Here is a 72,089-nt window from a genome sequence, read left to right on the forward strand (position 1 = left end):
TTGACCTTGTAACTGTCTACGTGTCCTCCATTTCTTGCTCCCAAAGTATCCTTCCAAATTTGCCCCCGAACAAGATCCCTAGTGTTAAGTCCATTATTTATAGAGTTGGCATCTTATGGCAAGTCTAGTTAAATTGAAATTTTATTTATTACATATATTGTAATAGGTATTAATTTATTAATTCCTTAATTTAGTGAGATTCTAATTTATTGGGAATATTTTTTTCATAATATAATTAGATGCTAATTTAGAAAGTCTATTAATGATGGGATTGTATAATTGGCGCATAAGATCTATTTAGACCAAGAAGTTGGTTCAAACAGGAAGTTCATTAAATGTTCTAGATATTTCTTGGGAGACAAGTAAGGCAAGAAGATATATTTATTCATATTCAGATTCATAGGAATTATAAGAGGAAAAAAACTTTTATTTAAAAAGTATCCAAATCTTTTAAGATTTGTTATTTTTGTGGAACCCTAAAGCCTATATAAAGAGAGGTATTTCACAATTAAAGACGCGCACAACAAAGAGCATAAAGCAGAGAAGCAAAATTCGGCCTCCTCGCTAGAGTATCTGGATTTGGCGCATAATGTTGTGTTGATTTATTTATATCTTCTTTTCATCTTTGTGGAGAGTCTATGTAGATCTTAGATCACTAAACGTTGAAGAATTAAAGAATTGCTAGTGATCAATTTACGAAACGCCTTGAAGATCATGGATCAATAGGGGTAGCTATTATTCAAGAGAAGCATATTCAGTCTAAGGTTGAGTAAATTGTGTGGTGATAAACTTAATTGTGAATAGTTCACAGTGAACAATAATGGTAAACAGTAACAGTGAACAATATTTTAATTGCCTACATCTATTTGTGATAGATCTAAATTCCTTTCAATTGGTATCAGAGTAGGATACTAAGTATTTGGTGAGATTCTTGGAACCTATGTCTATTTTGTAGGTATGAGTTTGCAAAACGAGGGAAGCTTTTTGGCTTGTCCACCTGTACTAGATGGGATGAATTATGCTTATTGGAAGCAAATGATGGAAATTTATCTGACAACTATTGATGAAAGAGTTTGGCAATGCGTACTCACAAGATATACTCCACCTATCAAAATTGATGAAGATGGTGTAAAATCTCCTAAGCCAGTAAGAGAATTGACTAATAATGAACTTGATGCTTCTGGATTTAATGCAAAAGGACTTAATGCCATTGTTAATGGAGTTGATGTGTTTCACCGCCAACTAATTTCTACATGCAAGACATTTAAAGCTGCTTGGGATATACTCCAAAGTACTTTTGAAGGTGACAATACAGTAAAACGTTCTAAACTTCATAAACTTACATCTGATTTTGAAAACCTAAAAATGCATAAACATGAAATCATATCTGAATTTAATTCTAGAATCCTTGCTATGATTCTAGAATTCTAGAATCCTTGGAAAACCTATTTCTAAGGAAGAAATTTGTAGAAAAATCTTAAGATCTTAAGATTTGTCTATCCGAGATATCATCCTAAAATTTTGGCCATCGAAGAATATGCTAATTTGTCTACCATGACTAGAGGTTCACTTATAGGAAAATTGATGGTTTATGAGACTAACTACTTGAATTTGAATTTGAAGGAAAAAAAAAAGTATTGTTTTGCAGACTAAAACACAAGTTCCCGTCGCCAAACCTAGTGAGAAGGATAATCCATATGTGTACGTTGATAATTCTCTTGCACTCATTAGAAAGAATTTCAAGAAGATTCTTCTTATCTTAATTCTAAATTGTTTGATCTTAACAAGCTTGAGGGTATTCAATATAGAGAATGTGGAGGCATAGGACACATACAAGCACGATGTGCTAACACTCTCATGAAATTGAAAGCAATGCAATCCATCTGGAGTGATGATGATTATAATGATAGCATTGATGAAGAGGACCTTATTAGAGGACTTGTTTCCATAATGATGTGTCAAAATATACTAATGGCAGTGAACAGGAATCAAACATCAGAGATGTATCCACATCTAAAGCCTCGCATTTAGCTTCTTACAAGGAAGACACTAATTCCCCTCTTGACACAACTGTGCAACATGTTAACAAGAATAATGATTCAGATAGTGACATCAGTGACATTGATATAAATAACAAGAAAGTTTTTTATGAAAGCTACAAGATGATGTTCGCTAAATAGAAAGAAGTCTACAATGAGAACGTGACATTGATGACTCAAGTATCCAATTTTTTGGATGATAAGGTGAAACTTGAGAGTAAGGTAATTCATTACAAGTCTTTACTTACTGACAAAGATAACCAATTACTTGCAGTGAAACCAAAAAGTCACTTAAGATGATGAATTTTGGAACTCAGAAGTTAGATCATATCTTGTCACTTGGCAAACCTAGCTCAGATCATTATGGTCTTGGATATCAACATAGTAAAGACTCAAATTCTCGAGGTGTGTTTTGTTAAAGCCTCTCAAGTTACAGGTTCTCCACCAATAGTTAAAGTTCTATATCTTCAAAAAAGTAAAATTGCTACACATTCTTCACCGGTTCATCAAGATAAGAACAACATGTTTATTCCCACTTGTCATTTTTGTCATGTGAAATGACATATAAGACCTAATTGCTTCAAGCTCATTAAATATATGAAAAAGGCTATGTTCTTTAATTATTCTTATGGAAAACCAAGGATGACATCTAGACCTAAGGTTGAGACAAGTGAAAATAAACCTAGAACTACTTGGATGAGGAATACTGATTATAAAACTTATGTTTCCTTTATTTCCTTGAGAAATTGCACCACTGATTTTTAGTACTTTAATAGTGATGCTTCTAGACACATGACAGGTGATAGAAGTGCCTTGATCAATTATCAAAAAGTTAATTCAGAAAATGTAACTTTTATTGATGGCGTGAAAAGTCGAGTGCTTGGAAAGGGAACTTTGAATGTGGAAGGTTTTCCAAAACTTGACAATGTTCTGCATGTGGAAGATCTCAAAGCAAATTTACTCAACATTAATCAAATTTGTGATCAAAACTTGTTTGTCAACTTTGATAGGAACAAATGCCGTGTCGTCGATGTTAATGGAAATTGCATTTTGGAAGGACATCGATAATCTAATCATTGTTACAAATTAACTAGCTCAATTATTTTTCATAAAAACACTCTTGATGACACAGAATTCTGGCATCAAAAGTTGGGTCACTTGAACTACAGATTACTTATTAGAATTATGAAAACAGGTGCTGTAAAAGGAGTTCCAATGCTTAAAAAGAAACAACCTAGAATATATGGTTCATGTCAATCTGGAAAACAACAAAGGGTGTTGCATAAAGCCATTCAGGATAAAGAAACATCAAAGATGCTACAACTACTTCATATGGACCTTATAGGACTAATGTAGGTTGAAAGTTTGGTTGGAAAAAAGGTACACATTTGTGAGTAGATGATTTCTCTAGGTATACATGGGTTGACTTTATTAAAGAAAAATCAGAAACATTTAATGTGTTCAGAAAACTATGTGAAAAGGTTAAAAATGAAGAAAATTGTAATATTGTTAGAATTAGGAGTGATCATGGAAGAGAATTTGAAAACTCAAGTTTTGAATAATACTGTAATTTACATGGAATTTCACATGAGTTTTCCTCACCTATTACTCTAGAATAGAATGGTTTTGACTTTGATGAAACCTTTGCACCTGTTGCTAGTCTCGAATCTATTCATTTACTTTTTGCAGTTGCTTGTTTAATAGGCTTTAAATTATTTTAAATGGATATTAAGAGTGCCTTTTTTAATGGCATTTTAAATGAAAAAGCCTATGTTGAACAACCTAAAGGTTTTGAAGACCCCCATTTCCCAAACAATGTTTTTAAATTGAAAATAGGCTTTGTATGGTTTAAAGCAGGCTCCTTGAGCTTTGTATGAAAGGTTGACCAAATCTTTACTTGAAAATAGCTATAAACGAGAGGGAGTAGATAGAATACTATTTATTAAGCAACTTAATTCAGGGATTTTAGTTGTTCAAATTTATGTTGATACAATGTTTGGTTCTACTTCTTCTGATCATGTGTAAGAATTTGCGAGTCAAATGAAAATGGGATTTAAGATGAGCATGGTGGAAGAATTGACTTACTTTTTGGGTTTTCAAGTGAAACAAATGGAGAATGGAATTTTTGTTAATCAAAGTAAGTATGCCAAAAGTTTAGTTAAGAGGTTTGACTTAAATTCTGCAAAACACATGAGAACCCTTATGAATACTAATACCAAGTTGACAAATGATGATAGTGGTTCTAGTGTTGATCCTAGTCTTTACAGAAGTATGATTGGTAGCTTATTGTATTTGACTACAAGTAGACCTGATATATGTTTCAATATTGGTGTATGTGCTAGGTACCAAGCAAATCCAAAGGAATCACACTTAGCTGCTGTCAAACGAATCATTCGTTTTGTTAGTCGAACAGTTAATGATGGTATTTGGTACATTAATGACACTAATTCAAGTCTTGCAAGATATAGTGATGCAGATTGGGTTGGCAATGCCTAATAGAAAAAGCAGCACTAGAGGATGTTTTTATCTTGGAAATAACTTAGTATCGCAGCATAGGAACAAAACAGAATTCAATTTCTCTTTCTATGACTGAAGTTGAATATATTACAATTGGAAGTTGCTGCACCCAATTACTCTGGATAAAACAAATGCTTGCAGATTATGGTATGGTTCAGGATACTTTGACTGTGTTTTATGATAACATGAGTGCTATCAATATTTCTAAAAATCTTGTTCAACACTCTAAGACTAAGAATATTGACATTCATCATCACTTCATTAGCGATTTAGTTGAGAGCAAGACCGTGTCCTCAGAATACATTGATACAGAAAAATAGCTTGTAGATATTTTCACAAAAGTTTTAAACTCCAAACGATTTGAATCTTCAAGGAAAGCTTTAGTTGTGTGTTCCATGTAAGTCAAAATGTTTTTTTTTTCTTTAGTTTTAAATCATGCATTTGTGCAATTAAATAGAGGACATGCATTTATAATTTTTTATTTTAAAACATTGTTTTTGTTTTTTTATATGACAAGCAATTTTTCATGTTTGTAAAGATTTGTGGTCAAAATGGTTTTTTTAATGCTTGTTCTGAAAAATTTCCGAACTTTTTTTTGTTCAATTTCTTTATTAATGCATTTTTTAAAAAAACAATTTCATGATGCATGTGCATTCTCATGCTCTTACATGATGATATGTTTTTAGATCTTAAGAGTCACATATTGTTCAAGAAAAACGCAAATTTTTGTTTTCTAAAGTGCATTGACAAGCTTTTACCCATCACAACTGAGCATGTTACGCTCTTTTGATCTTAACTTTGTTTTCATAATTCTAAATTCAGTTCTGTAAAATTCTATGAAAAGTTGATTCAATAAGCTTTCCAACGGTATATAGATCACATTCTGAATCTCTTTTATTCGTTCTCAGTTGAATTTTGAAATTCTTTGCTCTGCACTGTGTGTTTGTTTCGTAAAGTATCATGCATGGGATTTCACTTTTGCTATTTTCCTTTTTGTTTTTGACTTGTTCGAGTTGGTTTATGTTTATTTATTGATCTGGAACGAAATCAATGATGGTTGGTGCATTAAATTGGAATAAAATCTTTTTTGTTAATTCTTTCCTTATTGTTGACCGAGAGGAGATTTATGTATTTTTCGCTATGTGTAATGGATGCCATGAATTGAACGAACGACAAAGATGTGCCAACATGATTTATGCAATTTTATCTAAGAATTTTCATAGAGCTTAATGAATCTTTGCATATTTAAATTCACATAGAGATTTAGTGGGTTAATATGTGAAGGTATTTTCAATATTACTCGAGAGAGGATATTAAATAGATTAGGGAAATTCACTGTCAACATGGGTAATAAATTTTAATAAAATAGATGGAGGGTTAAATTGGATTGGTTATGGTGAAATCGGATGTCCTAGTATCTTTATCTTTTGGTGATTTTTATTACTGTCTGCATATTTATTTAAATTTTAGTTTTTTTATTTTTTATTTTTTAATCTAAACCCACTTATTTGGTTGTTCAAATAAATTATGGTTAGAATAATTTCGATAACTAATAGGATCTACAATCCATGTGGGACGATACTCTACCCTTCATTATATTACTTATGCCGACTAGTACACTTGTTAATTTATGCATCAACCCACATATTTTTGAGTTAAGGAATAGAAACTTGATTCACATGGGATTGAGAATCAAGTTTCCATTTATTGAACTCACCATTTTACCCCACTCATATTTCATAATTTCATTTTTTTCATCAATTAAAATATCATTATATTAATGTTACTGTCATTATTCTAATAATAATGATAATGATAATATAATAATAATGAAAATAACAACAACAACAACAATAATAATAACAGCAAAAAGTAATAATAATAATAATAATAATAATAATAATAATAATACTATAAATAATTATTATAATAATAGTAATAATACGTTACAGTCAGTAATTTCATCATTTCACAAGCCACATCCAAGGGATGATCATGTGCACCTTGCGGATCTTGTCGTTTATCATACCCACCTTTCAAAAAAAGAAGAAGATGATGTGGTGTGTGCGTGTGTGTTTAGAACTCTACCTTCAAGTAGTGTTTGGTTTTAAAAAAGAGGAGAGGAGGATAGGAGTGCGAAAATTGATTTTTATTGTTTGGTTTCACAAGAAATTTTAAGGGAAAGAAATTACATGTCTTTTTATTTGGAAAAGTATATCCATTGGACTTTAGTGTTAAAATGTTAATATTAATAGTAAATCTAATAAAAATAATTAAACTATAAATTAAATTAAACTAGAAATAAATTAATAAGAAAACATTTAATTTTATATTATATATTTAATCAATTCAATATTATTTTATAATCAAAATAACTAACCAACAAGTCGTATATCGACGTAGAAGAACACGACATATTGACTTGACTTATCGAACATTAAGACGACAAATCAAACAACTCGCCGCATTGACTTTGTTGACCTCCCAATTGCTCTTGCGTGGGGTTTCTATAAATTTGGCGTCCAAGATGCTCGTTTTCTGCACCGTTGTATGTTTTCCAAAAGCGAAGAGTCATCAAAAGATCTTTTGAATTTCAATAAAACTTCGGTTTAACTTTATTTATTTGATTGTGTTTTTATATTATGTTTCAATGCTGTCACCAACTCTCAGTACAGTAGTTCCTTCACCTGTTTTATTGATCCTATTTTTTGTGTCAAGTTTTCTCATAACTGTTTCTTCGGAACCTAATGAAGAAGCGGATGCTCTTCTCAAATGGAAAGCCAGCCTTCAAAACCATAACCGATCTCTCCTTTCTTCTTGGATTAAGGACACCACCAATGTTTCATCCAAAATAAGCCCATGTGCTTGGTCCGGAATCAGTTGCAATGATGCCGGAAGAGTCGTCAGCATCAACCTTAGAGATATAGGATTAAAAGGTACGCTTCATGGTTTCTCATTCTCATCGTTTCCTCATCTAGCGTATCTTGATCTCACCGGGAGTGGAATCTTTGGTACTATCCCCCCTCAAATTAGCAACCTTACGAATCTTAGCAGCCTTTATTTAGGATCCAATCAATTGTCAGGAAATATTCCACCAGAGATTGGTCTTCTGAGTCATTTAAAGTTCCTTTTTATGGACACGAACCAATTAGATGGCCCAATTCCACCAGAAGTAGGTCAGTTAAGTTCTATGGAGATGCTTTTCTTGTGGTCTAACCACTTGAACGGTTCAGTCCCTCCTTCTTTAGGTAATTTGAGCAGCATTTCTCTATTGTTCATTTATGATAATTCATTTTCTGGTTTCATTCCTCCGGACATTGGAAACTTGAAATCTATTTCCAATCTAGATTTGAGCACGAATAAATTTATTGGTCCAGTCCCTCTTTCTTTTGGTAATTTGAGCAACTTGAATTATTTATACCTCTATGAAAATTCACTTTCTGGTTCTATCCCATCAAATTTAGGAAAATTGAAGTCTCTTGTTAATTTACAATTGAATGGAAATCAACTCACCGGTTACATTCCACGTTCCTTTGGAAATCTAACCAGTTTATCAACTTTACGTTTGTCTGGAAACAAGCTTTCTGGTTCCATTCCAGATGAAATAGCAAAGATGAGGTCTCTTAGCATTCTCGATTTGAGCCAAAATCAATTTAAGGGGATTCTTCCACCGTTTGTTAATAATTTAACCAACCTAAAAGAAATAATGCTCCTTTATAACAACCTATCCGGTTCCATTCCACCCTCCCTCGACAATCCTGTGTTAACTATGCTAGGATTGGGTAATAACCATTTTACAAGTTATTTACCGGAAAATATTTGTCGAGGTGGAGCATTACAGTATTTTGGCGTTTCTGAAAACCATTTTCAAGGAACAATCCCTAAAAGCTTGAGAAATTGCACAAGCTTAATCCGAGTACGCGTTAATGGAAATAACCTTACTGGAAATATATCAGAAGCTTTGGGCATTTATCATAACCTGACTTTCATAGATCTCAGCCGCAATAACTTCTACGGTGAAATCTCATCTAATTGGGGGAAATGCCCAAACTTAGGCACTCTCAATGTTTCGATGAATAACATTACTGGAGGTATACCGCGTGAGATTGGAAACTCGTCTCAACTACATGCACTCGATCTTTCATTGAATCATATAGTTGGGGAGATTCCAAAGGAACTTGGGAAGATACATTCTCTAACCAAGCTCATTTTGCGCGGGAATCAACTTACAGGACGTCTACCTACAGAAATCGGCTCATTCAAAGAACTTGAATACCTTGACTTATCTGCAAATAGATTCAACAATTCAGTCCCAAAAAGTCTCGGTAACTTGCTGAAATTGCACTACTTGGGCTTGAGCAACAACCAGTTTGTCCAAGAATTGCCAAAGGAATTGGAGAAGCTAGTTCAACTTTCAGAATTAGATGCAAGTCATAACCATTTTGGAGGAGAGATACCATTTCAAATATGCAGTTTGAAAAGCTTGGAAAAGTTGAATCTCTCCCACAATAATCTTTCTGGTTCGATTCCAAATTGCTTTGATGGAATGCACGGTCTATCAGTCATTGACATTTCTGATAATCAATTACAAGGCCCAGTTCCAAATAGCACAGCATTTCGGAATGCCTCAGTGGAAGCGTTAGAGGGGAATAAGGAATTGTGTGGAGGTGTGAAAGGAATGCAACCATGCAAAGTTTTCCCGTCACACAAGCAAAATTCCGGAGCCAAGTGGTTTGCAATAGTGTTCCCTGTGTTAGGAGCACTATTTGTTTCAATGGCGCTGATAGCAATTTTCATTCTTCGAAAGCGGAAGTCAGACTCAGGAGATCGACAGAGCAGCAGCCAGAACCCTCAGGAATTGTTTTCTATATTAAATTTCGACGGGAAACTTGTGTACGATGAAATTGTTAGAGCAATAAATGATTTTGATGCAGAGTATTGCATTGGAAATGGTGGACACGGAAGTGTTTATAGAGCTGAGCTACCATCTGGGGAGGTAGTAGCTGTCAAGAAATTTCACTCATCACTCCCATGTGATCAGATTGCAGATCAAAAAGAATTCTCGACCGAAGTTAAGGCCTTGACAGAGATACAACATCGAAACATTGTGAAGCTTTATGGATTTTGCTCACATGCCCGACACTCTTTTTTGGTCTATGAATTTCTTGAAAGGGGTAGCTTGGCTGCTATCTTGAGCAGTGATGCAGCAGCACAAGAACTGGGTTGGAGTCAGAGAATGAATGTGATCAAAGGTGTAGCCGATGCTTTGTCTTACTTGCACCATGACTGCTTTCCTCCGATTGTCCATCGAGACATATCAAGTAAGAACTTGTTGCTGGATTTGGAATATGAAGCTCATGTTGCAGACTTTGGAATTGCTAAGTTTTTGAAGCCAGACTCGTCCAACTGGACTGAATTTGCAGGCACATACGGATACGTTGCACCAGGTACTTAGTATTCGTTTGTTACCATTTTGAGGAATATTTATATGTTATGTGCGCCGTAACAGAACAATGCAAATAGATATTGTTGAAAAAATTATATATTACATTCAGTAGACTTGTAAAAGCTTACTAGTTTATGCACATTTATCTGAGAAACAGAATAAACATTTTTCTTTTATCTTTTTTGGTCGTTGACCTTGCAGAGCTTGCTTACACAATGAAGATCACAGAGAAATGCGATGTGTACAGTTTTGGAGTTTTAGCGTTGGAAGTGATCAAAGGGAAGCATCCAAGAGATTTTCTTTCTTCGATTTCATCTTCATCTCTCAACACGGATATAGAACTGGATGAAATGTTGGACCCGCGTCTTCCAACTCCAACACGCAGTGTTCAAGAAAAACTGAGATCAATCGTGAAGGTTGCGTTTTCATGCTTAAATGAGAGTCCGGAGTCTAGACCAACTATGAAGATAGTCAGTCGACAATTGCGGATTTAACCTCAGCTGCATGCCTGGACTTAGTCTTAAATTTCTAAGTATACTTGTAATTTGCTTGGTTTATTTCTCTCATGTACTGTAGTTTGTTTGGTCTAGTTTTCAAGAATCAGGAGGCGTTGGTTATTACGTCATCCATATATACTTGGTATATGGTGTACTCTTTTCATTTTTAAATAAAATAAAGTTTAGTTAAAAGAACGCATGGAGCAGTGGTGAGCACATTTGAGGACATGTGGAGTCTGTACAATGAAGACCAAGATTAGTAAGACAGTTTGTAATAATAAAAAATAAATGCACGTACGAGAATCTATGTTAATTTTTATTACAGTCTCTGAGTTCTAACCATTTTTTTTTAAAATTCCTGCCTAGTGGCGTATGTATTATACAATCTGGGTACCGTATATCTATTGGGAGTCTGATTCATACATATGAAACATTTAGTGACAGAATAAATTCAAAGGGTTATTTTTACATACCTCCCCTGAGATTTTACGTAATAACAGTTTAATAGAAAGTATCTCCGTATTTTTACATCCCTCCCCTGCAGTTAGTATTTCCGTCAGTTGACCGTTAATTGAGCAATAGGATGACGAAAATACCCTTTCAAGGCTGACAGGTACAATTTCCCAGCAAATTTTGGCAGTGTAATGATACGAGCGAGCGTGGGCTAGCATGCTTTTTTTTTTTTTTTGAAAAGGGAAAGTAACACTTTCATAACTTCAACAAAGATAGTACATCCATTATAGGAGCTGGAACACCAACAGCGGAATCACATGGGCCACGGGAGGGTTACAGAAAAATGTTTCATTGTCTTGTAACTTTCTTTTTAATTAATTAATTAAAATAAATAATTTTTTTTGAATATTCCTTGATTGGGTGGCAAATTGTTGTCTGCCGGTTGGGAAAGAGTTAAGAACAAAGTTGTATTTCAAAATTATAAAACCTTCATAAAACCTGAAAATAAATAAAACGGGCAAAGTTATATATATATGTATATACATCGAGCATCTAAAAATAAATAAAACGGACGGTTTGGTGGTAGAGAAATGATTCTTCATTAATATTGTTTTGGCTTTAGACAGCAGTAAAGTTGACTTTTAATCAAAAGAATATGATGCAGAAAGTTAGAAAATGACTTCCATTCAAAGAAAGGAAGCCATTCGTTTTGTTACTATTATTTGTTTAAGGGAAAAAGAAAAGAAAAGGAGCCACAAGAAACTGGTGATCAGTGAAGGAAGCAAAATTAATTCACCACTTACTACTTCATATTTAAACTTGGAAGTGGGGGAACTGTAAACAACTCAACAAATACTCAGCATCACCAAACATTGGAACTGTCAAAGAAGTTCTCTCCGAAACCCGTAAACCAAAACCAAAGCCAAACCCAAACCCATACCCAGTTTTCGCTGCTCATATGAAACAAGAGTTGCAGCAACAACAAGAACGAGAACAAGAGAAAGAGGCCAAGATTAGTGATAGCCCCGCAAAGTTGAAGCCTTTGCCAAGAATGCTCAAGAAAAGCAGAACTTGAGCAACATCAATGAGGAAGAAATCATGTCTCAAGTGTCCGAGATTTGCAGCGTCAGCGTCAGCGAGAGCCTCTCAACGATGACTAATGTCACTGACATGAGAGACATTGAAGAGGGCGAGCAAGAAGTGAGGCAACGACCGAGAGTGATTACTAGATCTCCGGCAAAGCCGCCGCCGAGAAACGGCTTCAGAAGAGACCGGGTCGTCAACCAATCCCCCACCAGGAGATCCGACCAATCACCCGCCAGACGAATTGGCAGCGGGTCCCCAGTTCAGATTCATAACTCGGGTCGGGTCAAATTCCCCGGGAGAAGGGACCAGGGCGAATGCTTGGGAGGAATGATTGGATGAGAAAGGATGTGGCTCTTAGGGCTCATTTTGTTTTGTGAAATTGGGAATTAGGGGAGCGAAATCGTGGGCTGCAACGGCGAGACATGGTGTGGCATGAAGGAATCACCGGGAGGGGTGACCGCATGAGAGAGGACGTGGTTGTTAAGGATTTACTGTAATAGTTTTCCCTAAAAAAAAAATAAGAACCTTAAAAAATTTTCGATTTTTTTTTAATTTTAAATGAGATTTTACGATTTTAGCCTTGTATACTGATGCTATACATAACTTTGTGAAATTGCAGGGGAGGAATGTAAAAATACAGAGATAATTTCTATTAAACTGTTATTACGTGAAACCTTAGAGGAGGTATGTAAAAATAACCCTAAATTCAAATTAATCCGGGACCACACCATTTTATCCTGAGGCCACAATCTTACAAGGTAAAATCAATGATTTTTATATCAAGAAGTGACATAAAATTTGTTTCCCAACTTTTTACATATATTATTTATTGCAGGAGAACTTTACGTGAAGTGATTTAATTTGTATAAAAATGAGCTAACTTACTACTTATTTTTTTGCTATAATTTATAAGTAATGACGTCTGCACTAATGAAAAGTTTCAATTAGATATACAAGTTCTAATGTAGTATGCTAGTGATTAAAAATAAAATAAATAAATAAATAAAACATTATCCTACTGTTTATTTGTTGGAAACCAAATGTTTAAAGTAACTTGATTTACAAGAACCCGGTTCGCGAGTCCACGTTTTGTCTAGGAAGCCTCAGTAGTCTTGCATTATCACATCACAATTAATAGAATCATCAAAAATAGCCTTATTTTGATATAATAAAGATTTGTACTTCTAAATTCAGCATTTGAGTTCGTTACGATGAAGTTTCTAAGTTTCTTAATGAACTAAAATAATATCCTTTGTATTTTCTCATCAATAATAATAATAATAATAACATCCTTTATTAGCCGAGTCAAGTATAAAAGGTGCTGATGGGCAAGCATGTCAAAGCAGGGTGATTCGCAATTATCACAAATGTGATCTTAATTAGCTCTGTCTAAAAAGCTCATCTTGGTAATCTTTTTAATACTCACTATATATAAATATACTCTCTTCTGAGATCAACTGATTAAATTTGTCTTTCACCTTGCAGAGCTTACTTAGACATACGATTGGATATTTGTCTTATTTTTTCAGGGCAATTACCGCGACATTATTAAGATTAGACATGATTAATATGGTGTGATTATTTGTAAGATTAAGGAATCAAAATTCACAGTGGGAATGATTGATACTTTTTACTTATTACAATAAAATGGGGAATCTAAATAAATTATGTGGAACCCACATATTTTTGAGTTAAGGAATAGAAACTTGATTCACATGGGATTGAGAATCAAGTTTCCATTTCTTGAACTCACTACTAGAAAAATGAAAAACACTAATACTAAGTTTCTGATACTAAATAAAAAAGTATCAATATTTAAGCGGTTTTTTTAGTTTTTTACACATAAATGTCTGTCTTCATTGACACTATACTATCATAATAAAATATTGACACTAATTAGAGGCGTAATCTTAATTTTATTTTTATTTTTTCTATTTTCCTAAATCTAAACGGTGTCGTTCTGATTGCTAAAATGTTATCGCTATAAATTAAACACTTGGGGGAATTTTTTGGCTACTCGTTTCCCCCTCCTTCCAAAATCGATTCCCTCACTCTCTTTCTATAGAAACTGCAAAACTAAAATCAATGAGACAAAACAAGAGCAAATGAAATATTGTTTGAAGAAACTAAAAGTAAATCAAAACCCACATTCCCAACAAACCCTAAATCGAAACTCACATTCTCAGTAAATCTTAAGTTGAATCTGAAACAGCAACAAATCTAGGGTTTTTGTTCAGCAAATCAAATCGTTCAATGGGTCTCAAATAGGTTGTGCTCGGATACGCCGCGGCTGTAGAGGCCATCATAGTGCTGCCGCTAACACTTCCGCTACTCGACAGCCTTCGATGCGGGCTAGTTGCTCTGACGCGTAATCTCATAAACCTGTTCTTGTTGGTGGTGCTATTTTGTCTGTTTCTACTCATGGACATCTACTGGAAGTACGAGATGTACCCTCCTTGAGAGGGCAACTCGTGCACACCGACGGAGCACTTGTGTCGCCAGAAGTCTATCATGAAGAGTCAACGCAAGTCGCTGTTGATTGCATCAGCTTTGATGTTCTATTAGTTGCTGTACTCAGTGACTCATTGTAACATATGTAAAAAAAAAAAAAAATGAGGTGGTTAAAAAGTTAATAAAAGCAAAAGAGGAAGCTGGAAAACAGGGGAAACATATACACGTGGAAGAGAGTGAGAGAGAAGCTGTCAAACCCGACCCAAAAACCTGACCCGTTTGACCTGAAAATTGACCCGGCCATATCTTGCGATTCCGACCATCACACCCCAGCCATCCACATCGCCGAAAAACAACCAAAACGCCGGCGACCAAGGCTTGAAAAACCTGCGACTTTTCCACTTTGCTCCGCCGGGATTTTCATCGGTTTTGGGTGACACCACTAGTTGGATTTTGTTCCCCACAACTCCCTCTTCAATTTCCGACCATCCGTAGCCACCAGAAGTCACTGTTTCACCACCTGTTAATTGTTGGAGTTTCACGGCTGCTGAGCTAGATTCCGACGTCGTTGCCGCGCATGGGAGTTCACCACCGGCACTATTAGACTCAGCAGGATTGGAACTTTCAGACTTGAGCTTCCCACCCAATGTCGACTAAATTTCGGTGATCGTTGACCGGCAAGGGCATTTCAGTAATTTCAAACTCTGAGGGCAATTTTGTAATTTCTGAGCCTATGGATATTTTAGTAATTCCTGGAATTGAGGATTGGGTGTAATTACGATTCCGAGGGTAATTCGGTGATTTACAATTTCAGAGTATTTTAATGATTTACGGACTCAAGGGTATTTTAGTAATTTTATCAACACGAGAGTTGTAAATTATGGATAGATGTTCGTTTCGAGTTTATTGCATAAATTTAGTTCTAATTCCATTTTACGAAAAATAATTTTGTCGGTTCCTTGATTTAAGGGGATCCGCGAGCGAGAACCGATCCGCGGACGTGCATGATAACCGAGCGTGAGCACCGTCACTGTGAGTGGGATATACAAAACCTATTTTCATAATTAATTATGATAGTAAAGCATGTTTGTGAAATAAGTGTTTTAAATGTTCTGATTTAATGATTTCCTCGAAATGGATTTTATACACGCATTGATATTATATTAAAATGTTTGGTCAATGGTTTTCCGTATCGACATTGAATAAAATATGATAGTATTTTAAAGTTGAGAAAAGTGGATTTAGATGTGATAATGAAAAGAAATATATGATTTAAAGTATGATTAGAATGTACATGAATATGAGTATAAAGATTGTTTTCAAAAGCATTAGACAGTACCCTTCCCTCCAGATACAATGATACAGATGATATGAGATGAGATGTCTTTGGGGTCCGTCTAAACACACATAGAGGCTTTGGGCGCTTCTACCATTTGGGGGCATATGCATGCGGTATGATGATTACAGAGATACAGATATGAGATACAGACAGATATTGAGATACAAGTGAGATACAAGCCTTTGGGGCCTGTCTGAGTACACACAGAGGTTTTGGGCCGTGTTCTTGGGCGCTTTTGTCTTTTGGGGACTAGATTATGCATGTATGGATATGATGAAATATTGTGAGATATGAGATGATATTTCCCTATCTATCCGTGTAGCTCTGGGGCATGACAGTACCCAGATAGTACGTCATTGCCCGTCCATTGAGGTCCGGATACGACGAGATTATTTCCCAGCGTACTTGTTTGGTGATGATTTTCATATTTGTGTATTATGTATGATATTGTGATATGATTGCCATGGTTATTTGGCACGATATTATATATGCTTTTCATGGTTAGTAATTTGATTTAAATGTTAAATGATTTACTACTGTTTCTTGCATATGGTTTGATGAAATCGTGTTTGGAAATGATATAATTATTTCTTTTAAAGTAAGAATTAATTTTCAAAATCTACTATCCACTCACTGATCTCACTCAGTTTTATACTCATTCCGCTTTTATTATATCCCCCCCCCACCAGGAGATTGCAGGTACACCAGATCGACCCAGCGACTGTAAATATATTTTGAGTCTTGGTCATGTGATGGTGTTAGAAGATATATGTGATTTTTGTTAGGACGTCTTGGTTATCTCGTTCTTTTGGGATTGTATAATTTCGTTATATTATTCTTTTGGGGATTAAGAATAAAATGAGGTATATTAATATTAGTTATAATATTATCTTTTGAGACTCTGAAGATATCTTGAGTAAAACTCAGCATTTTTGTTGAGGATGTTGAACATTAGGGTTTGTTGTATATTGAATTATTTTGGGAGTGTTATATTTATAAAGGTGACTCTGCCGAATTTACGACAGAATCCTTACTAATAGAATTATTATCAAGTCCATTTTGATGAGACTAGATTGACTCGCCCAAGGGGATTCGGGGCGGGTCGGTTCACTCATCTTGTAGTCAAGATCAAGCAGTTGAAACAAAGGATTGAGAGGCTCAAGAATAAGAATTTGATAAATAGGTAAAGCCGGCTGCCTAATTTTAATTCCTCCAATTTTGACATATATATCGAAGTGAAATGTAATAAAATTTTGGTTGTTGTAACTTTAAAAATTTGCATCTTGGATCTGGGTTGTTAATTTAATGGTCACTATAATTATTGCGCCCACATAATAGGTTTCAAATTATACACGAATTGTTATATTAATTGTTCTGCCTAATTTTCTAGCTAATAACCGAATGAAAATCCTATCACAGAATATACATGTTCATTTACCATTTTTGATTTAGCCATCTTGAGGTCGTTAACAATAATTCTCTTTTATTTTTGATAGGTGGCAAGATTCAAGTGTGTATATAAACTGGAACTGTAGTGTTGCAAGGAGTAAGAAAAATATAATTATTAGAACAACTTTGATATGCTAGTGAAAGCACTTGAGCATGATTTAACTTTCGTGATTTCCTCTGTGCAATTGTGTGGCTCTGAAACAACTAAAGTTTTGAGGAAATCATATTTGATATTACTTTCTTTTTTATGCTATTTTGGCAATGTTCATATGATTTGGACACTGTTCAAATTGGGATCACAATTGACATTTTTTTTCCCTTTGTTAAGAAAGACAAAAGCTATTGACAGCATTGGCCATTTGATTTTCTTTTCTCCCGATACATTATTCTTAAGCTTTTTAAGTACATTGTCTCGTTTCCTGAACCTTGCAATTTTCTTTTCTTTTTTCCCTTGCAATTTTATTACAATTCTGAGTGTTTGATGCTTACAGGTGGAACTTCAGTTTTTCAGAAATGAATATGCTAATGCTTGGCTAGAATGTAATGTTGCTGATGAACGTGCCAAAATATTGGCTTCTGATCTTATTGGCTTCGAAGAGAAGGTAAAAATTCTTTGATATGTTGAATTTATTTCCTTGATTTTCCCCCTTTTCGTATACTGTCATTCAAGAAGAAAAAATAGTTATCTCCTTTGGCTATTAAAGGAAGGATTGCTTCTGCAGAAAGTGTTGTAGATTTATTGGCAAATCACTGTATTGCAGAAAGTGTTGTTTAATGTAGTTCAACTTCATGTATATATGCTTGATTCATTCAAATGTGGCATTGATTAGTTTACATATTCTGATGAAATTTCTCCTTTCAATGACCAGAATGTTACTCACAGATTTGAAAAAAGAAAATATAGTGTGCGTAATTATTTTCATATTGCCTATTGCTAAAAAGATGCTGGTGCTCTTATATTCAACCCTTAACTTGCTGGAGTATTTCATTTTTTTTTTCATCTTATCCTTTAATTAGGATTTCTAGTATATCTCTTGGGACCAATTAGTTATGAGGCTCAGTCTACCTCCACTTAATTCACTTGATATTATCAAGCTAAAACCATTAATTTAGAATCTGATCGTGAAAACCCTATGGACCAAGCATCTCTACTTGCTATTGTTTGACCTATTTGCATTTGAGGCATTGGGTGGAAAAAAACACAGCTGATAATACTAATTATGAGTTAGGCCAATCATACTTTCTGGAAATGTGTTCAAAACGGCCATTGCAGCTAATGCAAACCATACGTGTGAAATTTTTAACAAATATTTTGGATTCCTAAAAGAAAGATTTTAAATCTTCTTGATTTTAATAATGAGATTTTCCCATTCTCTATGTATTGTTTAATATACTCCTAGACATTGTAGAGCATGCCATATGTTTGTCCTTACAATATATTGCATATACAAGTTAGTTTAATATATGCCTGCAACATGTTTAACTGAGTAGCTTAGAGAAACTTGGTTTAGCACGTATAGCATCTTTCTTTCTAGATATATTGATAAAGCCCTGTGTAAAGAATCGAATCATCCATGTTGTTATTTCTAATTGCTTCATTCCTTCTATCTTTGGAATTGGATGATCCTATAAAGCACTTTCCATTCAATACAGTTACATCATGTGTGTGGACTGTGGTGATGCAAAGAATGATCAGTGTTCTTGGTTGGGATTGAGTTCTTTGAAGTTGTAATTTTGTAGGGGATACTCTAGTTAAAGTTTTTTAGTTTAATTTATGTTTTCTAATTATTATTACTATTATTGTTTTTATTATTATAATAAGTTACAAAATAAATTGTTACTGATTGCTAGATCTAATTCTACTAAGTATAAAAATAATATATAGTTTTTTTAGCACGTACATTGGTCAAAACTAAATAATCAGAGCAAATGTCAAACTGGAACTTGGTAACAATAATAGAAGGCTTCATTTCAATTATCGAAATTAAGAATCTGCAGAAGCAATAACCGTGTGTTGGATGATGGTGCTGCTACTACATATCAGTTTATAAATTACTTGTTGTTGGATGATGGTGCTGCTACTATATATCAGTTTATAAATTACTTGTAGTTGGTAAGCAATGTAATAAGTTTTCAACAATGTAATAATTTTTAAATAGTTCAATGCAATGTAATACTTTTCATATTGTTGAAAGTATATTTCAATTCAAATGCCGATTGCAAATTTTCAATCTCTATTATGTTGATTTCTATTTTTTTTAAATTTTTCTCAAATAAACATTGATACCATAGTATTGGTATATTGTTATGCTCTTGTACCAATATTTGTTTGATACCATAGTCTCGTTATTGATGTGATGTTCGAGCATCAACATTTTTTTGATACTCTAGTGACATAGATTTGCTGACACAAATTTTGTGTCAGCAAATTTCTTACATCGTGATCAGTGACACTAAACTCGGTGTCAATAAAACAAGTTGCTGGTACTAAAATAGTATCAGAGAAGACCATTTTTTTAGTACTGACTCACCCTCTTACCTCACTCATATTTCATAATTTCATTTTTGTCATCAATTAAAATATTATTATATTAATGTTATTGTCATTATTCTAATAAAAATAATAATAATCATCATCATTATAATAATGATAATGATAATATAATAATAATGAAAATAACAACAACAACAACAATAATAACAACTAAAAGTAATAATGTTAATAATCATAATAATAATAATGATAGTTGTGAAATGTGAACTAAATACTCAGTCTCGACATGTCATATGTTGAGTATGTGTTAGCACGACATGTCATTTGATAAGCATTTAGAACAAAACCGACATGAGCCAAAATGTCGTTCTTTGTTTAAGTAGCTCACATGCCTGGCACGTGAGCTGAAGAAAATGTTTTCTCTCTAAACGACTAAGTAAGGAGCCGTTTTGAGCATGCTTATTCAAGACACGTTGCAAACACGTGACTGAGGCAGATTCTGTTATGTTAGCGGGAAAAGCCGCTGAAGAAGGAATCCCAGAATCAGTTAATAAAGAGCTGGAGTTCTGGGTTTTGTAACAGACCAGAAAATCGAGAGAGGGCAAGAAAAAGGGAATGCGAGAGAGAGTTCTGAATAGGCTTGTAATCTCCATTTGTGTTTGCTCTCTGTAAACTCTTGAACAAGCAATAAAGTGAAATCACAGAGTTTGTTTCCAGTGGATGTAGGCATCATTCATTTGGTGTTGAACCACTCTAAATTTGTTGTGTTTTGTTCTTGATCTATTTGTTATTCTTGATTCTTAGTGAGTTGATTTCTTCGTGGTTGGTTCTTGAGTATAAACCAGTGAGTTAAGTGTTCCTTAGGGTGGGTTTAGTCTTGATAGTTAGGGCTTAAAACACAACAAATTGGTATCAGAGCTACTGCTCTCTGGCTTTATATTCAAGAAATGGGTACCAAGATCGATCTGGAAAAATTTACAGGGCAAAATGATTTCAACATGTGGAAGATCAAGATGGAGGCTTTGCTGATCACTCAAGGTTTGGGAAATGCCATCGAACCAGACTTCAAGAAAGAGGGTCTGGAGGGCCCTTTTTCTACAACTCCTGACAAGCAGCTGAGATTGATAAAAAGGCAAGAAGTACGATCATTCTCAGCCTAGGGGATTCTGTGATAAGGGAGGTGGCAAAAGAAAGAATTGTTGCTGGGCTATGGACAAAATTAGAAAATCTGTATATGACAAAATCTCTTGCAAATAGGCTATACATCAAAAAGAAAATGTTCTCGTTAAGAATGATTGAAGGATCATCACTTGATGAGCACATTGATGAGTTCAACAAGGTTGGTGATGCTCTGGAGACAATTGATGAAGGCTTGAGTGATGAGAGTAAAGCACTCCTGTTAATCAGCTTATTGCCTAAATCATATGAGCATTTTGTTGATGCCCTTTTGTATGGGAGACAGACACTTTCTTTGGAAGAGGTTAAATCAGCTCTTGGCACAAAGAAACTGAAAGACAAGCAAGAAAAGGCTGACAGTGAGTCTGGTGAGGGTTTAATGGCCAGAGGCAGACCTGAAAAGAGGGAAGGCAAAGGGAAGAAATAGGGAAGATCTAAGTCAAAACAGAAACAGCTCAAATGCTTCCATTGTCACAAGGAAGGGCATTTCAAGAGGGACTGCCCTGAGAGGAAGTCCAAGATTAAAGATTCAAAGGATAAAGTAGGGAATGCAGTAATTGCCACAGATGAATCCAGTTATGAAACAACTGAAGTACTCATAGCTTCCAAAGAAAAGATTCAATGTGAGTGGGTTCTTGACTCAGTATGCACCTTCCATATGTGTCCAAATAGAAACTATTTTACATCATATCAATCCTGTGATGGTGGTATGGTATTAATGGGGAATAATTCCATATGTAAAGTAGTTGGTATAAGAACTGTGAGTCTGAAAATGTTTGATGGTGTGGTGAGGGAAATCACACAAGTCAGACATGTCCCTGACCTTAAAAGAAGTCTAATTTATGTGGGGATGTTAGATCAGATGGGATGTATTGTGAAGGCTGAGAAAGGTGTGTTGAGAGTGATAAAGGGCTCCATGGTCATAATGAAGGGTAACAAAAACAATGGCCTGTATGTTTTGAATGGACAAACAGTCATTGGGGAAGCAAGTGTAATTGAGAGTGGTGAGGATAAATCTAAGCTCTGGCACTTGAGGTTAGGACATATGAGTGAGAAGGGGCTGAAGGAACTGGAAAAGAAAGGGGTGTTTGGAAAAGATCAACTGAACTCTTTGGGATTCTGTGAAGACTGTATACTAGGGAAGGCTTCCAGGATAAAGTTTGAATCTGCAGTTCACACTACCAAAGAAAAGCTAGGTTACATACACTCAGATCTGTGGGGACCTGCACAGGTAACCTCTCTAGGTGGCTGTAAATTTTTCTTGACCTTTATAGATGATTTTTCTAGAATGGTGTGGGTTTATGCTCTAAAAACTAAAGATGAAGTCCTTGAAAAGTTCAAAAGGTGGAAAGTTTTGGTTGAAAACCAAACAAATCTGAAGGTGAAGGTATTAAGAACAGACAATGGGCTGGAATACTGTAACAAGTTGTTTGAGGATTACTGTGAGAAGAATGGTATTTTGAGGCATAAAACAGTAACATACACTCCTCAGCAAAATGGTCTTGCTGAGAGAATGAGTAGAACATTAATGGAGAAAGTAAGATGTCTACTGATCCACTCAAAGTTACCAAAAGCTCTTTGGGCAGAAGCCTTAAACACAGCATGCTATTTGGTCAATAGATCTCCATCAACAGCTATAGGCTGTAAGACACCAATGGAAATGTGGTTAGGAAGGGTAGCTGATTACTCTAAGCTCAGAATTTTCGGTTGTGAAGCATATGCACATGTGAAGCAGGGGAAGTTGGAAGCAAGAGCTTTGAAGTGCAGATTTCTGGGCTATCCTGAGGGGGTCAAAGGCTACAGATTATGGTGTACTGACTTCAAACCACCAAAGTGCATAATCAGCAGGGATGTAACCGTTAATGAAGCTGAAATGTTGAACAAAAGAAGGAGTTCTAAGCTTAAAGAAAAGAATCCAGAAGCTGAAGATGATAAAATTCAGTTTGAGGTGGAGCATGCTGAAGACAAGAAGTCTGAAACACTCACAATAGAAGAATCAGGAGAGGTTGATGATGGATCTTATGATGAAGATGGATCAGAATCAACTGAGAGTGGTGGTAACACTTACCAACTAGCAAGGGACAGGAAAAGGAGAACAATCAGACCACCAAAGAGGTATGCAGTTGCAGACTTAATTGCTTATGCTTTATCAGCTGCTCATGAGATCAATGATGATGAACCAAAGACTTATCAAGAGGCAATCACAAGCAAGAATAGCCTGGAATGGAAAAGGGCAATGGATGAGGAAGTTGAATCCCTCATAAAGAATGAAACATGGAAGTTAATTAAAAAGCAAAAAAAAAAGAAAGGCTGTAAGCTGCAAATGGATATATAAAATCAAAGAAGGGATACTTGGAGCAGAACCTAGGAGGTTTAAGGCTAGGTTAGTGGCTAGAGGCTTCACTCAAAGGGAGGGTATAGACTTTACTGAAGTATTCTCCCCAGTGGTGAGGCATGCATCCATAAGAGTCATCCTTGCACTTGTGGCTGTGCAAGACATGCATCTTGAACAGATGTTTGGCTAGATCCCGGACAATTACTTTGTTATTTTTGATTGGTTATTCGGAAATAAATGAAGTCTATTATTCAGAAAAATAATTACCTGCAAAAATCGTACTCCATTTTGAATTATTCGTATCCAAAATCTTACAAAAAGATAATAATATTCCGAACTAATTAAAAAACGACACGTAAGCATACAAGTCCACACGAAACCTACCTGAAAGCGCAAAAAAAAAAAAAAAAAGAAACAAGAAACACGTTCATTCAATTTATCGCAATACGAGAAATGCTTAACAAAATGTCATATCAATTTCACCATCAAAACTACGGTATTTTTTTCTATATATTAAAGATTTTTTTTTAAAAGCAAATAGAAACCCAAAAAAAAAAAAAAGGCAACAACTGTACTGGAACTCACCGTCCCCAGTTTCCCAATGAATAAAATAAATATAAAGGACTCGTGCGTACCTTCCATTTCCCTCCTGTTTTTGTCACCCGCCTCTTCCTCATCTCGCCACCTGTTTCCCCCACTACGCACACAAAAACGTCACCGTTTCATTCTCACTCCTTCCTGACACCCTCTCCTTTTCCCCACATTCCTTCGTTTCATATCAACTCAAAAGTTCATTCTTTTAACATTAATAATAATAATTTTATTGAAATAAATCAATCAAAAAGGTAACTCCAAATATCCCCTCCAGCTTTTTGTTGCTTCTTAATTTTGATCGACTATGACGATGTACTAAACTAAAGCTTCAATTTTTTTCAGTTTTTTCAGTCAACGCTTTTGCTTCAAGATTTCGTTTTACCTTCCTTGAAAATTAAAGCTCACCTAATTGATACAATTAAAACTCTTTTTTTAGCTGAAAATTGATACAATTTTCACTTCATTTTTTCTTAACTTTGTATCCAGATTTGCTGCTTTTGTTTACAGTGTTTATTTTTTTAATATTTTTCTGTGGAGCTAAGCTTGACTTTGGTTACAGCTTTATAATATTTTAACATATAATCAGACTAATTTATTTATTTGTTGATTTATTATTTTTTAAATATGGTTTGAGACTTCTGATGTTTCAATATTTATTGCACACGTGTAGTGCAGTGGCTTCAATAAATATGGTATTGTAAAGTTTAAAGCTTTTTGCATGTGAATGAGCTGGTGTGTACACTTTCATTGATGTTTAGATTCATGTATGTGGTTATCTCTGATCTGGGTACACGTTAGATTTTAATTTTATGGCATGGTCCATTTGACCAAATATTTTTGTTACTTGAACTGATGAACACGAATTTTGAAGTGAATACGTGTGTTTGATTGCTGGATTTTGTAAGATTCCTTTGTAGAAATATTTTAATCCCACGAACAGTATGATTCAGCAAATAGCTTTGGGAATGGTATTGATTCTATTCTTGTTTGTTTATTCATATAAGAACTTTGATGCAACCTTCAGATTCCTTTTGAACCATGTAGTTATATATTTGGATTAGTTTATAGATGTTTTTTGTTACTTCCGCTCTTGATTGCTTATCATATGTTAGTTAAAGAGCAAACATTATACAAGTTCTTTATTGATTAGTGCTCTTTCGTATAACGGGTTCGTTACTGATGTTCACTTTCTTATTTGACTTTGTTTATGCAGTTCTTGTAGCGAGATTGTGTAATTTGAATATTCAGATACTTCCGTAGCTAATGGCTTCGCCAGATATTGAGTCTCCCTGGCTTTGTGCCGCTGGTGAATCCTTCCGTGCACGGTCGTTTAATATACGCGTGGAGAAGGGGAATGCAGCTGATATTTTACATGTGCTGGAAGTTCCCACCTCTTCTGTACCCTATAACTGTAGTATACCCAAGCCACCCCCTCTCCCATGTCTATTAACTCATGGGTGGCTTTAAGTATAAGCGAACAAGATGGTCGCCTAAGGCCCTAAGTTTTAGAAAGACCTCATTTTTTGAGTATTAGTAATAATTCTTTAGTTAATAAATATTTTTAAAAAAAAAATTGTGTGGTAGAAAAGCCTATTAGACATCTCTCTAACTAATAATTATCCTATAATTAATAATTATTTTTTATATAAAAACCTATAACTGGTTATCTTATTGTAAAAGAGATATAATTAATAATATTGTCTAACCATTAATTTATGCATTATTAGTTTTTCCAATAAAAATAAGTAAATTTTTTACCTTTTCAACTTCTTAAAAAAGATCAATTATTCAACATTAGAATCTTTGACTTTGCGTATTCCTTTTAATTTCTATTAAAAATCTTATAATCTAGAAAATCATAAATGAAAAATTTCTTGTTTTCTTCTCTGCAATGAAGATTATTACATGCATTAGTTCATTCAAAAAGAAAAAAAAATTAGTTACTTGAAATACAAAGTTGATATCCATTATCTAACCACCAATTCATGATCTCAACTTTCTATGTGCTACCATTCTAAATATTCTATTTAAAAATAGTGTTATTCTCATTTATTCGTTTGTTTATTTTTGTATAATTTCTAATGGTAAATTTTAGATTTTGTTTTTGAAAATTTTTAGAATCTTCTTCATTATTTGTTGAAATTCAAGAACTAAAACTGAAATTGATTTTCAGCTCTTTTTTGTTTTATTGGGTATTGAAGTTGCTAAATAAAAAGAGGCCTCATGAAAAAATAAATAAATAAATCGCCTAAGGCCCCTGATACTCTAAAGTCGGTCCTGTATTAACTCACCAGTATACCGGAATGAGCTGGGATACAGGACTTGTCCTCGGTAATAATATAGACATCTGCACCATTTCCTTCCTTGAAAAGCTTATCCCATACATCCTTTGTTTCCTTTGGAACAAAACTACAATGTAAAAATCTATTGGGATATTGAACTTTACCTTAGTTCTCTGTTAAAGTAGAGCTACACCGGGTTTTCTCAATAACAATTGCTTTAGTACTGTAAAGTAATTTCACTTCGGAGATGTTATGGATGTTAAATAGATGGTCCAGTGGCTAAGTTAGCAATTTTAGAACCTGCTTGAAGAGTTGGCATCTATTCAACATAAATATACAGTGTTTGGAATTACTCTGTTTATGATGAATATAGTTTTTAGAGGATTTGCATGTTACCGATTTATTGGGTCCTAGATTCCTTGAAAATGAATTATTATGGGTGTTGATGATTCAAAAAGGGGTCCCAGATATATCAAAATTGCTTGGTTTAATTTTTAAGACTCGTAAGGCGTTGGTTATTACGTCATCCATATATACTTGGTGTATGGTGTACTCTTTCATTTATAAATAAAATAAAGTTTGCTCATTCCTTAGAGGTTTAATGACATCCATCTCTGTATATATAAAAGACTACGTCCAATCAGAGTTTTGATTTTAAATATATTTTAGTTTGAAGAGCGTACGGGGCAGTGATGAACACATTTGACGAGTTCGAATGGGGGATATGTTGAAGATTTTTGTAACTAAAATGTTGTAGCTCAAAACCAACCGACTTTTTTTCTTTTCAGTTGATTAAATTCATGACAATACAAGAAAAGCTTTTAGTGTACGAGCCTTAGTATAATTTTTTAAATAGAGCTTATTTTACTATAGCTTTGTTAACAACAGCTTTTATTTTTTAAAAAATTATGTTGTGAAAGAAATGAAATAAGATTGTCAAATATGCAAATGATATTTTTAAAATTTTAACATTTTAAAAAGCTTATCAACATTTATTCTAAAAAATCCAGAATTTGAGCTTTTGTTTGTAAAGGTAAAAAACTTATTCAGTCCTCAAAAACTCTACTAAAAAATTATCTAACAACAACAATAAATTTTAAAAGAAATTATGAGTTTAAATAAATACTTATGGTCATTAGATAAACGATGCTAAACAAAGACTGAAAAATAAAAAAGAAATAATGAAAACGCAACAGATCAGCTTATGGGAGACACAATGAGTTTTACCTTCATTAAATACAAGAAATAAAAAAAATTGAGAAGCTCCACGCAGGGAGCAAGAAAAGTAGAGAACCAAAAGTTAACATAAATAATAGTTTAAAAAGCCATTAGCATTTCTTGAAAGAAAAAGTGGAGCTTATGCAAGAGGTGATGACCACAAGTGAAGATCACCAAATAAAGTCTGTACAATGAAGCTCAAGATTAACAATGACAATCTGGAGCAGTAATGCAACATCAAAAGAATTTATTCGGTTGGAGTCAGAATGAATGTGATAATATTTGCTCCACGATTTCTTTCCACCGATTATCCATCGAAGCATATCAAGCAAGAATGTGTTGTTGTATTTGGAATATGCAGCTCACTTTTCAGATCCAGCCTTTGGAATTGCCAAGTTTATGAAGCCAGACTCGTGCAATTGGACTGTATGCGCAAGCACGTATGGATTTGTCATTGTTTCTAATTTATAGACAATGATCTTTAAAACGGAGTAAACCATGTTTCTTTTTTTTTTTTTCTCAGTTGACTTTGCGGAGCTTGCTTACACAATGAAGATCACAGAAAAACCCGACGTGTACAGTTTCGGAGCGTTACACTGGAAGTGATCAAGGGTATCTAAGAGATTTTCTTTCCTCAGTTTCGTCTTCATCTTCCAACATGAACGTGCACGAGTAGTTGCTCTGCTATACTAGTCATTATTATTTGAGTTCTAAATATTTGCCTTCATTACTCATTGTTGCACAAACTAATCGTACACATCATGCTATGTAGGCCTCAATTCGGAACAAAAGAATGTTAGTTGAAGACACAACACAAAATAGAAAAATTTAGTTCTCAGATGGCCACAAAAGACTAGCTACGTTTTTGTCCCAAAAAAATAAGAAATAAGAAATAAACTGTTTGTACGGCCTCTGTAAACCAACTGCTTCAATGCCCCAATTTCAAATCTATCATTGATGTCAGAAGGAGTCAAATTTTGATAAAACGTTTTTGGGATTGTATCTAACAACATTTTTTTTCCCGGTTAGATATCAATGTTTATACAAAAGCAAAGATTTGGATGACAATTAAGCTAATAATTACGAATAATCCCAAGGGGTTGGAACTAAGATTTAAGGTGAACTGCCACGGAGGAGTCAAAATCAATCACTAAAATAATTGCCATAGCCTCAGCATAGTAATAATTAAAAAATAATTTCTTGCGCGTGTACAAAGAGGTGAACCCCTCGAATGTAAACTTGAAAGTGTTCACAATTGGATTAGTTAATGGACAATTCATAGTTATTGTTAATGTTAAAAGAAAGTAATAGATTGGGAAAAAAAATAAAAAATTAAGGATAATTTACAATTAATGTAGTCCTTGTGATTTAAGGAAAAATCAAGTAAGCCGGAAATAATTAGTACTATTTTTCAAATAAGTCCTCTGACCGTGTTTGACCATTCACCGTACTGCAAAGTAAGTGAAAAAATCGACTTCTTAGCAGCCCACTTCTATGATGCGATTAATTTCATCCATTCGCTGATTCGCGTGCTGGTAGTTAGGCAAGTTCATTTGTTGGCTGGAGAAATTTGATATTTTTGGTACCAAATTTATACGTGTGTGTGTGTGTATTTCCTTTAATTTGTGAATTTGGTATTTGTTGTGAAAATTTTAATATACTCGCAAGCGCACGAATCTAGAGATAGAATAGTGGTAACGAGGTCGATCCCACAGGGATTGTTATAAATTGAAAAATCTAATTTAAATATAAAATTAATATCAATTCTAACCTAGTTGACCAAATTAAGTTTTAAGAGAAATTAAACTAATTAAACTAAGAAAACAATTAAAGCAAATGAGAATTCAATAAGACAAAAATTACCAAGGTTTCAGAATCCACCACTATTCAACTAATAATTATCTAATTATTAATTAATCCCCAATTTTAGAGTGACAACTCGAAATCAATCTATGTCATCTCATGGATATAACAATTAAGCCCAAGTAATTACATCTAATGTAGGTTCTTTTTCTGCTTAATAATATGATATCTAAACATCCCATGTAAACGTATTGAATAACAAAGAGTCAAAGTTTTCCTAAGTACTATGTGTAAACAATTTAATGAAAGACATAGAATCAAAGATAATCATGTATAAACTTTATAAATCCAAGCATAGATTTAATTGAATATTAATCCTAACAATCAATAATGCATGACATAATTGATGAAAAGATTTTAATAACATCCATTTAATCATGTGAAATAAAAACCATAATCATTAAAGAACGTATATAGGGAATTAAAAAAATAAAAAGATAATTATTTCATTGAATAGAGTTTCATCTTTAACCTCAATATAAGTAAATTAGCTAGACATACTTGAATTAGGAGCAACAAAAGAGATAAAACCAGCCATGGAAGCCGAACTGCTACTGCTCAGCCTTGCGTCTTGCGTCTGCAGCTCTGGCGGCCCCCTTCTCTCCAAAAGCCAAAAGCTTGCTTTTATATTACTCTTTAAAATGGGCCCCACCGACCTTGTTATTTCCTTAAGTCAAAAGGCTTGGCCTTTTAATTTCTTTGCTCACTCACGTGCTCACCAATTAAGCTTGCACTAGGATTCCTTTTTCCAATTGTAAAAGCCAAGTGTGGGCCCCTTTAAGTTGCTTTCCATGCATTACAATGCTATGCACGCCCAGGTCACTTGAAAAATTGAAATTCTTTTTTAGTGCAAATTACTCTTGGCTTCACATGCTATAAACTCTTAATTGTGTCACGGCTTTGATTGATTCTTTCCCAAACTTGTTATTCTTTATGCACTTTTTATCCATAATCTCCAATTAATTCCCTATTCAATAAAAAATACAATTAATTAAAAATAAGAAATAAAAATAACTAGCAAATATATAATAAAGGGTAAAATATGTATATAAATTATGTTCATCAGTATTACTTCTGATCAAGTGTGCGAAACAGAAACAACGGTATTTATTACAGAAATATTTCTAATTTGCAGTATGGAAAGCTTGGAGATGTTAAATCTATCCCAAAATAACCTGTCAGGTTCAATTCTAAGTAATTTTGAAGAAATGCATGGCTTGTCATTGGTTTATGCATCTCCTACATTGAATTACAGGGCCCAATTCCAGTTGACAGATACACAGCCAGAAAATAAATAAACTCCGTATGGACAAACTTGACACTCCCGCGGCCAGATATGTTCCAAAATCTACTTATAGCCATAATTTTGATACAAAAGCCAATGGAATTATTGACCCTTATAAATTATGAATTACATCCTAATCTAGTTGCTTAATTTTGGATAGAAAATCTTGCTTTGATCATTATACCGCTTAGAAATATCAAATTGGGATAAAATTTTATATCACAGCTTTCTAAATAATTTACTTATCATTCAAATATAAAGTGGCCAGAGGACATGCCGAGCGTCAAAATGAAAGGAGAGAGGAGTAGTAGATAAGATACGGGTTAGAAGGAGTCAAAATTTGATAAACTTTTTTGGATATTATCTCACAAGTCACAACTTTTTTTCCTTTTCCCCTGTTTGGATCTCAGTGTTTATATAAAGCAAAGATGAGCGATGGTGTCTACCAGATTAGTTCTCTGGAGTTTAGATCACCGGGGTAACACAGACATTGACTCCTTCACTTCTCAATTGCTCTTTTGCTTCCGCTGTAATTGTTTTCTGCAACGTTGTTAAATTATAAATGAGTGTTTGATAACCTTTTCAATTTCAATCAACTTTTGTATTACCTTAATTATTTTGTTTCCTTTCTGCGTAATTGATCTTGTGTTTTTATAATATCAATGGTGTCACAAACCTTGAATACAGCATCTTTTACTGTTTTGTTGATTCTATTTTATACGTGTTTGTATTAGAATTTTTACTTATCATTGAAAAACCCGGGGATGAAATCTCATACGTACTAATTAATTAAATTTATTTCATAATAATAAACTAAATTAATTTTTTTTAATAATTTGATAACTTTACCTTAAAAGAAAAACTTTGATATGAATTATAACACTTACTATGGCATGAACATGGACGCGTTTTTTCCCAATCCAAAGCTTATCCTATGTTTGGCAAGGTTTTATATACTGGGAGAGGGATAAATAGAGAAAAACATATCCATTGGAACCGTACCTTCAACAGGATAAGTTGGGAAAAGCAATCAATAATTTAACTAATTAATTAAAATTATTAAAAAAAAAGTTGAAGGTGGGACAAAATCAAATTTATTTTTTATCCTTTACCTCCCCATGATACTATTCAGTCAGGGCCTAGAGACAAATTAAATTAATTATTACTAAGATAACAATATTATAGGTAAATCAATTTATTCTAATTCAATTATTTAATGATACATATATTACATAAATTAAAAAAATTATAGAAATTTTTATTTATATTTAATTAACTTCCATTTACATTGATTCAAATAATAAGCAGTACCAAATTTTTTTTTGTTAATAATATAAAATATGTTATTGGCAATAATAAAAGAATGTATTACAAATAATAATACATTTAAATATCTTGTAATTTAGATGTATATTTTTATTATTTATTTCATGTGGGAATCCTCCTTGTTTTTCAGCTTCAAGTTCGTTTGATTTATTTACTTCCATACTAGGCACAGTATATGGTGTTCTCATCCTTTTACAATGTAGTTCTGGTTGTAATAACTAATGATTAGAATTTTCCAGATAAGTCCTCTTACCGTTTTTAATCATTAACTAACAATTCATATTTTTAACGTTTATTAAGAATTTTAGGTTTGTCTATAAATAAATGAAAGGAATTAATAAGAAAATTAAAGAAGGATGAACAATTTTGGTAGAGTTAGGATGTAAACGAAAATATAAACAATTAATTGTGGCATTAAGTATGAGAAAAACTCAATCTAGACCACTCATATTTTGATATATCATTTGTCATTAGATCTTTAAAAGTCTAATAAACTAAGGGTTACAAATCCTTTTTTTTTTCTAACGTGCTCGAGTTCTACAGTACATTGGAGAAGTCCTAAAAAATTGATCAAGGCAACCTGGCTACAATTGATAGAAAGGAAACGTTTAAAGTGGCTTGATTAATTTACAAGAACCCAGTTCGCGAGTCCATGGTTTCTCTAGGAAGCCTCAGTCGGCTTGCGGTACCACAATTAATAGAAGCATAAAAAATAGCTTGATGTAACAAAGATTTGTGCGTTCTTTTAAATTCAGCATTTGAGTTCGTTATGATGAAGTTTCTGAGTTTCTTAATCACCTAGATAACATCCTTTATTGGCCGAGTCAAGTTGCTTCAGTGCCTAATCCATATTAATTCCTTGCATTTTAATGAAACAAGGATAAATCAAGTTCAACAAGGCAAATCATATGCATCCTCACTTCAGGATTTTTTACCACTCGTATTCTGATAGATCTTTAAAAGTCTAATAAACTAAGGGTTACAAATCCTTTTTTGTCTAACGTGCTCCTTTAAATTCAGTATAAAAGGTGCTGATGGGCAGGTGTGTCAAAGCAGAGTGATTTGTGATTATCACACCAGTGATATTTACTAGCTCTGAGTGAAAAGATCATCCTTGTAATCTTGTTAATCGTCTGCTTAAACATACTGAATATTTGCCTTCCTTTTTCCTTCAGGGTAATTACTAAAAGTTTTATAGTCTTGGGCATGATTTTATTGTCAATGTATAAATTTATTCTTTGCTTTTTACGCTTAATTCCGCATGATTTCTCTCAAATAAGCAAATTAATTCGCAAATTCGCAAATTAGTATACCGGAAATCTGGCTAGGATCGAGAAATAAAACTTAGTTTTGTTTGTTAAGCTGGTTCATATGAATATGAAAAGATATTGTAATTCAACTTTTAAAGTCTCTTTAATTTGTCTCGAACATTTTAATAACTTAAACAAAGTATGTACATTTGATGACAAAAAAAGAAGGGTATTGGAAAAGCCAACCCCAAAATATTTAGTCTTTCCGCTCTTTCTCTGGCATAATTTTCGAGGAGACAAAATGCCCAGCTAACAAGTTAATTTGATCTGTTAGGATCGAAAGAAACGTTAATTAGTCAATTCGTCCATTAATCTTGGTCACAAATGTTTATTCTATGTTCTGGGACTACTTTCCATGGACTTTAATTGTAGTTCGAAGGAGAATGGCTATCAATACAAAGATTTTTTGAACAGAACCGCATGCAACAAGTGAACCTTTTATTTGGAAAACTCTTCCCTACTTGATCAGGCTTTGACTCATACGCCTCTCAAATGCTTGTTTAGAAAAAGCTTGTGGGCACGATCCCCATACCCCTAGAAACACTCCACACCTTCAAAATGCAAAAGGTATATGAGGAGGAAACGATAGGAGAGCAAGGCAAAAAAAAAAAAAAAAACACTAATTCAAAACAAAGTCAATACCTTTACAAGAATTCCACATCTTTGCTAACTTAAGCATCGGAGTGGAATTCGGAAATCTCATTTTCCAATTGTCCCATTTCACATTTTGGTTTATTATGTGCGCAAATGACTTCCATCTACCGCACTTGGTTCAGTTCACATAGAAAAGAAATAGGTATTAACAATCACATATATTTTTTTATTATATTTCCGATATGACTTTTCATGTCCTTGCGTTGTATAAATTAAAAAAAAAAGGAGAAAGAGAGAGAGAATTGAAGAATCTTCCCGGAAAAACATTAACGTCAATTCAATCCCAGAAATTGTGCAATTCACGGTAAGCTAATCCGCCTTAACAAAGCTTGAAAACGTGCGTGCCGAGAATTTTTATTATAATTTTTTTATTGCTATTTAAATTAGGTAGTTGCGAATGCGAACTTGAAAATGACATATGCAATTTTATGAGCTGGCATTGATTACATTGTAAACCATGCATGCGATCTTCACTGTCAGCCATCAATGATAATGGAGGTTCTTGTGTTGAGTTTTATTACAGTCTCTGATTCATACATATAAAGCATTTAGTGACAGAATAAATTCAAAGAATTAGACTGTAATTTTTTTATAAAAATTAATTCGGTTCTCTTATCTTGGGACCATACCTTTTTATCCTGAGCCACACTCTTACAAGGTGAAATCAATAGTTTTTATATCATGAGTGACATAGAATTTGTTTCCCAACTTTTTACATATATTATTAATTTAAAGAGAACTTTACATGGCGTGATTTAATTCATATAAAACTGAGCTAACATACTTTTTTTTTTTTTGCTAAAATTTTTTTAGTAATGACGTCTGAACTAACGAAAATTTTCACTTACATATTCGAGTTCCAACATAGTATGCCAGTGAAAAAAATAAAACGTCATCTTACTGTTTATTTGATGAAAACCAAATGTTTAAAGTGACTTGATTTACAAGAACCCGATTAGCGAGCCCATGCTTTGCGTAGGTGCTTCAGGCCTCAGTAGCCCTGCGTTGTAATAATTAATAGAAGCATCAAAAATAAAATTTGTTTTGATGTAACAAAGATTTGTACTTACTAAATTCAGCATTTCAGTTCGTTATGGTGAAGTTTCTGAGTTTCTTAATCAAGTAAAATAGCATCCTTTATTAGCCGAGTCAAGTATAAAATTAAGGTGCTGATGGGCAGATGCCAAAGCAGAGTGATTTGAGATTATCACACCAGTGATCTTTGCTAGCTCTGAGTGCAAAGATAATGTTTGTAATCTTGTTAATACTCTGTATAAACAATACTCTCTTCTGAAATCCGTTGATCATATTTGTCTTTCACCTTGCAGAACTTGCTCACACAATGAAGATTACTGCATATTTGTCATTTCTTTTTTCCAAGGAAATTATTATGACAGTATTGAGATTTGAAATGATTGTTTGCAAATTTTATAGTTTAAAATTAAGTATGGATTTATTATCATAGTATGTTTATTCTTTGCTTTATGCTTAATTCATCTTGACTTGCTTACAGATAAGTAAATTAATTTGAAAATTAAGCTCGAAGTGTTGTATCCATTCTTCCAATATTAATTACAAGCATTCAATAGGATGCAACTGTTACAAGGTGCAAATCAAAATTATGGTAACAATGTTAGTAAATTGGAAAGCTAGCTAGTCTCTACAAATTCAATATAGTCTTGTCTATTAAATTGGTGGATACGAAGGTGAATAGAAATTATAATTCAACATTTAAAGTCTTTCTGTCTCACTCATTTTAATATCTTAACAATGTACATTTGATGACAAAAAAGAAGGGTATAGATAAGCCAACCCCAAAATATTTTGAATTTCCATTCTCTCTCTGGCGTAATTTTCGGGGAAGCAAATGCCCAGTGAACAAAAGTTTGATCAATCAATGATTGGATCCAAAGATACGTTAATTAGTCAAGTCTTTCCATTAATTTTGATCACAAATGTTTATCCTATTTTGTGGGACGACTTGCCATGGACTTTAATTGTAGTTGGAAGGGGAGTGGCTATCAATACAAAGATTTTTTTTCACGGAATCAGAATTGCGTGCAACAAGTGAACGTTTTGTTTGGTCAATTTTAAAATCGTAGATGTCTTTTAAGACTTTTGCCTTAAGCAACGGGGAAAACTCTTCCCTACTTGATCAGGCATCGATCATACACCAGTTAATTGCTCGTCTGGATTCGATATAATATTGGTTCGTGTGAAAAAAAGCTACTCGTGGATTCCACCTAATAACTCCAATATTTTTTCCTGAAATTAAAACCATAATCTTTAGCCTTTAACCATTTAGACTTTGGGCACGGACGAACGGTGTGTTATGTAGTTCATAGTTGAAGTGAAAACGGTCTAAATGTGGTGTGTGTGCGTGTTTAGAAATGTACCTTTAGGTAGCGTTTGGTTTTAAGAAAGAGGAGGAGAGGAGGGATAAAAAATGGAGAGGAGTGGAGAGGTAATGAGAGGATAGGAGTGCAAAAATTGATATTTATTGTTTGGTTTAAAAAAAAAAATTAAAAGGGAAAGGAATTACATGTTTTTTTAATTTGGACAAGTATACCCATTGGAATTTAGTGTTAAAATGTTAATATTAGCAGTAAATATAATAAAAATAATTAAACTATAAGTTAAATTAATCTATAATATAAACTAATAAGAAAACATTTGAGTTTATATTATATTTTTAATTCATTCATTATTATTTTATAATCAAAATAACTAACCAACAAGTAGTGGATGGACGACTACAAGTCGTATATCGACGTAGAAGAACATGACATACGGCTCAAACGGTGATTGATTTACTGAACTGCAACCAAAGGAACCATTTTTTGGATAATTTCAGAGCAATAGTATTCAGACTACTATGTAAAAAACATTCTAATCTTGGAAAACTTTTCCACCTTATGAAACATTGGAAAAATCTTCCCAACTTGACGCATCGACTTGTTGACCTCTCAATTGCTCTTGTGTGTGGCTTCTATAAATTTGGCGTCCAACGTGCTCGTTTTCTGCACCGTTGTATGTTTTCCAAAAGCTAAGAGTCATCAAAAGATCTTTTGAATTTCAATAAAACTTCGGTTTAACTTTATTTATTTGATTGTGTTTTTGGAATATCAATGGGGTCACCAACCCTCAATACAGTTGTTTCACTTGTTTTGTTGATCCTATTTTTTGTGTTAAGTTTCTTAATAACTGTTTCTTCAGAATCTAATGAAGAAGCCGATGCTCTTCTCAAATGGAAAGCCAGCCTTCAAATCCATAACCGATCTCTCCTTTCTTCTTGGATTAAGGATACCTCCAATGTTTCATCCAAAATAAGCCCATGTGCTTGGTCCGGAATCAGTTGCAATGATGCCGGAAGAGTCATCAAGATCAGCCTCCCAGGTGTCGGATTAAAAGGTAAGCTTCACGACTTCTCATTCTCATCGTTTCCTCATGCTTATCTTGATCTCAGTAGGAGTGGACTCTTTGGTACTATCCCGCCTCAAATTAGCAACCTTACGAATCTTAGCAACCTTTATTTAACATCCAATCAATTGTCAGGAATATTCCTCCAGAGGTTGGTCTTCTGAGTCATTTGAAGTTCCTTTACGTTGATTCGAACCAATTAGATGGCTCAATTCCACCAGAAGTAGGTCAATTAAGTTCTCTGGTGGAGCTTTTCTTGTTCTCTAACAACTTGAACGGTTCAGTTCCTCCTTTAGGTAATTTGACACACATCTCTTTATTGTACATTCGTGAAAATTCATTTTCTGGTTTTATTCCTCCGGACATTGGAAACTTGAAATCTATGTCCATCCTAGATTTGAGCAGTAATCAATTTAGTGGTCCAATCCCTGTTTCTTTCGGTAATTTGACCAACCTAAAAAACCTAGACCTCCTTTATAACAACCTATCCGGTTCCATTCCACCCTCCCTCGACAATCCTGTTTTAACTATGCTAGGATTGGATTTCAATCATTTTACAAGTTATTTACCGCACAATATTTGTCGAGGTGGAGCACTACAGTACTTTGGTGTTTCTGAAAACCATTTTCAAGGAACAATCCCTAAAAGCTTGAGAAATTGCACAAGCTTAATCCGAGTACGCCTTAATGGAAACAACCTTACTGGAAATATATCAGAAGCTTTGGGCATTTATCCTAACCTGACTTTCATAGATCTCAGCCGCAATAATTTTTACGGTGAAACTCATCTAATTGGGGGAAATGCCCAAAATTAGGCACTCTCAATGTTTCGATGAATAACATTACTGGAGGTATACCGCGCGAGATCAGAAACATGTCTCAACTACAAGTACTCGATCTTTCATTGAATCATATAGTTGGGGAGATTCCAAAGGAACTTGGAAAGTTAAATTCTCTAAGCAAGCTCATTTTGAGAGGGAATCAATTGACAGGGCGTCTACCTACAGAAATCGGCTCACTCATTGAACTTGAATACCTCGACTTTTCTGCTAATAGGCTCAACAATTCAGTCCCAGAAATTCTCGGCAACTTGCTGAAATTGCACTACTTGGGCTTAAGCAACAACCAGTTTGTCCAAGAATTGCCAAAGGAATTGGAGAAGCTAGTTCAACTTTCAGAATTAGATGCAAGTCATAACCATTTTGGAGGAGAGATACCATTTCAAATATGCAGTTTGAAAAGCTTGGAAAAGTTGAATCTCTCCCACAATAATCTTTCTGGTTCGATTCCAAATTGCTTTGATGGAATGCACGGTCTATCAGTCATTGACATTTCTGATAATCAATTACAAGGCCCAGTTCCAAATAGCACAGCATTTCGGAATGCCTCAGTGGAAGCGTTAGAGGGGAATAAGGGATTGTGTGGAGGTTTGAAAGGAATGCAACCATGCAAAGTTTTCTTGTCACACAAGCAAAATTCTAGAGCCAAGTGGTTTGCAATAGCGTTCCCTGTTTTAGGAGCACTATTTCTTTCAATGGCGTTGATAGCAATTTTTATTCTTCGAAAGCGGAAGTCAGACTCAGGAGATCGACAGAGTAGCAACCAGAACCCTCATGGATTGTTTTCTATATTGAATTTTGAAGGGAAACTTGTGTACGATGAAATTGTTAGAGCAACAAATGATTTTGATGCACAGTATTGCATTGGAAATGGCGGACATGGAAGTGTTTATAGAGCTGAACTACCATCTGGACAAGTCGTAGCTATTAAGAAATTTCACTCGCCACTTCCATGTGACCAGATTGCAGATCAAAAAGAATTCTTGACCGAAGTTGAGGCCTTGAAAAATATACGACATCGAAACATTGTGAAGTTTTATGGATTTTGCTCACATGCCCGACACTCTTTTTTGGTCTATGAATTTCTTGAAAGGGGTAGCTTGGCTGCGATCTTGAGCAGTGATGCAGCAGCACAAGAACTGGGTTGGAGTCAGAGAATGAATGTGATCAAAGGCGTAGCTGATGCTTTGTCTTACTTGCACCATGACTGCTTTCCTCCGATTGTCCATCGGGACATATCAAGTAAGAACTTGTTGCTGGATTTGGAATATGAAGCTCATGTTGCAGACTTTGGAATTGCTAAGTTTCTGAAGCCAGACTCGTCCAACTGGACTGAATTTGCTGGCACATACGGATACGTTGCACCAGGTATTTTGTATTCGTTTGTTACCATTTTGAGGAGTCTGCGGTAACAGAACAATGTAACTAGATATTGTTGAAAAAATTATGTAGTACATTCAGTAGACTTGTAAAAGCTTACTAGTTTATGCACATTTATCTGAGAAACAGAGTAAACATTTTTTTTTTTTTTGGGTCCTTGACCTTGCAGAGCTTGCTTACACAATGAAGATCACAGAGAAATGCGATGTGTACAGTTTTGGAGTGTTAGTGTTGGAAGTAATCAAAGGGAAGCATCCAAGAGATTTTCTTTCTTCGATTTCATATTCATCTCTCAACACGGATATAAAACTTGATGAAATGTTGGACCCGCGTCTTCCAGCTCCATCACGCAGTGTTCAAGAAAAATTGATATCAATCGTAGAGGTTGCGTTTTCCTGCTTAAATGAGAGTCCAGAGTCTAGGCCAACTATGAAGATAGTCAGTCAACAATTAACCTCAGCTGCTTGACGGAGTCCTAATTTTCTAAGTATACTTCAAATTTGCTTGCCTTATTTTTCTCATGTACTATGGTTTGTTTGTTCTAGTTTTCAAGAATTAGGAGGCGTTGGTTATTACGTCATCCATATATAATTCGCATATGGTGTACTCTTTCATTTGTAAATAAAGTTTGCTCATACCTTAGAGGTTTAGTTAAAAGAACGCCTGGGGCAGTTGTGAGTAAAGTCAGTTTGTAATAATTAAAAATAATAATTTCTTTCGACATGCACAACAGGTGAACCCCTCAAATGTAAACTTGAAAGTGTGTACCATTGTATCAATTAATGGGTGGCTCTTACTTATTGGTAATGTTAAATTAAATGTTAAAAGAAAGGAACAGACGGGGAAAAAAAAAAATTGGGATAATTTAAATGCAGTTGACACAAAGAGAAATAAAGTAAAATAAAAACTTTTTCTCGACAACGGCGCCAAAAACTTGACACAACTTAAAAGTAATTTTTAACTCTCAAGTATAAAATTGTATTGTTGTATTATAGCTCGGTGAGTCCGAGGTCGATCTACAGAGAAAATTTTTAATTTTTAATTTTATTTTATCTAAAAATTGAAAATGAAACTTAAATATAAACAACTTAATTTAAATAAAACTATGAAAATGAATTAGTTAGGGTTGTGGATCCACTCTTAGTAGCAAATAAAACTTAATAAATTCTTTTTGCCATTTTTTTATATTTATTGCCCAAGAGATTAATTATATAAATTATTTTTATTTTCCCTTTAATTTTATGATGGATTAAGTATTTATTGTGCCAAAATTTAATTTGTCTACAATAAGTCAAAATACCTTTTTACCATGCCTTATATTAAGATATTAAGAATTTATTGTGCCAAACTCCTTTGTTTGTCTACAATAAATCAAAATTTTAAAATATAAAATATGTATAAAATTAAATAGAAAATAATTTAATTTATAAAATTAAAAATAGAATTTGATTAAATCATATTTATTTCCTAAGAGTTTCACCTTACCCTAACTATTATTATTTAGTCAAGCATAATTGAAATAAAAAGAATTATTAAAATTAAATTACTTATAATTAAAATGAATAAAAACAACTAAAATGAAAATAAAACTAAATTTATTTATAAAAATAATTACAAAAAATATTAAAAACACTCATGGAAAACAAGATTACAAGAAGATTAAGAGAAATTAAGAAGAAGAGAGATGTAGAGAGATATCAAAAACATAAAACTGAGGCTCTATTTATAGAAAAATAAATTTATGATCCAGTATTTCGCGGTCTATCATAAGCTTCATGCATACGCTCCTCACAACCATTAGATGAACATCCAACGGCTATTCAAACTTCAAAAGTCAACATCACATGTGGCATCATTTGAGACATCGATTCGGCCAAAGAATGGCTGAGATTTGGCGGGTTAATGGGTGGATTGAGTCAACCCGAATACAAAGATTTGAATCCTACAACTTGTTTCACCAACCATTGCCATGTGGCATAATCGTAGCTATTGAATTATGAACGATTGAGATTTAGTCAAAATTACCAGCTATCCCAAGTACTCATATCTATTGTAAGCTCATTTTATCATTCATTCACTGCTCGATTCACAGGAAAAGTCAACCTTTTTTTTACACAAGCCCAATTTTAAGCCAAACTTGACTCATCTTAAGGTTTTTGGATCTCTGGAATCCAAATTTGACATCTATTTATCTTTTTGGAGCCTTGAATTACGTGAAATTAATATTTTACCTAATAAACACACAAAAATACATAAATTAGATATATTTAACACATAATTAATAATTCCTAATATATTGTATGAACACAAATATTAATCATACATAAGCACAAAATAACATTATTATCGCTTGATAATTAAACAATTTTTAATACTAATCAGCAGTCATTGAAGGAACTTATTGCTCTCACCAATTGTCTTGAATGCTCTAATGGCTTACACTTTGTAGAATCGCCAATGTTGTGATAACAACTTTGATGGTTAAAGTTTGATTGTGAATCTCGGTTGAATGATTTAATTTATATTTGATTCTTATACCAAGCGAACCTTTACCAAGTTAATCTTTTTTCCGTATGTTTAGTTTTGTTATGTCAAAGTTAGTTGATGTCCTATATTTGATCAATGTGGATGGCTAATCAAAATTAAAGAATCCTTGAACGAGATTGAGGGCTCGACAGAGATACGACATCAGGGCATTGTAAAACATGGCTTACATTCAATTTTAGTTTATGAATTTCTTGAAAGGGGTAGCTTGGCCATAATATTGAGCAATAATGCAGCCACAAAAGAGTTAAGTGGGCTGGAGTCAGAGAATGAATGGGATAGAAGGCGTTGCCGATGCCTTGTAATATTCGTTTGTTGCCATTTTGAGGAATATTATTAGGGGATTGCCACTTTCCCATTATTAGGGGGTTGCTACTTTCCCCCTACAGTAATTAACATATACAATTTATCCTCTTGCTGTTTTTATAATGACCAAAAACCCTCCTGACAGCATAAGTTTACAATATTACCCTTATTTTTAATTACTCTTTTATTTATATTTATTATAAATTAAATAAATTACATTAATAGAAACTAAATAAAAAATTAAGTATTGAAAATAAAAAATATATGTTTTGATATGAGCAAAAAAATTAATAATAAATTTTTTTCTTGTAATTATTTATTTTGTGAACATTTTCTTATAATAAACATTTTGTAATAAATTTTTATTTGTCATTCAAAATTTCTAATAATAATTTTTTTATCATTTTATAATAACTTTCTTATATATTTATTATAAGAAACTTTTCACAAAATAAATAAGTACAAAAAAAAATTTATTATTAATTTTTTTCTCATATCAAAACATATATTTCTTGTTTTTAATGCTTAATTTTTTATTTAGTTTCTATTCATGTGATTTATTTAATTTATAAACCTAAATATAAATAAAAGAGTAATTGAAAATAAGGGTAATATTGTAAACTTATTCTATCAGGGGGGTTTTGGCCATTATAAAAACAATAGGGGGGGAAATGATATATGTTGATTACTGTAGGGGCAAAATTGGTAATCTCCCAATATTATTATGCAACACATTCTATAGAGATATAAAAGCTTACTAATTTATACGCATTGATCTTTAAAAAGAGAGTAAACATTTTTTTTTTGTCCTTGACCTTGCAGAGCTTGCTTACACAATCAAGATCACAGAAAAATACGACGTGTACAATTTCGGAGTGTTATTATTGGAAGTGATCAAGGGAAAAATTTAAATGCAATATATATATATTTAAATGCAAAATTAATATACATACATACATACATACTTACATACATACATACATACATATAAATTATTTTTTGAAGAATAAAATAATTTGAAACAATATATTTACATATATTATTTTTATTGTTTACCCTCAACTTATTATTCTCCAAAAAAAAATAGTATATGTATATGTATTTTGCTTTTAATTTTTAAATTAATTCTGAAGAGTTCTGAAAAAATTTCTGAATTAATTTAAAAATTATGATAATTCCCTTACTTTTTCAAATAATTTTGCATGTAATTTTTAATTATTACCATTTAAGAAATTATTTAATTAATTAAATTATTAAAGATATTCATCTTCCAGACATCAAAGAAACACCGAAGGTAAAATACTAAGATCCGCAAAACAGTTTGACTCTCAAGAAAATTTGGATATAGTTTAAAAATCAAGTGGGAGGATTCGATTAGTTTAGTCAAACAAGAGGGTTTAGCTATTTTTTTCCATTAAACAAGTGTCGAATGCATCTTTATTTATTATTGATACCAAGTGTCCGACTCAGACTGGAAGAATGAATCTGAAATCGTCTTAAGGCATGGAAGAATCAATGCATAATGTGTGTATGGAAGAAAAAAAAATAATAAGGCAAGTGGTAACTGAAATAAGGATGAACTCACATTAAACATATTCCATGTGTTTCACGTTGCTAAAAAAAAGAACAACATTTTCCACGTACGCCATGTGCAGCAATAATCATGCCTGTCTACACAGAAGCACAGTTCACGTTTGAACTTTTTCTTTTTTCTTTTTTCCCCATTTCACATACCATAACCCCATCCCATCCTATACGCAAAAAGAAATTAAAGCTTCCACATTGTGAGGGGAATCGATCTTAACTAAGCTATGTGAGCTTAGATGGATTATAATTTTTACCATTCAATTGTGTGTTTTTTTCTGGAATGATTGAACATCGATGATGAAATAAGGTATTAAAAATCTATCCAAGATTAAAAAAAAAAAATCCAAGAAACTGTGTGCTTTCTATAGCAGATATAAGATCCTTACAGGTGATTCGGATTAAATTTTTTTCTTTTAAAAAAGGCCTAACAAATTAAATTTACAAAGTTTTAGTGAATTAATGATTTTTAACATTTTAGTAAATTAACTTTGTGAAAATTTTAATTATTCACAAATGCCCTGTTTTTCTAGTAGTGAATAAAAGCATAAAAAATAAATAAAAAAAAGACCTAATTCTAGTTTGTCCACTTCCGAATTTTCTTCGTTTATCTTCTTTGTGTTTTCACTAAGCTTTACTTGACGCCTTGACTCGTTTACTCCAAATAGCCAACCCGATTTCTGTCGTATAGTTTCTATAAATTTAGTTCCCGATTGTGCTTGTTTCATGAACCAATGTTCATGTCGATGCCAATGGGGCCACTCACTCTGCATACAGTAGTTTCTTCTCTTGTTTTCTTGATCCTATTCTTTGTGTCAAATTTTTCTCTTCCTGTTTCTTCTAATTCTAATGAAGAAGCTGATGCTCTTCTCAAATGGAAAGCCAGCCTTCAAAACCATAACCGATCTCTCCTTTCTTCTTGGATTAACGACGCCACCAATGTTTCTTCCAAAATAAGTGCTTGGTCTGGAATCAACTGCAATGATGCTGGAAGAGTCATCAACATCAACCTCACAAATACAGGCTTAAGCGGTACACTTCATGATTTCTCATTCTCATCGTTTCCTCATCTTGCTTATCTTGATCTCAGGCTTAATGAATTATTTGGTATCATCCCGCCTCAAATCGGTAATCTCTCCAAGCTCCAGTTACTTTCGCTACATGCAAACAACTTTTCTGGAAGAATACCGTCTGAAATTTGCCTTCTAACTCACTTGAAAGTTCTTTTCTTGCACTCCAACAATTTGAACGGCCCAATCCCTCCTTCTTTAGGTAACCTGAACAACTTGGTTAAGTTGTTTCTTCTTAATAATTCACTTTCTGGTTCTATTCCTCCAAATATTGGAAACTTGAGGTCACTTTTAGAACTAGATTTGAGTATAAATCAACTTAGTGGTTCAATACCTCCTTCTGTGGGTAACTTAAGTAGCATGACTCGATTGTATCTTTATGGTAATTCATTTTATGGTTCCATTCCACCAAATGTAGGAAACTTGAAGTCCCTTTCTGATTTACAGTTGAATGACAATCAACTCATCGGTTATATTCCACGTTCCTTTAGTAATCTAACCGGGTTATCAATTTTACGTTTGTCTAAAAACGAGCTTTTTGGTTCCATTCCAGATGAAATAGGAAAGATAAGGTCTCTTAGCATTCTCGATTTGAGCCAAAATCAATTTAAAGGGGTTCTTCCACCATCTGTTAGTAATTTGACCAACCTAAAACAACTAGACCTCCTTTATAACAACCTATCCGGTTCCATTCCTCTCTCCCTCGACTATCCTGTGTTAACTATGCTAGTATTGGATGAGAACCATTTCACTGGTTATTTACCCCACAATATTTGCCGAGGCGGAGCACTACAATATTTTAGTGTTTCTGAAAACCATTTTCAAGGAACAATCCCTGAAAGCTTGAGAAATTGCACGAGCTTAATCCGAGTACGCCTTAATGGAAACAACTTTACTGGAAATATATCAGAAGCTTTGGGCATTTATCCTAACCTGACTTTCATGGATCTCAGCCGCAATAATTTTTACGGTGAAATCTCATCTAATTGGGGGAAATACCCAAAATTAGGCACTCTCAATGTTTCGATGAATAACATTACTGGAGGTATACCGCGTGAGATTGGAAACTCGTCTCAACTACAAGCACTCGATCTTTCATTGAATCATATAGTTGGGGAGATTCCAAAGGAACTTGGGAAGTTAAATTCTCTAACCAAACTCATTTTGAGAGGGAATCAACTTACAGGACGCCTGCCTACAGAAATCGGCTCACTCATTGAACTTGAATACCTCGACTTTTCTGCTAATAGGTTCAACAATTCAGTCCCAGAAATTCTGGGCAACTTGCTGAAATTGCACTACTTGGGCTTAAGCAACAACCAGTTTGTCCAAGAATTGCCAAAGGAATTGGAGAAGCTAGTTCAACTTTCAGAATTAGATGCAAGTCATAACCTTTTTGGAGGAGAGATACCATTTCAAATATGCAGTTTGAAAAGCTTGGAAAAGTTGAATCTCTCCCACAATAATCTTTCTGGTTCGATTCCAAATTGCTTTGATGGAATGCACGGTCTATCAGTCATTGACATTTCTGATAATCAATTGCAAGGCCCAGTTCCAAATAGTACAGCATTTCGGAATGCCCCAGTGGAAGCGTTAGAGGGGAATAAGGGATTGTGTGGAGGTTTGAAAGGAATGCAACCATGCAAAGTTTACTCGTCACACAAGCAAAATTATGGAGCCAAGTGGTTTGCAATAGTGTTCCCTGTTTTAGGAGCACTATTTGTTTCAATGGCGTTGATAGCAATTTTCATTCTTCGAAAGCGGAAGTCAGACTCAGGAGATCCACAGAGTAGCAGCCAGAACCCTCCGGGATTGTTTTCTATTTTAAATTTTGAAGGGAAACTTGTGTACGATGAAATTGTTAGAGCAACAAATGATTTTGATGCAGAGTATTGCATTGGAAATGGTGGACACGGAAGTGTTTATAGAGCTGAACTACCATCTGGGACAGTCGTAGCTGTTAAGAAATTTCAATCACCACTCCCATGTGATCAGATTGCATATCAAAAAGAATTCTTGACCGAAGTTGAGGCCTTGACAGAGATACGACATCGAAACATTGTGAAGTTTTATGGATTTTGCTCACATACCCGACACTCTTTTTTGGTCTATGAATTTCTTGAAAGGGGTAGCTTGGCAGCGATCTTGAGCAGTGATGCAGCAGCACAAGAACTGGGTTGGAGTCAGAGAATGAATGTGATCAAAGGCGTAGCTGATGCTCTGTCTTACTTGCACCATGACTGCTTTCCTTCGATTGTCCATCGAGACATATCAAGTAAGAACTTGTTGCTGGATTTGGAATATGAAGCTCATGTTGCAGACTTTGGAGTCGCTAAGTTTCTAAAGCCAGACTCGTCCAACTGGACTGAATTTGCAGGCACATACGGATACGTTGCACCAGGTATTTAGTATTCGTTTGTTACCATTTTGAGTAATATTTTTATGTTGTGTGTCGTAACATAACAATGTACCTAGATATTGTTGAAAAAATTATGTAGTACATTCAGCAGACCTGTAAAAGCTTACTAGTTTATGCACATTTATCTCATAAACAGAGTAAACATTTTTTTTTTGGGTCCTTGACCTTGCAGAGCTTGCTTACACAATGAAGATCACAGAGAAATGCGATGTGTACAGTTTTGGAGTGTTAGTGTTGGAAGTGATCAAAGGGAAGCATCCAAGAGATTTTCTTTCTTCGATTTCATCTTCATCTCTCAACACGGGTACAGCACTTGATGAAATGCTGGACCCGCGTCTTCCAGCTCCATCATGCAGTGTTCAAGAAAAACTGAGATCAATCGTGGAGGTTGCGTCTTCATGCTTAAATGAGAGTCCGAAGTCTAGACCAACTATGAAGATAGTCAGTCGACAATTGCAGATTTCAGCTGCCTTGACTGAGTCTTAATTTTCTAAGTATACTTCTAATTTACCTGGTGTCTTTTTTTTTTTTTTTTCTTCTTTCTTCTAATTTGCTTGGTTTATTTTTCTCATGTACTGTAGTTTGTTGGGTAATTTTCGGATACCTCCCTGAGGTTTACCCCTGCTACACTTAGAGAGAAAGTATGAATATATTAACATATAGCACCCCTGACGTATATAAGCGTTAGGGAGCCGTTTGGTTTGACTGAGTCATAATTTTCTAAGTATACTTCTAATTTACTTGGTGTCTTTTTTTTTTCTTTCTTCTAATTTGCTTGGTTTATTTTTCTCATGTACTGCAGTTTGTTGGGTAATTTTCGGATACCTCCCCTGAGGTTTACCCCTGCTACACTTAGAGAGAAAGTATAAATATATTGACATACAGTGCGTACCACTGTATTAATTAATGGCTGGCTCTTACTTACCAATAATGTTAAATTAAATGTTAAAAGAAAGGAATAGATATGGGGGAAAAAATTAAAAATTGAGGATATATAATTTACAATGTAGTCCTAGTGATTTAACCAAAAATCAAATAAAGCAATAATAATTAGTTTTTTTTTTTGAATGATTTGTTTTAGCTTTGAGTAAACGATTTGAAGGAACTTATCGCTCTCACCAATTGTCTTGAATGCTCTAATGGCTTATACTTTGTAGAATCGCCAATGTTGTGATAACAACTTTGATGGTTAAAGTTTGATTGTGAATCTCGATTGAATGACTTAATTTACATTTGATTCGTATGCCGACCTCTACCAAGTTAATCTTTTTTTCTGGATGTTTAATTTTGTTATCTCAAAGTTAATTAGCTGATGTCCTATATTTGATCAATGTGGATGGCGGAACAAAATTAAAGAATTCTTGAACGAAGTTGAGGCCTTTACAGAGATACGACGTCAGAGCATTGTAAAACATGACTGACATTCAATTATAGTTTATGAATTTCTTGAAAGGGGTAGCTTGGCCATAATCTTGAGCAATAATGCAGCCACAGGATAAAAGGCGTTGTCGATGCCTTGTAATATTCGTTTGTTGCCATTTTGAGGAATATTATCATCCAACACATTCTATAGAGATATAAAAGCTTACTAATTTATACGCATTGATCTTTCAAAAGCGAGTAAACATTTTTTTTTCTTTTTTATTTGTCCTTGACCTTGTAGAGCTTGCTTACACAATCAAGATCACATAAAAATGAGGTGTACAGTTTCGGAGTGTTAGTATTGGAAGTGATCAAGGGAAAGCATCCAAGAGATCAGATGTTTTTTTCCGCAGTTTCAGCTTCATCTTCCAATGCCGCTTGATGAAATGTTGGATGTTCAGAGCAAGTTGATCATTACTGTTTGAATTTTAAATATCTGCCTTCATTTCTGCTGCACAAGTTAATTATACGCATCATGCTTATGCAGGCCTTAATTCGGAGCAAAAGAATGTTATTAGTTGACAGAATGTGCAACTAGAGAAGGATTTCATCCACCAATTCATAGTTAATTAGTCTCTCTTCAACACAAAATAGAAAATTTAGTTGACAGATGGCCACAAAAGACTAGCTTCGTTTTTGCTAAAAAAATAAATAAAATCTGCTTCTATGGCCCCTGTAAACCAATTCCTTCAATGCCCCCAATTTCAAAACTATCATTGATATAGAGCCATTGAACCTGGGCTTCATATTCAACTTTTCAGCGTTCCATTTCTTGCCTGAAGTTTTTGAGAGCTTGGACGCACTTAGGGTGCGTTTGGGATTGAGGTGCTGTAGCTTTTAAGCTACAGCTGCTGTGAAAAAAAAGCTGTAATTATGAAATAAAAGTTAATAATATATAGTAAATATAAATTTTAAATAATAATTTTATCAAAATTATTAAAGATATAATAAATTTTATATTATACAAGTGAAAAATTATATCAACATAGCTTAAAAGCTACAGCAGCTAGTGTTTACCAAACACTTTAGTGCTGTAGCTTTTAAGCTACAGCTGCCCAACCTCAATCCCAAACGCACCCTTAGTCTTGACAGTACTACATAACCCTCGCGAGATATGTCCCAAAATCCCCTGGGCCATAATTTTGCTACAAAACCCGACAGAATTAATGATCCTTATTAATTATGAATTACATCGTCCTTTGGTTGCACAATTTTGGATAAAAAAATTGGACCAGTTTCGGTGATCGGCTGAGCTTGTGTGGACTATTAAGCACTAAATCAATAGTTGAGATTTGTCCAACATGAGTTTCACGTGGATCCCAATCAACTCTTGACCATAGATTCTGTACCCTACACAACATGCTTATGGTTTAAAAATAAAATAAATCATGTTAATGCTTTGAATCAATACTTAATGCATTGACAATCATTTTCTTTGTGCACCGACTTGTCGATAAAGAAAGTTTAATGGTCCATCTATTAGTTTACATCTGCTTAATTTGATTGGAATGAAACGAAATTAATAGTTTCTTTGTTTTAAAAAATAAATAACTATAATTTCTTGAATATTCGATGAATAAACAAAAGAATTGTGAATGAAGTTTTGTTTAGTATTAAGGTATTGTTATCTTTAAATCACAATTATCATGAAAAATAAAGGTATAATAAAAAAAAGAAATTGATAATTTGTAATAAATATAATTTTTAAATAATAATTTTGATAAAAATAATAAAGATACTGTAATTTTTCTATCATTAAAATAAAATCATTTCAACTTTCAAGTCATAGTGATGATAGAATTATAAATTTTTATATAAATTTATTTTATATAAATAGCTGCGTCATAAATTATTAGTTAGATAAAAATATAAAATAATAAAATAAACTATGTGAAAGAAAAAATATTTAATCTAATTAATTTAATTATGTCATGTTAATTTATATAAAATAAAGTCTTCTATTTATGTTGGCGTAAACCAGCACCGATACACACAGTATTCTATTTGCTTGAGTGCTCTATCCAATTTTTCCGTCCAATATGATTACTCTTAAAATAAAGGAAGCCATGGACCCCACGAACGAGACATCACGTGGGCCCACTAACCTTGATGATAACATCTTTTTCATGTAAAAAAAACACCCCCGCTTTACAACGACACCGTCTTTTCTTTGTCTTTCCTTTCGTTTTCGTCAGCCTCCACCAACACTTCAATAGCCGCCCCATTTTCTTACACTCCTATCCATTGTCCACGCGTCCGACCATGATTGCTTCTCCGGTTCTAATCTCAAGATTTTCGTCAAATGGACGTACGAGATGGGCCCCATCTCTGCGCAGACCACACCGTCTACTCTCTTTGTGAAAGGAAAATAAAACTATTAAAATCTCTAAATCATTCTATCTTCTCGTGATAAATTGAATTCAACTCTTTTTTTAATCTTTTATTTATAAATTGTAAATAAAAAAATCAAAAGCATTCAACTGAATATTCCTTTTTAGAAATTATAAAAACAGAATTATACAGTGGTGAACTTCCTTGCACGAACATGACCTTGATTCAATTTATTGAATATACGTATATGTTACTTTAATATACTTTTTTCTTATAGTTTACAAAATGTAGTGCTTATTTTCTTTCTTATACCAAACAATAGATGTGTATGTAGGTTGAAGCAAATATAATTTTATAAACTAACACTATGTTGTATCGTTTTTGGTAAAATATTTAATGTTGACATCTTATGACATTATTATTAAATCTTCAATAAAGATTCTTCATTGTATTGAACAATTTTCTATATAATATAAATTATGTATTTTGTCATAATAGAAACTGTTAAGAAAGATTGTCTCAACTTTATATTAAGAATTTGTATTCATAAATATATAATATGATCTGAACCTTAAACATTAAAATTGTTTCATAACTTAGTTATCAATAAAAGATTTAACAATTTTTTAATTATTGATTGTAAATATTAGCACATTATAATACAATATTAAAATAACCTTAAAGTTAATTTATTATTGTCACATTATAAATCTATAGAATTAATTTGAATTAGTAAAATTATTAAGCCAAAGTTAGAAAGATATATCAAATTTGGCTAGAACTACCTATTAAAGAAACATATACGTATTATATATGGATACATTATGTGGCAAAAAAATGAAAACTTTGGCTAGTCAACCAATTAATCAAACAAGGTCCCCTCAATATAATGAGAACTTGACCTTTTGCTTTATATTAGCAACAAGTTGAGTGTTGTGTGACTTAAGATTAAAATATTAATTAAACTACAAAATTATATCATTTAAGAAATTATATTTAGGTATTTACTTAATTAAAATTTTAGTTAGCCACCGAGTGATTTAGATTTAGAATTTTAGATAAGACTCTAGTTGATCTCTCATGTGAGAATGTTAATTCACTAAGCATCATGTGGCATTTTCTTTAAAGATTTTTGAATTGTTTGATGGTTGTGAGAGTAAAATTTAAATTAATAAAAATAAATATAATTATCATGTTAACGGGACCACATCTTAGTCGCTAATTCATATAAGAATATGAATTCAAATATCACATAAATGAAATTAAAAAAAAATAGATTTATTAACATCGCAGTTACAAGTTGACTTTAAATTTTTAATGAATCTGTCATTATATTTTTTTCGCTGAATAATCATATTAATATTTAAGTTATTAGATAAGGGTCCAACATTAACATTTGAAGTTTATGCTTTAATAAATTGTGTAAATTCGATAACAAAAACATTAAATTCAAAAAAAAGTAAAATTTACATGTTGTTCAGCTAGTGATGCAGCGGAAGTTTAATGTTCAAAATATTCCGTTGATTCTAGAGAATACCGGAATAAAAGAACAACTAAATTCACGTTGATTCAAAAGAATACCGCGAACTTAGGGGTTAAGACTCGTTGATTCAGAATACCGAGAATTAACTGTTCAAATACTCACAAAGAGATTTGAAAATTGAAATATTATTGAACTCAAAATTCTACCTTCAAAGGCTACAAGAGGGAGCTATTTATAATAGTAGTAATTATCCTAATTCATGAAGTAAAACAAAATCTTAAATTGAAAGGGAAACAAAATTCTAAATTAGAAATGAATTAAAAAGTCTTTAAACTTTAGTTAATAAGGAAACTAATCCTAGTATAATATGGATTCCTACTCTTCATCATTCCCCCCAGGGTAGAGAGAATTCGCCCTCGAATTCGGAGTGTCAGCAACCACATCTTCATCATGGTCACCTCTATAAGGAATAAGATGCTTGACAGTAAATACATCTGCGGTGCGGATATGACTAGGAAGCTTTAATCTGTAGGCATTAGGATTTATCTTCTCTATAATCTCCAAAGGGCCGATTTTCCTGGCAGAAAGCTTGTTGTACTCACCAACCGAGAATCTATCTTTAGTTAGGACAGCCCAAACAAGATCACCCACTTGAAATTCCAAAACTCGACGTTTTTTGTCTGCCACAATTTTATAACCTTCGGTTGTCTGCTTCAAAGACTCTTGCGTAGTTTCATGAATTTTCTTAAGTTGCTCAATAAAGTCTTCTGCTTTACTACTTTTGCGAACTAAATCTGGAATTGGAGCCAAGTCGATGGGAGCTCGTGGATTATATCCGTAATTCACCTGAAAATGGCTTAAACTAGTACTGCGCTTAACTGCACGGTTATAAGCAAACTCGACTTGATATAACTTTTGATCTCACATCTTCAGGTTATCGCCGACTAGACTACGTAGATGGTTGCCTAAAGAACGATTGACAACTTCGGTTTGACCATCTGTTTGTGGGTGGTAGGCACTACTAAAATTCAGGCGAGTGTTAGTTAACTTCCATAATGTCTTCCAAAAATGGCTAAGAAATCGTGTATCCCGGTCAGATACTATAGAACTCGGTAAACCATGCAATCTATAGACTTCCTTGAAGAATAGACGAGCAACAGTCAAAGCGTCTGTAGTCTTTTTGCAGGCAATGAAGTGAGCCATTTTCGAGAATCGATCAACAACAACAAATATTGAATCCATACCCCTCTGAGTGCGGGGTAATCCCAAAACAAAATCCATGCTAATGTCAGCCCAAGGTTGTATTGGAATCGGCAGCGGCATATATAACCTAGCATTAGTTGCTGCGCCCTTGGAAACTTGACAAATGCGACAAGTCTCGACATAGTGATAGACTTCACGCCTCATAGTAGGCCAAAAATAAGTGTTGCCGATTAGAGCCAGAGTTTTGTCACGACCCATGTGCCCTTCGTTATGTAACTCTAAAATAATTTTCAATCTCAAACTTGAGTCAGGAACACACAATTGATTACTCTTGAAAAGGAATTCGTCATGTAAATGATAATCTGAGCGAAACCCTACAACAACGTCTTCTAATATAGGAGCAAAGTAAGGATCAGAAGCATATAACTCTCAAAATGTGTCAAATCCGAGAACTTGATTATGCATCTGTGTCAATAAAGAAGTTCGTCGACTAAGTGCATCTGCTGCCCGGTTGGATTCACCAGAGGTATGCTTCACCACAAAAGTAAATTGTTGAAGGAATGTTGTCCACGTGGCATGTCTGTGAGAGAGCTTGTCTTGACTATTGAGGTATTTTAACGCGGCATGGTCAGTGTATAAAACAAAGTCTTTATGAATTAGATAATGTCGCCAATGTTTTAACGCTTGGACTACTGCGTAAAATTCCACGTCATAAGTGTTGTAGTGTGCCTTTGCTCCATTTAACTTCTCACTGAAATAAGCTATAGGCTTACCCTGTTGGCTAAGAACAGCTCCAATGCCGACCTTAGAAGCATCACAATGTACCTCAAAAGTGAGCGAAAAATCTGGTAGAGCAAGTACTGGGGCAGTAATCAACTTTTCTTTGATAATCTTGAATGCCTTAGTAGCTGCCTTTGTCCAAGAGAATTGTCTTCCTTTCATGCAATCTGTGATTGGTGCCATAATAGTACTGAAATAAGGAATGAATCGCCTGTAAAAAGAGGCTAATCCATGGAAACTTCTGGTGGCGGATAAAGTAGTTGGCTGAGGCCAATCTCGAATAGCATCCACTTTTGATTGGTCAATAGATATACCATCCTTCGACACCACATATCCAAAAATAATACTTTCTCTGTCAAGAAAATACACTTGTTTACTGCTGTGTATAAACTTGTTGCTCTTAAGGCTAAAAGCACTTCTCTCAAATGTTGTAGATGTAACTCGTGACTGGTGTTATATATAAGTATATCATCGAAGTAAACAACCACAAACTTTCCAATGAAAGGGCGAAGAACTTGATTCATGACTCGCATAAAAGTACTCGGAGCATTGGATAAGCCAAACGGCATTACCAACCACTCTTATAACCCTTCGCGAATTTTAAAAGCTGTTTTCCATTCATCTCCAGGCCGTATTCGAATTTGATGGTAGCCACTTTTCAAATCAAGTTTGGTAAAAATTGTTGCTCCACTGAGTTGATCTAACAAGTCATCTAATCGAGGGATTGGAAAACGATATCGAACTGTAATTTTATTGATAGCTCGACTGTCCACGCACATCCTCCAAGAACCATCTTTTTTTGGAGTCAATAAAGCAGGGATTGCACAGGGACTAAGACTTTCACGGATAAATCTCTTTTCTAGTAACTCTTCCACTTGGCGCCTTAATTCTTCATGTTCTGTAGGACTCATACGATAATGAGGTCGATTTGGTAATGTAGAACCTGGTACCAAATCAATTTGGTGTTGTATATCCCGAAGAGGTGGTAAACCCTGTGGTAGCTCATTGGGGAACAAATCTTGAAATTCTGTCAGAATAGGTGTCACAGCTTCAGGAATCTTCGAATCACTGTTACTCTATTTTCCCAATAAAATGTAGACTCTCTTTGTCTCTGCTACAACATCTATAAATTGTTTCTTGCCTAACAAATAATTACCCAAATCTTGCTGGAGAGTAAACTCCTTGTTAGGTAGGAGAACGATCTTGGTGTTGTTAAACATAAAGTTGTAGGTGTTTCTCTTCCCATCATGCACTACGTTTCGATCATATTGCCAAGGTCTACCCAGTAATAGATGACAAGCATCCATAGCCACAACATCACACTAAATTTTGTCTTTATAAATTGAACCAATGGATAAGGAAACTAAACAACGTTTTGATACTGTCATTTGATTTCCCTTCTTCAGCCATGTGAGCTTATATGAAGTTTGATGAGGTTCTGTCTTTAAATTTAGCTTTGTTATGGCTTCTTCCGAAATGACATTCTCGCAATTGCCTGAGTCTATGACCATACGACATACTTTACCCCCAATTGTGCAAGTAGTCTGAAAGATATTTTGTCGTAGCCACTTGTCTTTGTCTTGCCCTTTAGGAGTGAAGAATGCACGGTTCACGATCAACATTGGTCCGCTATCACCATGTTCTTCAACAGATTGAGCGCTACCACTACTATCAAAAGTTGGCTCTACAGCGAACTCTTCAATTTCTTCCTTCTGATAGTCTTCGCTTTCCTCTGTGCCTACGAATAAGCCTTTACCATATTTTCCTCCCTTTTTACATTCTGTCATTCGGTGCCCATTTTCTCCGCAATTAAAACAGCGTAATCCCGAACCCGAGGATTGAGTTTTGCTGCTTTGACCGATTTCACTAGGTTTACTAGTTTTATTTGGAGGATTTGGAGGAGTGAAATTACGAAATTGGGAAGTCGGGTTTGAATTATCACAAACAACACTTCGAGCACCCTGAAAGCTTGAGTCATTTGTACGTCGACTAAATTGCTTCTCCAACTGCAAGGCTTGTTGGTGTGCCTCTGAAACAGAGTATGGGTCAAATAAATTTAATTGGTCTTGAAATTGAGATCGTAGGCCTCCAATGTAGCAGGAAACCTGTTGTTCTTCTGTCTCTGTCAAGTCATTGCGTGCCACCAACCAATGAAATTCTGTAGTGTAATCATCCACTGATCGATTACCTTGCCTTAAATTCTGTAGCTGTTGGTATAACAGTTTGGCGTAATTATGAGGAAAGAATGCTCCACGCAAGTGCTTCTTGAACTTTTCCCAAGAATCAATCTTCTTTTTGCCTTGCCTAATCCTTGTGAGCTTAGTTTGTTGCCACTAAGCTGCTGCTCTTCCACGAAATCGAGTTGCAGCAAGCGAAACTAGTTTATTTTCAGGAACTTCTTTGTATTTGAAAACTTCCTCAATGGCGTTAATCCAATCCAATAATTCTTCAGGTTGACCACTTCCTTGAAATTCGGGAATGTCAATTCTCAACCCAGATTCCCATCTTCTGTCATCAGTAGACTCAGTTCTAGGTCGACGCCCAAAGAATGGGTTAGCAAAGCTTCCACTTGATTTGTCTTCACGTTCTGGAGTACGATGGTGTTCGTCAAGTAACTCTGTCATTCGTGCCATTTGTGCAGCTAGTATATCAATTCTGGCTATCATACTAGCCAGGGCTTCATCTTTAGAAACATCTTCTTGATTGTAAGTTGCAGTATGAGCATCACGAGCTTTTCTTGGAGGCATCTTATCAAATTCGGGTTTAAAAAGGTAGTGGGGCTAAACTGAAAGTAAATAAAAATTTTAGGCCGAAACTGTAATTAAGCAAAAGTTTTAGATTTCTGATGACGGTAGTCGGAAATCGAGTAAGGATGGGTGGATCTGAAAGATTTTGGGTTGGTAAGTATGATGGTGGTGGTGGTTTGTCCGAAAAAGTGGTGTTTTGGCCGGAAATTGTAGATAAAGCCGGCGGTTTTTGAGGGCTTCGGTTTCCGGTGGTTTGAGCGTCGATCGGCGGTGAGGAATGGTGGGAAAGGTTCAGTTGATGGAGAGGAATGGACTGATGGTGATACCGGGTTTTGGTTCTGATACCAAATTGATGCAGCGGAAGTTTAATGTTCAAAATATTCCGTTGATTCTAGAGAATACCGGAATAAAAGAACAACTAAATTCACGTTGATTCAAAAGAATATCGTGAACTTAGGGGTTAAGACTCGTTGATTCAGAATACCGAGAATTAATTGTTCAAATACTCACAAAGAGATTTAAAAATTGAAATATTATTGAACTCAAAATTCTACCTTCAAATGCTACAAGAGGGAGCTATTTATAATAGTAGTAATTATCCTAATTCATGAAATAAAACAAAATCCTAAATTGAAAGGGAAACAAAATTCTAAATTAGAAAGGAATTAAAAAGTCTTTAAACTTTAGTTAATAAGGAAACTAATCCTAGTATAATATGGATTCCTACTCTTCATGAGCTAGTCTTGGAATGACAGAGTACTTGTTCAATACTTATTACGACCAAAATAAAATTTTTTGATTCGCCATGTCTTTCAAATTTGTAATCAAATGGCAGATGTTTTAACTAAATTTGTACTCTGTTGCTTTGATTTTTATGTTTGGCTCGATCCCAGCCAATTACTTTGTTATTTTTTATTGGTTATTCGGAAATAAATGAAGTATTATTCAGAAAAATAATTACCTGCAAAAATCGTACCCCATTTTCAATTATTCGTATCCAAAATCTTACAAAAAGGTAATAATATTCCGAATTAATTAAAAAAAAATGATGCATAAGCAGGCAAGTCTACAAGAAACCGACCGAAAAGCGCAAAAGAAAAACAAAAGAAACACGTTCATTCAATTTATCGCGATACTATAAATGCTTAACAAAATGTCATATCAATTTCACCATCAAAACTACGGTAATTTCTTATATAGATTAAAAAAAATTAAAAGCAAATAAAAACAAAAACAAAAAAGCAACAACTGTACTGCAACTTACCGCTCCCAATTTTCCAATGAATAAAATAAGAGTTATTTTAAAATACCTCTTCCGAGATTTGATATAATTTCAGTCGGATGGTGAAATTGATTGTATTCTCACTTATCTTCTTTATAGTTATTATACATACACGTATAATGTTAGTATTTGAAGGCAAAAATATAAAAGACATGTTGAAAATCTAAAAAAAAAAAGTAACAATTAAAAATGGTTTGAAATTCATTAGATAATTATATTATCTAATTACACTAAATATCAATTGTGTAAAAGAGTGAATTTTCTCTTTCTCCAGCACAAAAAAGTAATGGAAATGTCTTGCTCTCACATCAAGAATCAAAGCATTTTCCACTCCACTCCCCTACTCTTAGTTGCTAGAACAAAAGCAAATAAACACAAAGAGCATATATAACCCATGAAGAAGACAAGCATGGGTGGTCGGAAAAGGCCACCGACCAGTGACGATTGACGGCGATCGGAATATGCCACTGGTATTGGAGTTTGTAAGAGGTTAGTTACTTTATCAAAGTCTAAAATTTTTAAATACCTTTAATTTTCTTATTTTTGGAGATTTCATAAGTAGTTGTTGATTGGGTTTGATTTTCTTGTTCATTGGGTTGATGGTGGAAAAATTGATTAAAAGGAGAATGGGTTCAACAATATGTGGGCATGAGTTGAAAAAAAATTGTTATTGGTTGTTTTTTGTTTGTGATTTACACCATAAATAGTATAATAAAGTATATAAAGCCAATAATTTGTGATTTTTATGACAAATAAGTATGTAAAATAGAAGTAGTCTTAGCTGTAATTTTTATTTTTTTTGGCCAAAGTTTGCTAAAGTTGATCTGTTTATAAATTTGTAGTGTTTTTGTGCGCCCAACGCACAAACACAGTTTTTGTGTTTTTGAGAGACAGGGGCCTGTCCCCCGTGCGACAGACCCACGTTGCACGAACACAGTTTGTGTTTTTGGGCGACAACATTGTCGCCTGTGTGACAGGCTTATGTCATCCGAATTCAGTTTCTGTGTTTTTGGGCGACAATGCTTGTCGTACAGGCGACAACCCCTGTCGCCCAAAAAACACAGTTTGTGCTTAATATTAATTCAAAATAAAAATAGTAAACTGACACTCACACACACATAATTAAAACATATATATACATTATTATTATCACAATTATTATTAATAACTTTATTAAAATGTATTACTATTATCATTATTTTTCTTTATTATTGTAAATGTTGTTTTTGTTTTTTAGTAATGTCATTATTATTATTATTATTATTATTATTATTATTATTATTATTATTATTATTATTATTATTATTATTATTATTATTATTATTATTCTTTTTCTTCTTCTTCTTCTTCTTAATTATTACTTTGTTTTCACTTATTAATGTCTGCATATTAAAATATGATCGGGACGAAATGCCAACTGAACCGTCTGTTGTTTCACTAGAACCTACAGCAGAAATGGACTGATTTGACTTAGCAAACGAGAATAAGTTTGCTCTCCCTGATTTGAATGGTGAGGTTCACATTGAGCAGGTGACAACAATAGAAGCTTCTCTTGAGAGGATGCCAGCAAATGACGATGGAGATCGCTATGCGGATGAACCTACAGAAAAGGATATTGAAAATGATTTGCCTCACGCTGATAGCGAATGAGAATTTAATGAAGTTGTTGGCGCTGCGCTTGAATTTTTGTATATTCTGTATAAATGTGATACTAACGAACTCACATTATAGTGACAATGCCATGTATAAAGTATAACTCAACTATCACAGTATATTGTTAGTGTAGTTGATCTTTTTGTTCTTTTTGTGTATATGAGTGATTGTTGGATGTATAGGTTGATGAAATTCAGTCAATTTGTGACTATCACCAACTGTAAGCTGCGGAAATGCACATGTCGCCGTAATTTAAATTATGATGTCGTTCTACTTAGTGTTATTTTCTAATTCAATTAACTCATACTAATGTTTTTTTTTCCTTTTGGTACAAATTTAAATGTTTGTTATTTGTGTTGTTGGTTTGGTGATATACAACTTGATGGTTTGGAATTTACTTATTTCTTTAAACAACTAAAATACTACTGGGTTAGTGGTGATGGAATCCTTTAATGTATTTTGGAGACTGGTATAGTCTGTTGCTGAGAAAACTAAATTATATTTTAGTGGTTTTGATTTCACGCGACAGTTTCTGTCTCCCAAGAGACGAGCATTCGTCACTCAAAATTAGTTAAACAAGTTTTATGTAATTTGGTGAGACAGCCACCTGTCTCCCGGGAGATGAGCATTTGTCACTTAAAATTACAGAAACAAGCTTTCTGTAATTTGGGGAGACAGACACCTATCGCCCAGGAGACAGTGCCTGTCACTTAAAAAGTAGGCGCGATTGCGATAGACCCTGTTGCGTGCGCGATTTTACAGAAATCCAAAATAGCCTCTTAAGCTTGTTGTCGCAAACTTTTTGTGCTAGATGATGAGCTTACAAAACAGGACTTTGCATGAATGCACCATCAACACCTTAATCTACCTAAAATGAGACAAAAAAACCCTAATAGATATTTTGTCGAGCACCTTATATGCCATTTATTAACTACCAATTTCATTAAATCATTTTTAATATTTACTCGACAATCAATCCTAATGCTCATTTATAATCATCTATACACTCATATGTCATCAATAAATCTTAGTATATGTTACTTTAATTCAACTGATATTCCTGTTGAGAAATTATAAAAACAAAAATTATACGGTAGCCAACTTCCTTGCATGAACATGACCTTGATTCAATTTATTGAATATACGTATATGTTACTTTAATATACTTTTTTTTTTATAGTTTACAAAATGTAGTGCTTATTTTCTTTTGTATACCAAATAATAGATGTGTATGTAGGTTGAAGCAAATATAATTTTATAAACTAACACTATGTTGCATCGTATTTGGTAAAATATTTAATGTTGACATCTTATGACATTATTATTAAATCTTCAAAAAAGATTCTTCATTGTATTAAACAATTTTCTATATAATATAAATTATGTATTTCGTCATAATGGAAGCTGTTAAGAAAGATTGTCTCAACTTTATATTAAGAATTTGTATTCATAGCTATATAATATGATCTAAACCTTAAACATTAAAATTGTTTCATAACTTAGTTATCAATAAAAGATTTAACAATTTTTTAATTATAAATCATAAATATTAGCACATTATAATACAATATTAAAATAAACCTTAAAGTTAATTTATTATCGTCACATTATAAATCTATAGAATTAATTTGAATTAGTAAAATTATTAAGCCAAAGTTAGAAAGATATATCAAAATTGGCTGGAACTGCCTATTAAAGTAACATATATGTATTTTATATGGATACATTATGTAGCAAAAAAAATGAAGATTTTTGTAACAAACTTGGCAAATATCTAAATTGCTATGTTGATACTAAATAATTAATCGCTTTAAGAATCCATTTACTTTTGGTGTAAATCAAAAGGAAGACGATAGATTCACGGAACTTCTGCCTCAAAAAAGCAAACGATCCAAATTGGATAAATAGTCAATCAATTAATCAAACAAAGTCGTCTAAATATAATGAGAACTTGACCTTTTGCTTTATCTCAGCAACAAGTTGAGTGTTGTGTGACTTAAAATTAAAATATTAATCAAACTACAAAATTATATCATTTAAGAAATTATATTTAGGTATTTATTTAATTAAAGTTTTAGTTAGTCACCGAGTGACTCTTAAGTGAGAATGTTAATTCCTTGAGCATCATGTGACACTTTCTTTAAAGATTTTTGAATTGTTTGATGGTTGTGAGAGTAAAATTTAAAATAATAAAAATAAATGTAATTATCATGTTAATGGGACCACATTTTAATCATTAACTCATATAAGAATATGAATTCAAATATCATGTGAATGAAATTTGGAAAAAAAAAATAGATTTGTTAACATCACAGTTACAAGTTGACTTTAAATTTTTAACGGGTCCAGCTACTATACCCATGAGGTTTGGTACCCCATTCTTTTGTCTTTTTCAAATCCATCGTTGGATTTAACTTGAGAGTTGTATAATGGTTAGATGTGATTATTGGGTCATTAACATTAAAAACCCTTGTTGTTCATGCAAAATAAGAAAAATCAAAAGTTTTATAATTATGACATATAAGTCCACAATATTTATTTTTTTACTCTATTGAACTAGGTTTTCAATTAAATGACTTATTCTTACATTTATTAATATCTATTTAAATTAATAAATTTACTTATTAATTAATTAATTAATTAATATATTAACTAATTTATTACATAGTTAAACTATGTAAATTATTTACTAACCATAATTGATGATAAATATAAATATGATTTTTTTTTTTTAATTTAACACGGCAACCAATTTCCTTTCACCCGTGTGAGCAGAGTTCAAACCCCATATCTTTTTCTTTTTTTTTCTCAAACAAGAGATTTTATATGTAAAGTAGATGGAATACACAAAATACGAAAATAAATTTAATTTCATATTCTATGTAGGTAATGTTTTGTTATTTTTTTATAACATAATATTTAATTAACATACTAAATTATTTAATTATGTAGTAAAAATATTTTAATTTACTAATAATAATAAAGTGTTGTTTATGAATTTGTAAAATCATTTTTGTTTGTTTGAGCAATGAGTTTTGTATTTTTGATTGAATTTTTTTCCTAAAATAAAAGGAGTAAATTTAATTGTATACTTAAATAAATTTAATTGAGTTTTTGTCCTGAAAATCGTGGCTTCCATAAGCATTAATGCAATTAAAAATTTGTAGGGGTAGGACTAATATGTGAAAATTTAAAACTTTTTAACTTTTTTGTTTTTAGAATAAATTACAGGACTCTATTATAATTGACCTTAAGAAAAAGACAAAAAGGTGTACCAAACCCTAGTTGCAAAGTAGTTTTGCCCCCAACATTAACATTTGAAGTTTATGCTTTAATAAAATTGTGTAAATTCGATAACAAAAACATTAAATTCAAATAAAAGTAAAATTTACATGTTGTTCAGCTAGTCTTGGAATGATAGAGTACTGGTATAGAATTATGATGTTCAATACTTATTACGACCAAAATAAATTTTTTTGATTCGCCATGTCTTTCAGATTTGTAATCAAATGGCAGATGTTTTATCAAAATTTGTATTCTGATGCTTTGATTTTTATGTTTGGCTAGATCCCAGGCAATTACTTTGTTATTTTTTATTGGTTATTTGGAAATAAATGAAGTCTATTATTCAGGAAAATAATTACCTGCAAAAATCGTACTCCATTTTCAATTATTCGTATCCAAAATCTTACAAAAAGGTAAAATATTCTGAAGTAATTAAAAAACGACACGTAAGCAGACAAGTCCACACGAAACCTACCTAAAAGCGCAAAACAAAAAATAGAAAGAAAAAGAAACACGTTCATTTAATTTATCGCGATACGATAAATGCTTAACAAAATGTCATATCAATTTCACCATCAAAACTACGGTATTTTCTTATATATATTAAAGATTTTTTTTTAAAGCAAATAAAAACAAAAAAAAAAGCAACAATTTCCCAATGAATAAAATAAATATAAAGGACTCGTGCATGCCTACCATTTCCCTCCTGTTTTTGTCACCCGCCTCCTCCTCATCTCGCCACCTGTTTCCCCCACTACACCCCCCAAAACGTCACCGTTTCATTCTCACTCCTTCCTCACACCCCTCCTTTTCCCCACATTCCTTCGTTTCATATCAACTCAAAAATTCATTCTTTCAACATTAATAATAATAATTTTATTGAAATAAATCAATCAAAAAGGTAACCCCAAATATCTCCTCCAGCTTTTTGCTGCTTCTTAATTTTGATCGACTATGACGATGTACTAAAGCTTCAATTTTTTTCGGTTTTTTCAGTCAACGCTTTTGCTTCAAGATTTCGTTTTACCTTCCTTGAAAATTAAAGCTCACCTAATTGATACGATTAAAGTTCTTTTTTTAGCTGAAGATTGATACAATTTTCACTTCATTTTTTTTCTTAACTTTGTATCCGGATTTGCTACTTTTGTTTAAAGTTTTTTATTTTTTTATATTTTTCTGTGGAGCTAAGCATGACTTTGGTTACAGCTTTATATTATTTTAACATATAATTAGACTAATTTATTTATTTGTGGATTTATTATTTTTTAAATATGGTTTGAGACTTCTGATGTTTCAATATTTATTGCACACGTGTAGTGCAGTGGCTTTAATGAATGTGGTATTGTAAAGTTTAAAGCTTTTTGCATGTGAATGAGTTGGTGTGTACTCTTCCATTGATGTTTAGATTCATGTATGTGGTGATCTCTGATCTGGGTACACGTTAGATTTTAATTTTATGGCATGGTTCATTTGACCAAATTTTATTGTTACTTGAACTGATGAACACGAATTTTGAAGTGAATACGTGTGTTTGATTGACTGGATTTTGTAAGATTCCTTTGTAGAAGTATTTTAATCCCACGAAGAGTATGATTCAGCAAATAGCTTTGGGAATGGTATTGATTCTATTCTTGCTTGTTTATTCATATAATAACTTTGATGCAACCTTCAGATTCCTTTTGAACCATGTAGTTATATATTTGGATTAGTTTATAGCATATCAACTGTTGATTGTTGCATTTAGATGTTTTTTGTTACTTCCGCTCTTGATTGCTTATTATATGTCAGTTAAAGAGCAAACATTATACAAGTTCTTGATTGATTAGTGCTCTTTCGTATAACGGGTTCGTGACTGATGTTCACTTTCTTATTTGACTTTGTTTATGCAGTTCTTGTAGCGAGATTGTGTAATTTGAATATTCAGATACTTCCGTAGCTGATGGCTTCGCCAGATATTGAGCCTCCCTGGATTTGTGCCGCTGGCGAATCCTTCTGTGGGTCATTTAATATACGCGTGGAGGAGGGGAATGCAGCCGATTTTTTACATGTGCTGGAAGTTCCCACCTCTTCTGTACCCTATAACTGTAGTATACCCAAGCCACCCCCTCTCCCATGTCTATTAACTCACCAGTATACCGGAATGAGCTGGGATACAGGACTTACGCAACGAAGATCACAGAAAAACCCGACGTGTACAGTTTCGGAGTGTTACACTGGAAGTGATCAAGGGGATACAAGAGATTTTCTTTCCTCAGTTTCGTCTTCATCTTCCAACATGAACATGCACGAGTAGCTGCTCTGCTATATCTATTGGTTGCCTTCATTACTCATTGTTGCACAAGCTAATCGTACACATCATGCTATGTACGCCTCAATTCGGAACAAAAGAATGCTAGTTGAAGACACACAACTCAAAAAAGAAAAATTTAGTTCGCAGATGGCCACAAAAGACTAGCTACGTTTTTGTCCAAAAAAAAAAAACAAAAGAAATAAACTGTAGTTCCATGACCCACTTTCAAAACTATCATTGATATAGAACCATTAGTTCCATCTCTCGCCTAAAGCTTCGGGAGATATGGTAAAAAATCTCCTTATCGCCATAGTTTTGCTACAAAAGCCAATAGAATTAATGATCCTTATAAATTATGAATTACATCCTAATCTAGTTGCATTATTTTGGATTTAAAAAAAAATCTTGCTTTGATCATCATACCGATTGGAAATATCAAATTCTAAGGCTCGTCATTAATTGGGACAAAATTTTAATTACATCTCAACTTTGTAAATAGAAGTACTTATCATTGAAATATAATTAAAGTAGCAAGAGGCCGTTTGAAGTGTAAAATGAAAAGGAGAGAGAAGGGTAGCTATAGATGGATAAGATATGGGTCAGAAGGAGTCAAAATTTGATAAAACCTTTTGGGATTGTATCTAACAACATTTTTTTTCCCGGTTGGATCTCAGTGTTTATACAAAAGCAAAGATTTGGATGACTAAAATGTGACGCTATACTTATAAAGTAGAGATATAGAGTTTATCACCAGTGTAACATATACATGGTCTTTACACAATTCACCATGTGACAGATGATAAGGTAAATTATCAATTAAAAACATGACAGTTTGTAGTAATGTTAGATCATATGATATGCTTATTGAGTTAATGGTCATGTTCGGTCCAATTGAATAAGTCTAAAGTATTAGTAAAGTTGAATAAGTCTAATTTAGTTGAGATATTATCAACTTAGTTTGTCAAGTATCCAGTTCCTGATTTGTTGGGATTATTTTGTTTCATTCCTGTTTATGTGTTTGTCTGGCTTGTATAAATAAGCCATTGTTGAATGATGAAGGCATGAATCATTTTATCAAAGAAATACTTGTGTTACATCTTGGAGGGATTGGCTTCCTCGAATTAGCCAACTGTTAACGTTACCAAGTGCAAGGGCAAGATAGGAAGAGACAAGCAGAATAAAAATAGCTTGCCTGTATCATCATATGTCACACTAGTTGAGATTGAAATTAAAAATTAAGAAGTCCTATACTCAAAGTGGTTCTAACACATTGTAGATGCAATTCAATGCTTGAATGGATATTTGCGAGGGAATATGATCCTCTCCTAATATGAGCACTACTAAGCTTTTAAACAATGTAAGAACTTGTTTTCTCCAGATTAAGAAATTAGATCGATCTAGTTTTATTGGATTACTAAATGAGAATGAGATCTGTGAGGATTGATTTGCATTTGTTGAATTTGAAAGTGTTGTTGTGTTGCTGGAACTAGCCATACTGGCTCTGATACCATGAAAGAAATTAAGAAAATTGTTGTTTGGTTGCTGAGAAAATATCTCAGAAAATTTCCAGAGAACTTCCAGAATACCTGTATTTATTTTTCTTAAATGGAAATGTTATAATTACAACTTATTTATACTTGATGCTTAAGCATTACTAGAGCTAATGATTAACTGATTCAGAAGAATCTACACATGCTCAACTACAGCTCGATATACAGAGTAAACATAACAAACTCTCAACTACTTGAGCTGAGGTGGCAGCTGAGCTGTCATTCTGCTCATACTCATCTGACGCCACCAGCTTGCTGGTTTTCCTTAGCTTGAGCACCTTCCTCTTTTCTGCACAGTGAGCTTCTCTAACAGTTACCAAGTCCAAGTGGTTCTAACACATTGTAGATGCAATTCAATGCTTGAATGGATATTTATGAGGGAATATGATCTTCTCCTTATTTGAACTCTACTAAGCTTTTAAACAAGGTTTACTCGACATCGAAACATTGTGAAGTTTTATGGATTTTGCTCACATGCCCGACACTCTTTTATGGTCTATGAATTTCTTGAAAGGGGTAGCCCATGTCTTACTTGCACCATGACTGCTTTCCTCCGATTGTCCATCGAGACATATCAAGTAAGAACTTGTTGCTGGATTTGGAATATGAAGCTCATGTTGCAGACTTTGGAATTGCTAAGTTTCTGAAGCCGGACTCGTCCAACCGGTCTGAATTCGCAGGCACATACGGACACGTTGCACCAGGTATTTAGTATTCGCTTGTTGCCAATTTGAGGAATATTTTTATGTTATGGGTGTGGTATCAGGACAATGTACCTAGATATTGTTGAAAAAAATTATGTAGTACATTCAGTAGACTAGTTTATGCACATTTATCTTAGAAACAGAGTTTGCTTACACAATGAAGATCACAGAGAAATGCGATGTGTACAGTTTTGGAGTGTTAGTGTTGGAAGTGATCAAAGGGAAGCATCCAAGAGATTTTCTTTCTTCGATTTCATCTTCATCTCTCAACACGGATACAGCACTTGATGAAATGTTTGACCCGCGTCTTCCAGCTCCATCATGCAGTGTTCAAGAAAAACTGAGATCAATCGTGGAGGTTGCGTTTTCATGCTTAGATGGGAATCCAGAATCGTGACCAACCACGCAGACAGTCAGTCAATTACGAATAATCTAATAATTACGAACAATCCCAAGGGGTTGGAGACTAAGATTTAAGGTGAACTGCCACGGAGGAGTCAGAATCAATCACTAAAATAATTGCCATAACCTCAGCATAGTAATAATTAAAAAATAATTTCTTGCGCATGTACAAAGAGGTGAACCCCTCGAATGTAAACTTGAAAGTGTTCACAACTGGATTAATTAATGGACAATTCATAGTTATTGTTAATGTTAAAAGAAAGGAATAGATTGGGGAAAAAAAATTAAGGATAATTCACAATTAATGTAGTCCTTGTGATTTAAGGAAAAATCAAGTAAGCCAGTAATAATTAGTACTATTTTTCAAATAAGTCCTCTGACCGTGTTTGACCATTCACCGTACTGCAAAGTAAGCGAAAAAATCGACTTCTTAGCAGCCCACTTCTATGATGCGATTAATTTCATCCATTCGCTGATTCGCGTGCTGGTAGTTAGGCAAGTTTATTTGTTGGCTGGAGAAATTTGATGATTTCGGTACCAAATATATACATATGTGTGTGTGTGTGTTTTTCCTTTAATTTGTGAATTTGGTATTACTTCTGATCAGGTGTGCGAAACAGAAACAACGGCATTTATTACAGAATATTTCTAATTTGCAGTATGGAAAGCTTGGAGATGCTAAATCTCTCCCAAAATAACCTGTCAGGTTCAATTCTAAGTAATTTTGAAGAAATGCATGGCTTGTCGTTGGTTGATGCATCTCCTACATTGAATTACAGGGCCCAATTCCAGTTGTATATTTAATAACCAATTTTATTTAAACTTTAAACTTGTATATTTAACAATTCTCCACATGTCAATCATTTAAACTTGTACATTTATAACCAATTTTCTATGTTATTTATTATGGTATTAATAACCAATTTTATTTTTAAAATTATAATTATTTACAATTTTTTTTATGTGTAGATGTCTTTTTTAAAAATTGGTTATTGATAAAAATTTAAATAGAGGAATGAGACAATGATGATATATTTATAATTTTATTAACAATATATGGACAAATTGGATAATCTAATAATTTTTTTCATATGTTAGAAGGGTATAATGGTAATTACATACTAAATTATAATTAATGGGGATGTAAATAATTTTTTTGAAATATTAGGGGGTTTTTGTCATTTTGCCTAAACGTTAAGGGTACGTTTGTCCTTTTCCCTGTATAAAGCAAAGATTCGATGACTAAAACATGACGCTACTTATATAATATAGAGATAGGCCAATGCTAAGTTACATTCATGTAATTTAGGGGGATCCATAGAGATATAGATTTATGGGTTCTGATCTAGTGGGTCACGCGTGAAGGCCCACGTGTCCATAAGATGAGCGATGGTGTCTACCAGATTAGTTCTCTGGAGTTTAGATCACTTCTCAATTGCTCTTTTGCATCCGCTGTAATTGTTTTCTGCAACGTCGTTAAATTATATACGAGTGTTTGAAAACCTTTGCAATTTCAATCAACTTTTGTATTACCTTAATTGTTTTGTTTTCTTAATATCAATGGTGTCACTAACCTTGAATAGAGTATCTTTTACTGTTTTGTTCATCCTATTTTATACGTGTTTAATTTTTTACTTACTGTTTGTATTAGAATTTTTATGTAATTTGATAACATTACCTTAAAAGAAAAACCCGGGGATGAAATCTAACACTTACTAATTAATTTAATTTTGTTTCATAATAATAAACTAAATTAATTTTTTTTAATAATTTGATAACCTTACCTTAAAAGAAAAACCTTCATATGAATTATAACGCTCACTGTGGCATGGACATGGACCCTTTCTTTTTTTTTTCTTTTTTTCTTTTTTTTTGGGGTCCAATCCAAAGCTTGTCCTATGTTTGGCAAGGTTTTATATAATGAGAGAGGGATAAATAGAGACAAGCATATCCATTGGAACCATACCTCTAACAGGATAAGTTGGGAAAAGCAATCGATAATTTTAACTAATTTATTAAAATTATTTCAAAAAAAAAGTTGAGGGTGGGACAAAATCCAAATTTATTTTTTATCCCTTACCTCCCCATGATACTATTCAGTCAGGCCCCTGAGGAAAATTAAGTTAATTGTTACTAAGATAAAAATATTATAGGTAAATCAACTTTTTTCTAATTGAATTATTTAATGATACATATATTACATAAATTAAAAAATTATAGAAATTTTTATTTTTATTTAATTAAATTCCACTCACATTGATTCAAATAATAAGCAGTAACAAAAATTTTTTGTTAATAATAATATAAAATATGTTATTGGCAATAATAAAAAACTGTATTACAAATAATAATACAGTTAAATATCTTGTAATTTAGATGTATATTTTTATTATTTATTTCATGTGGGAATCCTCCTTGTTTTTCAGCTTCAAGTTCGTTTGATTTATTTAGTCTCATGTAGCAGTGGTTGATAATTGTGTAGGTTATTACGACTTCCATACTAGATACAGTATATGGTGTTCTCTTCCTTTTACAACGTGGTTCTTGTTGTAATAACTAATGATTAGTATTTTCCAGATAAGTTCTCTGACCGTTTTTAATCATTAACTAACAATTCATATTTTTAACGTTTATTAAGAATTTTAGGTTTGTCTATAAATAAATGAAAGGAATTAATAACAAATTCAAAGAAGGATGAAGGATTTTGGTAGAGTTAGGACGTAAACGAAAATATAAACAATTAATTGTGGCATTAAGTATGAGAAAAACTCAATCTAGACTACTCATATTTTGATATATCATTTGCCATTAGATCTTTAAAAGTCTAATAAACTTAGGGTTACAAATCCTTTTTTTTTCTATCGTGCTCGAGTTCTACAGTACATTGGGGAAGTCCTAGAAAATTGATCAAGGCAACCTGGCTACAACTGATAGAAAGGAAACGTTTAAAGTGGCTTGATTAATTTACAAGAACCCGGTTAGCGAGTCCATGGTTTCTCTAGGAAGCCTCAGTCGGCTTGCGTTACCACAATTAATAGAAGCATAAAAAATAGCTTGATGTAACAAAGATTTGTGCGTTCTTTTAAATTCAGCATTTGAGTTCGTTATGATGAAGTTTCTGAGTTTCTTAATCACCTAGATAACATCCTTTATTGGCGGAGTCAAGTATAAAAGGTGCTGATGGGCAGGTGTGTCAAAGCAGAGTGATTTGTGATTATCACACCAGTGATCTTTACTAGCTCTGAGTGAAAAGATCATCCTTGTAATCTTGTTAATACTCTCTATATACAATAACTGTACTCTCTTCTGAAATCGATTAATCAAATTTGTCTTTCACCTTGCACAGCTTGCTTAAACATACTGAATATTTGCCTTCCTTTTTCCTTCAGCGTAATTTGCATGACAATATTGAAATTTGATATAATTAATAAAAGTTTTATAGTCTTGAGCATAGTTTTATTGTCAAAGTATAAATTTATTCTTTGCTTTTTACGCTTAATTCTTCATGACTTTCTCTCAAATAAGCAAATTAATTTGCAAATTATGCTCAAAGAGTTGTATCCATTTTTTTAATGTTAATTA

General features: G+C 33.3%; 6 protein-coding genes and 1 pseudogene across 6 annotated transcripts in view; all 7 read left to right on the forward strand.

Annotated features, from left to right (window-relative positions):
* The first annotated feature begins 7,206 nt into the window (after nucleotides 1–7,206).
* On the forward strand, nucleotides 7,207–10,520 carry LOC18048060 (MDIS1-interacting receptor like kinase 2). The gene is made up of 2 exons (XM_024187276.1): nucleotides 7,207–10,003; nucleotides 10,204–10,520. The coding sequence occupies exons 1-2, from the start codon at nucleotides 7,207–7,209 to the stop codon at nucleotides 10,494–10,496; spliced, it is 3,090 nt and encodes a 1,029-aa protein (XP_024043044.1). The 3' UTR covers nucleotides 10,497–10,520.
* Nucleotides 10,521–14,291: 3,771 nt separating this feature from the next.
* On the forward strand, nucleotides 14,292–18,107 carry LOC112099804 (annotated as a pseudogene).
* Nucleotides 18,108–20,718: 2,611 nt separating this feature from the next.
* Nucleotides 20,719–21,374, forward strand: LOC112099805. Its single transcript, XM_024187277.1, has 2 exons — nucleotides 20,719–20,903; nucleotides 21,029–21,374. The coding sequence occupies exons 1-2, from the start codon at nucleotides 20,719–20,721 to the stop codon at nucleotides 21,372–21,374; spliced, it is 531 nt and encodes a 176-aa protein (XP_024043045.1).
* Nucleotides 21,375–36,942: 15,568 nt separating this feature from the next.
* LOC112099806 (MDIS1-interacting receptor like kinase 2-like) lies at nucleotides 36,943–38,048 on the forward strand. Its single transcript, XM_024187278.1, has 2 exons — nucleotides 36,943–37,297; nucleotides 37,384–38,048. The coding sequence occupies exons 1-2, from the start codon at nucleotides 36,943–36,945 to the stop codon at nucleotides 38,046–38,048; spliced, it is 1,020 nt and encodes a 339-aa protein (XP_024043046.1).
* A 59-nt stretch (nucleotides 38,049–38,107) lies between these two features.
* LOC112099807 (MDIS1-interacting receptor like kinase 2-like) lies at nucleotides 38,108–39,920 on the forward strand. Its single transcript, XM_024187279.1, has 2 exons — nucleotides 38,108–39,440; nucleotides 39,622–39,920. Exons 1-2 carry the CDS (start codon nucleotides 38,108–38,110, stop codon nucleotides 39,918–39,920), a joined length of 1,632 nt encoding a protein of 543 aa, XP_024043047.1.
* Nucleotides 39,921–44,638: 4,718 nt separating this feature from the next.
* On the forward strand, nucleotides 44,639–47,861 carry LOC18048061 (MDIS1-interacting receptor like kinase 2). Its single transcript, XM_024187280.1, has 2 exons — nucleotides 44,639–47,357; nucleotides 47,548–47,861. Exons 1-2 carry the CDS (start codon nucleotides 44,639–44,641, stop codon nucleotides 47,859–47,861), a joined length of 3,033 nt encoding a protein of 1,010 aa, XP_024043048.1.
* Nucleotides 47,862–67,924: 20,063 nt separating this feature from the next.
* The window catches only part of LOC18048062 (MDIS1-interacting receptor like kinase 2), a 15,785-nt gene continuing 11,620 nt past the window's right edge, over nucleotides 67,925–72,089 (forward strand). The window contains exons 1-2 of the mRNA XM_024187281.1: nucleotides 67,925–68,105; nucleotides 68,243–68,463. Coding sequence (XP_024043049.1) covers nucleotides 67,925–68,105; nucleotides 68,243–68,463 — 402 coding nt within the window. The remainder of the gene's footprint in view (nucleotides 68,106–68,242; nucleotides 68,464–72,089) is intronic.

This window comes from Citrus clementina, unplaced genomic scaffold (genome assembly GCF_000493195.1).
Source record: "Citrus clementina cultivar Clemenules unplaced genomic scaffold, Citrus_clementina_v1.0 scaffold_3, whole genome shotgun sequence".
NCBI lineage: Eukaryota > Viridiplantae > Streptophyta > Magnoliopsida > Sapindales > Rutaceae > Citrus > Citrus x clementina.

Bases quoted from the DNA above. Each gene is read 5' to 3' on its own strand.
- LOC18048060 (XM_024187276.1), top strand. From the start codon at position 7,207: ATGCTGTCACCAACTCTCAGTACAGTAGTTCCTTCACCTGTTTTATTG. The intron at 10,004-10,203 runs GTACTTAGTATT...TTGACCTTGCAG, and splicing joins ATACGGATACGTTGCACCAG to AGCTTGCTTACACAATGAAG.
- LOC112099807 (XM_024187279.1), top strand. From the start codon at position 38,108: ATGTCTCAACTACAAGTACTCGATCTTTCATTGAATCATATAGTTGGG. The intron at 39,441-39,621 runs GTATTTTGTATT...TTGACCTTGCAG, and splicing joins ATACGGATACGTTGCACCAG to AGCTTGCTTACACAATGAAG.
- LOC18048061 (XM_024187280.1), top strand. From the start codon at position 44,639: ATGGGGCCACTCACTCTGCATACAGTAGTTTCTTCTCTTGTTTTCTTG. The intron at 47,358-47,547 runs GTATTTAGTATT...TTGACCTTGCAG, and splicing joins ATACGGATACGTTGCACCAG to AGCTTGCTTACACAATGAAG.
- LOC112099806 (XM_024187278.1), top strand. From the start codon at position 36,943: ATGGGGTCACCAACCCTCAATACAGTTGTTTCACTTGTTTTGTTGATC. The intron at 37,298-37,383 runs GTACTATCCCGC...ATATTCCTCCAG, and splicing joins CAGTAGGAGTGGACTCTTTG to AGGTTGGTCTTCTGAGTCAT.
- LOC112099805 (XM_024187277.1), top strand. From the start codon at position 20,719: ATGGGTACCAAGATCGATCTGGAAAAATTTACAGGGCAAAATGATTTC. The intron at 20,904-21,028 runs GCAAGAAGTACG...TCTTGCAAATAG, and splicing joins CAGCTGAGATTGATAAAAAG to GCTATACATCAAAAAGAAAA.